Source organism: Myotis myotis, unplaced genomic scaffold (genome assembly GCF_014108235.1).
Source record: "Myotis myotis isolate mMyoMyo1 unplaced genomic scaffold, mMyoMyo1.p scaffold_m19_p_3, whole genome shotgun sequence".
NCBI classification, from domain to species: domain Eukaryota; kingdom Metazoa; phylum Chordata; class Mammalia; order Chiroptera; family Vespertilionidae; genus Myotis; species Myotis myotis.
Genome location: NW_023416335.1, coordinates 55,536,079 through 55,608,167, shown reverse-complemented (window position 1 = coordinate 55,608,167; position 72,089 = coordinate 55,536,079). Strand labels below are relative to the sequence as shown.

At 39.2% G+C, this 72,089-nt stretch overlaps 1 long non-coding RNA gene and 2 pseudogenes across 1 annotated transcript; 1 reads left to right on the top strand and 2 right to left on the bottom strand.

The window, feature by feature from the left end:
• Positions 1–8,520: 8,520 nt before the first annotated feature.
• On the bottom strand, positions 8,521–11,500 carry LOC118650413 (annotated as a pseudogene).
• Positions 11,501–18,189: 6,689 nt separating this feature from the next.
• On the top strand, positions 18,190–30,290 carry LOC118650197. Its single transcript, XR_004965902.1, has 3 exons — positions 18,190–18,268; positions 27,645–27,690; positions 30,085–30,290. It is a non-coding gene; the product is annotated as an uncharacterized LOC118650197 (long non-coding RNA).
• A 1,137-nt stretch (positions 30,291–31,427) lies between these two features.
• LOC118650412 lies at positions 31,428–31,993 on the bottom strand (annotated as a pseudogene).
• Positions 31,994–72,089: the final 40,096 nt, after the last annotated feature.

Here is a 72,089-nt window from a genome sequence, read left to right as displayed (position 1 = left end):
AAAAGGTATTAGGGTTGTGTAAATATTTGGTTAAAAGACTCTTTTTATGTTTCATTTACATTAGTTATTTCTGGAGGAGGTTAAGAAATACCCAAGAACATTGTCGGCAGAATGATCAAAGCTTAGAACCAGAGGAGAAACCAGTCACATGTGGGGAGAAAACAGGGATAGGAATTCCAGGATTTAAAACATGTGTCCTGAAGTTTCCAGTGGCCTAAGTAACAACCAGAAGAACAAAGGCAAATTAAAATTTTCCTCCCTGGGCATGTTCTGCTCTTTCAGACCCTTTTGTAAAAAGTAGGACCTTTAAGGGAATAGTCAGATTATTGGTTTGCATGAGTTGGAAATATTGTGCCTGGAGTCATTGCACAGGTAAGGAAACCATAAGAAGGGGAAATGTGGAGATCAAAATATTCCAATTAGGACCACAAAATATAATCAAGAAAGGCTTTGGTATAGAAGGAATGGGATTGCTGATTATAATGACTATCTAGGGCTCAGTAAGAATCTGTCCTCCAGGATTTGGGGATGGTGCACTTTCCTCAGGAATCATTTTTTGACCTGTTCTGTTGTGTGGTGTTGAAGTGGTGCTCCTCCCCTGTGGCCCCCAAAAGCATGCTGTTCCTTCTTCTAGTGTGGCACAAACTATACTGTGGTGATATCAAGTGCATATTTTTCCCCACTACAGTGCAAGCTTCCTGCATTACCCCCTGTATCTAGAGCAGTGCTTAGGACATATGAAGTTCTCAATCAGTGTATCTGTTGAATGAAATGGAATTGCTCCGAACTAATGACAAAATATGACTAATTCTCGCAAGCATTTCTCAAAACGATATTACCCAGAATACACAAGATAACTAAACTCTTAAGCAATGAAATGCAAATTTTAAATAAAAACATGGGAGAATGTCCCCTGAATGTCCTTTTGGATGCTTTTCTCATAGTCTCCTAAAAATAAAAATTGGAACTTCTTTTACGTAATTGGTCTTTCAACATAGATAAGCATAGATCTGTCTGGCTTGTTTAGGCAAAAAAATTATTTTTCTATCTCTATATTTATGTTTGATTCTGAGAATGTCTAGCTGAACTGGTGACATTTGTGCAGTTTATTAACAGTAAGCTACATATGTGTTGAAGTAGTATTATGTAACCCTGAACAGTTTGAATTCCCAAAGGGACAGGAAAGATTATTTTGGATGACATGTCTTATTATTCAAGACTCTTAGGAAATTCTCTAAATAGTGCATCCACTAACAACTGTGGCTTAAAAATTCCAGTTTGTACTTTAAATGTCTTTCCTTTCCAAATAGGTATTGGAATAAAGTTTAACATCTTGTTTCCAAAAAGAAAGGAATGTAAATGTATTTTCTTATAAATATGAGACAAAAAGATGGTGTGTCATAAAGAGTTCAACTTTATTTCATCAATTCATGAAAAATTGTCTGAATTCAGATAAAAAAATTGCTTTACAAGTAGTATTACACTACACTAAAACAAATATTGTATGATTTAAAGTCATGTTATTCTCTCTGGAATTAGAAGATCTTTATGTGGAGTAAATAGTGACAACAGCTCATTTTAATTAAACATTTACTTCATAAAATGCTCTAAATGCATGACCTCATTTGATATTAAGAAAATCTTTTAAAGTAGGTAGTGTTCCCCACTCCTACCTCCACCCCCATTCACAGTTGAGAACACTGAGTTAGTTCAAAGACTCATTTACTTACTCATTCAACATATATTTACTAAATTTTTATTTTGTATCAGACAAGTGCTAGGTTGTAGAAAGTTGAATAAGGCAGGCATGTTGCCTGCCCTAATGTAATTTATATATTAGTGGCAGAGATAGTAAATGAATAAGGGAATAAAAGTAATTATACAATTTATTAAGTGCTATGAAGGAAATAAAGAGAAAGCATGCTGGAGGGATGAGGGGGAGTGGAGAATAATATTAAATGGGACATTGAGCTGCTGCCTTTGGTTACATAGACAGCTGGTCAATGGTGAGTCAAGGCCACACTCATGTCTTCTGCCTCTTAAGTTGGTGCTGTTTTGTACAGACACATGGGCAAAACTGTCAACTGCTCCTGAAAGGAAGTGAGGCATTTTGGGAAATGATACCACTTATTTTTAGGCCCCAAATTGCCCTTGAAGTTGAATAAACAGGTAGGAATAACGGGAAGCAGCCTTCACTCACCTTACCCAATGTGGGACATCCTTAGACTTACTACAGCCCTTGGTATTGTGAAGCAGCATCTTGCTGATCCCAAAGTAGGAGAGTTTGACACTTGCTTCATTAGAATCCCTGAGTTCCATTTCCACCCTGTGGTACCAGAGTCCCTGCTGATTGTATATCTGCAACATAATGGGACCTTCTGTGTCATTACCTCTCTTTTTTAAATAATATACTTCATACAGCATTTTTCATATTACAAGGATATTTTAAGATAAATTAGAATAAAAGATAAAGTGTTTATTTCAAAAGTTAATGCTATAGCCAGATCTATTAGTATTCAATTGTAAGCTTAGAATCTACATTTGTGTGCTCAAGATAGCTGTTTTGCTAAGACCATTTATTCTTTCCTGACGAGTTGGGAAAGCAGCTGAGCAAAATGGAATTCCAGTCTTTCTAGAGGGTTGTTATAAGGACAGGAGTTCAGTACAATATGTCTATTTATTTGTCCCAACACTCGGTTACCTCCCTTGTGACCCTGTGGAGCCTGAGGTAATGCATTCTGCACGGTAGCTAGGGTCTGAGAAGGTTCTAAGAACTTGTTGACAATTATACATTGTGTTTCATTATTTACCACACTGGGGTAACGGGAATCTCTCTGATGCCCACAGAAGCCTGATCTGAGACCCCTGTTCACAAGGAAAGTCATGAGGAACCCTTATCCTGCTTTCAAAGCCTCCAATCCCCACATCTACCATTTTCATTTTATTCAGCAGGGATAATAGGAGTCGTTTTGATGCCTGAAAACTACCATCTTGTTCCCCAGAGTTTGCCCCTTTTAACCTAGTGCATTTTCTGTAGATAATATACCTCCTGTTATCAGAAATTTGGGATATTTGCTCTGGAAAATTTAAACAACTTCAAAGTGTAACTGAGAAGCCAGAAATTCTTCTGAGGTCAGCTGCATTCCACCAACTCCAGAAGCCTGCACATATCTGACGTTGTAAATAAATAAGGGACATGATGTTTAAAGATGTTTGAGAAAATGTGATTTTTCTTGACCTCTGCGCAATTGGAATGTTTTTATAACATTCCCACGTGTCTTTTCAAGGTATGGATTAAGGTAAACTTCCAGGACTTTTCAGAAACTGATGTCTCCATTACCTAGTCCTAGTGGGTTTGTGCAATTCATTAACAGTTTCATGTGGAAGTTTAGGAAAGAACATATGCTTTATTTAAAACTCTTCTAAAATCGATACCAGAACAACATTGTTTTTATATGCATGTTCATTGAGGTTGAATGGTGTAAACTGTAGAGATCTTGAAATTCTAGGTCTACTACAAAACAAGAAATGTTAAAAGTAAGAAATAACAAAGATTCTAGAATATTCTAGTGCCTTGGTCATGGGGCTAAGAGTGTATTCCCATGAGAGTAAATTGGCTGTGGGTTTAGGGGTCACTCCCCGGGATCAAGGACCAGCTGAGGAAAGCGCTGTTGAGGCAGAGGGAGGACGGCAGAGTCCTGGGTTCGAGTCAGACAGGAGAGGTGAGGCAGGAGGCTGTCACTTTAGGTGGCCAAAGAGTGAGCTGCTAAGATGGAGTGTTGGAGCCACATCTGAGGCACATCCAAGGCCGTGTGACCAGAAGAGACAAGGATCCCCAGAGGCGTCTTCCTGCACTCTTACTGCCCCGTAGTCAACTTCCCGCACCCCAGCCAAGCAGACCAAATAAATATCTAAGTCAGTTCAAGTTATTTCCCTGTTTAAGACTTTCCAATGTCTTCCAGTAACTGAGTAAAATCCAAATATATTTCTAAATATAAATAAATTCCTAACTCTTTGCCATTGCCTAAATGGATCTAAATGGTCCGCCCTGGTGAGCTCTACAACCTCCTCTCTTACCCTCTCCCCACCTGACTCCAGCCACACTGACCTAGAGGATCCTTGAAATGCCAAACTTAATTCTTCCTTGGGGCATCTCTCTTGCTGAACTGCTCTCTACACCCCCAGGCTAAAAAGCACTTCTGCAGATTTTTTACTCTATTGATCTCCAACTTCACTAAGGCCTCCTTTTCCTTAGAGAGTGTATGCTATGATACTCTTTAAAGTAGTTGCTCTACCCTTAGCTCGATTCCCTTATACCAATACATTTGTTTTTAGTTTTATCACTCCTTATATTATGTTACATACTTATTAGTATTACTCTTTCTTAACTATATTGTTCAAATCTGTATTTATAAACCAGTGCATGGCACATGGTAGGTTCTTGATAAGTACCTGATGGTTCACTGAGGGAATGGCTATCTGGTGCTATAAATTAATGGAGAAGGAGCATGGTAATATGGGCTATGACATTTGTAGCAAAAACAGTCCTAAGAAGTAAGATAAAGAATGAAATGTAGAGCAAGAAGAGTGGGTTGAAAAATGAAATTTTGGAATAGTAAGTGAGTTAGAATGTGTTTTAGAAGGGGCTAGAGATCCATAGATTACAGCCCCTGATAGTCAAGAGTAAGAGAATCCTGCCCGGCTGCTGTGGCGCAGTGTTGAGTGTCCACCTATGAACAGGAGACCACAGCTCAATTCCCTGTCAGAGCACATGCCCGGGTTGTGGGCTCGATCCCCAGTAGGGGATGTGCAGGAGGCAGCCAATCAATGATTCTCTCTCATCATTGATGTTTCTAACTCTCTCTCCCTTTCCTTTCCTCTCACATAAATAAAAATACATTAAAAAAAAAAAAAGAGTAAGAGATTCCATCTAAGACTTGCACAGTGTTTAGTCTAGTAACATTTTTATTTTGTTTTGTTTTTCTTAAAACATTGCAATGCATTTACTTTTCTCAGATAAAAATCCATTTGCTCTATTTATCCCAAGGGGGGAGTTGTGTCTTTTATAATTTCAGCTAAATTTGGAAAATATCATATGTTTGGGTTTTTCTAATTTCCTATGAAATTTTTTTTCCTAAAGTACAGTGAGAGAGAGAGAGAGAAATGAATTTAATTTTCCTTCTTTGATCAGCAGGAAAAGAGGAATTCTAGCAACAGTGTTTGGAGAGCACTGGAAGTAGGATGTGCAGAAACTGAGAGAGATATTTGTAAATGAATGTCTTTCCTGAGAATGTGGCTGAGTGGCAAATATGACTATTGACAATAAAACAGAAGGTGGAGAAGGAGCAGGAAAATTCTGACTTGGCAAGTTCTGGGGTTTGAAATTTTTCTTTCAAACAGAATGTCTTTCAAATGGAACTAAGAAAGTGGGTAATATAGTAGAAAATAAGTAGAAAAATGATGCAAATACATGATTTTATTTACCGAGAGTATTCATTATATATCTTTCTTTTAGTTATATTTCCTTTAAGATAAAATAGTTATTATTTTAAATCATAAAGCAATGTACATTTAGCAATTGGAACAGCTGCTAATCAATGAAGTACATTAAAGACTTTGACTTGAACATTTTAGGGTTTAATTAATTTTAAATAAGTGAGTAGAAAATCTGTGGACATGGGGGCGGTTTCCTGTGGTTTGTGCCACTTTTGAGAAACGTGCCTCAGGTGACTCATCACCGGGGAAATAATTAGATAGATCCACAGGAAAATCGTTAAAGGAAAGAGTAAGTACTGGTGAGTTCTAAATGGAAAGTTATGAGCTAAAAGCAATAGGAGAAAACCCGTATACTACACTTGCCGTACGGGAGAGCATGAGTGTGTTTGATGAATTAGAGGTTAAAACGTTTCTGAAAACTTTTATTTTTTAACTTTATTTTTATTGTTGACGCTGTGACAGATGTCCTCATTTCTGCCCTCTCCCCCTATGCCCACCTCCACCCAGCCCTCACCCTCCCCTTCCCTCTGGCCAACACCGTACTGTTGTCTGTGTCTATGATTTATGCATAAACATTCTTTGGCTAATCCCTTCATCTTCTTTCTTCCAGTTCCCTCCTCCCACCTCCCCTCTGACAGCTATCAGTCTGTTCCATGTATCCATGGCTGTGTTTCTATTTTGTTGGTCAGTTTATTTTGTTCATTAGAATCCACATATAAGTGAATTCATATGGCATTTGTCTTTCTCTGACTGGCTATGTCACTCAGCATAATAATCTCCAGGCCCATCCATGCTGTCACAAAAGGTAAGTTCTTCTTTTTTACAACTGTGAAATATTGCATTGTGCAAATGTGCCACTGCTTTTTTATTCACTCATCTACTGATGGGTACCTGGGCTGTTTTCATAGCGTGGCTATTGTAAATAGCACTGTTGTGAACTTAGGGGTGCATATATTCTTTCAAATTGGTGTTTCAGGATTCTTAGGATATATTGCAGAAGTGGGATCCCTGGATCATAAGGCAGTCCCATTTTTAATATTTTGAGGAAGTCCCATACTGTTTTCTACAGTGGCTGCACCAGTCTACATTCCCACCAATAGTGCACTAGGGTTCCCTTTTCTGCACATCCTTGTTAGCATATGTTGTTTGTTGATTTGTTGTTGGCAGCTATTCTGGCAGGTGTGAGGTTATATCTCATTGTGGTTTTAATTTGCATTTCTCTGATGATTAGTAATGCTGAGCATTTTTTCATATGTCTATTGTCCATCTGTATGTTCTCTTTGGAGAAGTGTCTATTCAGGTCATTTGTCCATTTTTTAATTGCATTGTTTGTCTTTCTGGTGTTGAGTTGTGTAACTTCTTTATGTATTTTGGAAATTAATCCCTTATCAGGTGTATCATTAGCAAATATGTTTTCCCATACAGTGGGTTCACTTTTCATTTTGTTGATGGTTTCCTTTCCTGTGCAGAAGCTTTTTATTTTGATGTAGTACCATTTGTTTATTTTTTCCCCCTTGCCCTAGGAGATATATCAGCAAAAATACATGTACCTGTCCAATTTTCCCAACATCACTTATTGAAGAGACCGTCTTTACTCTGATGTATGCTCTTGCCTCCTTGGTCAAAAATTAATTGACTAAAAAGGCATGGGTTGATTTCTGGGTTCTCCATTCTATTCCATTGATCTACATGCCTGTTCTTATGCCAGTACCGGGCTGTTTTGATTACAATGGCTTTGTAGTATAGTTTGATATTGGGTATTGTGATTCCTCCAACTTTATTTTTCTTCCTCAAGATTGCTAAGGTTATTCAGGGTCTTTTTTGGTTCCATATAAATTTTTGGAATATTTGCTCTACATCTGTGAAATATGTCATTGGTATTAGGAATTGCATTAAATCTATAGATTGCTTTGGGTAGTATGGACATTTTAATGATGTCAATTATTCCAATCCATGGACATGGTATATGCTTCCACTTGTGTGTATCTTTCTCAGTTTCTTTCTTCAATGCCCTATAGTTTTCTGAGTATAGGTCTTTTATCTCCTTGGGTAAGTTTATTCCTAGGTACCTTATTTTTTTCTTGTTGTTGCAATAGTAAATGGGATTGTTTTCTTGGTTTCTCTTTCTGATACACTGCCACTGAATTCTAGATATTAATTTTGTATCCTGCTACATTGTTGTTCATAGTATTTTGTATTTCTGAGATGTCAGTTGTTACTTCTCTTTTATTTCTGATTTTATTTACTCGGGGATTTTTATTTACTCTCTATGTTGCTTAATGAATCTGGCTAAAAGTTCTTTATCTTTTCAAAGAACCAGCTCTTGGTTTCCTTGATCTTTTGTATTGATTTTGTAGTTTCTATGTGATTTATTTCTGATCTTTATTATTTTCTTCCTTCTTTTGGGCTTTATTTTTTCTTCTTTTCCTAGTTCTTTTAAGCAGGGTTAGATTGTTTACTTGATATTTTTCTTGCTTCTTGAGGTAGAACTGTAATACCATGGACTTCCCTCTCAGTACTGCTTTTGCTGTGTGTTCATTTTTATTTGTTTCCAGGTAATTTTTTATTACTTCCTTGATCTCATTGTTAACATCTTCATTATTTAATAACATGCTATTTAGCCTCCACATGTTTGAATGTTTTCTTTAAAAATGTTTTTATTGATTTCAGAGACAGGAATGGAGAGACAAAGAGAGATAGAAACATCAATGATGAGACAGAATCATGGATCGGCTGCCTCCTGCATACCCTTCACTGGGAATCAACCCACAACCTGGGCATGTGCCCTGACTGAGAATTTAACAGTGACCTCCTTGTTCATAGGTCGACACTCAACCACTGAGCAACGCCAGCCGGACCTTATAAAGTTTCTGAGATTTTTTTATTGTAGTTGATTTCTATTTTCATGCCATTGTAATCTGAGAAGATGCTTGATGTGATTTCAATCTTCTTTTTTTTTCAAGTTGAAAAAACAAATTTTTATTGTCTAAAAATATATATTTAAAAAATTCTTCAGAAAAGATGCTATTCTCTAATTTTTCCATCTTCTTCAACACCCTTGATATAAAGAACATTATTATACCTTATTAAAACTTCACCCAGGTGTCTAGACAAGGCTCCATCTATGTGTTCTTCTGTGTTTGCAAGTTGCATGTTCATATAGCTATTTACAGATGCCAGGTAGTCTTTGTCTTCCATCCTCCCACTGAAGTTTCACCATTACTGGCTTTCCTGTTAATCCATTGAGTAAGGTTTGGGATTGAGGGGTAAACTCGTCACGGTGACAAAAAAAATGCTGTAGGCTACTTACCACCTACCCAGCTCTCATCCATCCCTTGTGCCTGGAATGCCTACTGCACAACCCAGACCGAGGTGCTTCAAGAGAGTGATTTTAATATTTTTGAATTTATACAGACTTTTTTTTGTGTCCTAACATGTGGTCTATCTTTGAGAATATTTCATGTGCACTTGAGAAGAATGTATAGTCTGCTGCTTTGGGACAAAATGTACTGTAAATATCAATTAAATCCATCTGATCTTGTGTGTTGTTTAAGGTAGCTGTTTTCTTGTTGATTTTTTGTCTGGAAGCATTTAATCATTGATAACAGCATGGTGTTAAAATCCCCTATGATGACTGTATTGCTATGGATGTCTCCCTTAAAGTCCACCAAGATTTTCTTTATATATTTAGGTGCTCCTATGTGTAGTGCATATATGTTTACAAGGGTTATATCCTCTTGTTGGTTTGATCCCTTTAGTATTAAGTAGTGACCTCATTTATCTCTTCTTGAAGTCTATTCTGTCCAATATAAATATTCCTACCCCAGCTTGCTTTTTTGTTTTGTTTTGTTTCCATTTGCACAGCATATTTTTCCCATTCTTTCACTGTCGCCAGGGTGTACCTTTTGTTTGGAGTTGAGTCTCTTGTAGACGCATATATATGGGTTATGTTTTTTATTTATTCAGCTCTGTTAAGTCTTTTGATTGGAGCATTTAATCCATTTACACTTAAGGTTCTTATTGATAGGTAATTATGTATTGCAATCTTTTTTAGATCTATGTTCCTCTCTTTCTATTTCTTCTTCTTAAAACTGTCCCTTTAAAACCCTGCACTCTGTGACATTCCCAGGATGACTCAGCATGGGAAACTTTAAGTCAGTGTAAGCATGCAGGGTTTTTGTGAGAGGCAAAAGCCTTTCCTGCTTCTGAGCTTCATGGGAGGAAACAATACCTATGGCAGATATTTGCTCTCTGAACTGGTGAGAACAACAACGTTCTGATAGAAAAACTAAGGGGGGGGGGGGACTTAGTAAAGAGAATTTTATTACATGGAGCTATTTTGTCTGAGTAAAATTCTAGAAGATATTTAATGATATGAATTGTCACTATAGATTATGGAAGACTGTACACAGATATCTAAGACTACCTGACATGATTGGAATATAAAACTATTTAACAGTGTAATGGGATATCCAGAGTTTTGAAGCTAGGCAGTCACAGTTTGAATCCCAGAATGCTTGCTAATTGTTATTGATATATAACATACATACAAAACACTGTATAAATAACAGTGATTTTTTTACAAAACATGTAACTAGAACTCACTGAAATTGAGAATCAGAGTGATACAAGCATCTTAGAAAAGCCCCTGGTACTCACTTCCTATTACTGCCCCCGAGGTTAAATAAACACTCTCCTGATTCCTAACACCACAGATTCATTTGGACTGATTCGCCAGAACTTTATATGAATAGAACCAGTCAATATATATTCTCTTATACTTGGTTTCTTTTATGTTTATGTTTATGCTCAACATTATGTTTAATTTTTTTTTATTTTATTTTTATTTTTTAAATTTCTTTATTGATTAAGTTATTACATATGTGTCCTTATCCCCACATTACCCCCCATCCCCCCATTCATGCCCTCATCCCCCTGTTGTCTGTGTCCATTGGTTAGGCCTATATGCTTGCATACAAGTCCTTTGGTTGATCTCTCCCCCTTACCCCCAGCCTCCCCTACCTTCCCTCTGAGGTTTGACGGTCTGATCCATGCTTCTCTGTCTCTGGATCTGTTTTTGTTCATCAGTTTATCTTATTCATTATATTTCATAAATGAGTGAGATCATGTGATATTGATCTTTCTCTGACTGGCTTATTTCACTTAGCATAATGCTCTCCAGTTCCATCCATGCTGTTGCAAATGGTAAAAACTCCTTCTTTTTTACTGCAGCATAGTATTCCACTGTGTAGATGTACCACAGTTTTATATGATTCATGTTTCTGTGTCTAGCTGTAACTTATAGATCTTTACTGCCTAATTATATCCTATTGTATACATTACTACAATTTGTACACTCTTTCTGTACTTGGACATCTGGGCTGTTTCTAGGTTTTGATTTTTCTCAAGAGTATTGCTAGGAACATTCTTATATTTTTTGAGTGTATGTGAATATCTGAATGCAAATGCATTAGTCTGTGAGAGCCGCCATAACAAAATAGCACAGAGTGGGTAGCCTAAACAGTGGAAATTTATCTTCTCACAGTTCTGGAGGTTGAAGTCCAAGATCAAGGTGTCAGCAGGTTTGGTTTCTCTAGGCCTCCCTCCTGGGCTTGCCAGGAACTGCCTCCTTGCTATGACCTCAAGTGACCTTTCCTCTGTATGTACACTTCTGGGGTCTCTTTCTCTTCTTATAAGGACTCCAGTCTAATTGGATTAGGCCCATCCTTATGGCGACATTTAACATAAATTACTTCCTTAAAGGCACTGTCTCAAAATACAGTCATTTTGGTGGTTGGGACTTCAGCATATGAATTTAGGGTGGAGGGGACACAAGTTAGTCCATAATAGCATTTAAGTGGGTTACATATTTAGAAGTAAAGGCTAGGTTATTGGATTTGAGTAAATTAAGGTTTAGTGGATACTATCGTTTTTCAAGTTGGATGAACTGATTTGCATTCTCCACAGCAGTATACAAGTGCTTCGTGATCTCAGGAAATACCATAGTGTCTTCTTCATTTCAGTTATTTTGATGGGAATGTAAATGGTATACTGGGAAGTTTAGTTAGCCTTTCCTTGCTGGTTATTGAAGTTGAATTTCTTTTCTATGTTAAGAACTTGGATGTGCTTATTTGTAAAATGTCTGTTTAAGAGACTTGACCATTTTCTAATTTCATTATCTGCCATTTCCTTATTGATTTATAGTTCTTATATATCCTGGAAATCAGTTTTTTTTGCTTAATATATGTCTAACAAATATCTTCTCTATTCTATGTATTGCTTTTTCTGTCATTATGTTTTGACAACATAAGCTCTTAATTTTAATAGAGAAGCTTAAATTGTTTTTTCTGTTATGGCTAGTGGTTTTCAGATCTTATTTTAGTAATCTTTGCCTAGTCGAAGGTCATGAAGATTTTTGATATTGTCTTTTAACTGTTTTATTATTTTACTGTAACATTTAGATCTTCTTAACATCCAGAACTATGTGTGCTGTATGAGGTTGGAGATGGGATCATAATTAACCTTTTTCCATATAGATATTCAACTGACCCAAAGAGGCTATCTTTCTCCACTGCACTGCATTGTCATTTTTGTTATAAACCAGGTGACAGTTTTAAGTAGGGGTCAGTTTCTAGACATGCTCTTCTTTTTCGTTGCCATATATGTTTATCCATGAGCCAACATCACACTGTCTCAAAGCTTTATAACAAGGCTTGACTTCTTATAGTAATCTTCTTTGTCAAGGGTTGCTCATGGCCTTTTACATTTTCAAACACAGGGTATTAAGGTATTTCCATCTATACCTCTGCATATGATATTTTGAGAATTTTGAATAATATTGATCCATACATAATCTAGGCAAATCATTAATTATCAAGCAGTGTCTTCATTCATTCCTTCCCACATTTATTTATTAAATATTTATTGCTTGCCTCTTGTGTACTAGGCACAGTGCTCAATGCGAAGACATAAAAATAAGGCAATCTTTTCTCTAAAGCGGTTAAAAATATATGGTTAAACAAATAATAATACAGGGTGACAGGCTAGAGTAGAGGAAGTTACAAAGGATTGTAGAAGTACTGAGAGGGATGAAACTACTATGAAACCAAGAACGATACTGAAAGATTATCAGAATAATCCCCAAAACCATATTGAGAAATAGTATCAGAAATAGCTCAATCACTTCACAGTGCAACATTAAGTGCAAACTAGAACACCTGAATAAACCATAGGACATTTGAGCGTTCAGTTGTAGCATATAAGGAAGAAACTATAGAAATTTCTCACAGAATCCTATCACACTTAATTGGCTCAAAATTAAACTCAAGCAAGAATGTTGGCGCCTGGGAGTACTATGTGGTCAGTGTGAACTCCATTTAGGGGTTTACAAGAGTAGGAGCCATAAACCTAAGGATAACCAGTGACCACCTCCGGGTGGGGCCACAGAAAAAGGGGCCTGTTTAGGTCAGTAGGAAGAATTTATCTGGAAGCACTGGGTGGGAACTGAGAGCAGTAATCTATTAGGAGTAAAGGCTAGTTGAATTTAGGATGTGTGTCCACATCATACATTACTTAAGAGAAGTTATGTTGCCCACTGACAGTGACAAAGTCGACATCTAAGCAAATGCAAGAACCAATAAATCAAGACAGTGAAATTACAAAGGTTTGAGTTGTAAGGATTTGAACTCTGGAGAGTACGGAAAAGTATGTTTAATCTAAAGCAGAGATAAATAGATATAGTGGAAGAAGCATTGAACTGGGAGTCAGAACTAGTCTTAGTTTTCACACTTTCCTAGCAATGTTATCTTTTTAAGCTACTTAACCACTCTGAATCTCAGATTCCTAACCAATGTAGCTCAAATTATTTGATGTGAGGGCCCTTTTAAATGATAAGATACTATATAAGTGTAAGAAATAGTGGTTTAACACTTTCAGTGTATCACTAAACTTATATAACAACCTTTAGTGACCTAGAGCAACAGTTCTCAAACTTTTAGGTCTCAGGAATTCTTTTCACTCTTAAAATATTGAAGTCCCCAAAGATCTTTAGTTGGTGTGAGTTTTGACTATGGGATATGCTGTTTCAGGAAATAAAACAGAATAATTTTTTAAAATACAGGGTGGGACAAATGTTAGGCTTAAGTTGTAAGTACATGAAACACAGAGTTTATTCTTGTATTATTATTTATTTATTAATGATTATATTATTTTCCTTATGAACATTGTAAACCTAGTTTTGCCCCACCCTGTATTCATTTATTTAAAATAAAAAGAACCCATTACATGAGAGCATAAGTAACGCATAAATAACTATATTTTCCAAAGGAAATTTCTTTCAAAACAAAACAACATTTAGTTAGAAGTGTGCCATTATTTCACTTTTTAAAAAATTGATTTCAGAGAGGAAGGGAGAAGGAGAGAGATAAAAACATCAATGATGAGAGAGAATCATTGATTGGCTGCCTCCTGTACACCCCACACTGGGGATCAAACCTGCAATCTGGGCATGTGCCCTGACCAGGAATCGAACTGTGACCTTCTGGTTCACAGGTTGACACCCAAACACTGAGCCACACTGGCCAGGCATTATTTTACATTTTTCAAGTAAAAATGGTGTTCCATGAAAAAAGCAACTAGTTTAACTCACAACTTATTAACACTAGTGATTTTCTCTGAGACCATCATACTTCTGTAGGCTGTAGAAATGTTTTATTTGTAATTCCCATGCTAGCCAGTGGGCTTCTTTTTAAAATATATATATATGTGTGTGTGTGTGTGTGTGTGTGTGTGTGTGTGTGTGTGTGTATTTAATGATTTCAGAGAGGGAGAGAGAGGGAAAGAGAGATAGAAACACCAATGATGAGAGAGAATCAATGATCATCTGCCTCCTGCATGCCCCACACTGGGGATTGAGCCCATGACCCTGGCATGTGCCCTGACCCAGAATCAAACCATGACCTCCTAGTTCATTAGTACATGCTCAATCACTGGGCCATGCCAGCTGGACCCCATGACTTCCTAAAGACATGAACTCAAAGATTTAGTAAAATGAATTATTTTACTGCCTCTTAATTGAAACCAGCTTTAGATTTTCCTCTGTGAGTGCATTGAGTTCAAGAATTCAATTATCACAACAGTTTTGTTGCACTGCCTTGATTTGCGCTAAGGTGCCAGCACTTTTCCTTTCAGTGAAAAGGTCAATATAGTGAAAAATGAAGTGATATCTTTTTACTATTGTGAAAGTAGTTTGACCTTGTAGACTCCTTGAAGGAGAAGCAAGGGCTCTCAGTGATCTGCAGATCCTGCTTTGAGAACCACTGACCAAAAACAAGGTTAAAAAGAACTTTGAGGCAGCGTCTTTCATACTCAGTAGAAAAGAATGCTGTCCTTCCTTGGCCAAAGATTCCTTGGGTGATGAAGGTAGATAAGCAAGAGTTCACAGTCTGGTCCCAATCTTTTCAGCCACGTCTCTTTTTACTCCTCTCTGGTTCCTCAATTGCAACCATGATGATCTCAAGCTCTCTCAAAACACTCCTCCACATTCTCAGCTTTATGCAGTTACTTTAACATGATTACCCAGATTTCAGGAGCCTGCTAAGGCTTCATCAGCTTTTTCAGGATGCTACATTCCCCAAAAGTTTATCTCTTACCTAAACATCACAACTTTGGTCAGTCCTATTCATCTGACACTTTAGTATTAATGCTAAATTTTATTTGTATTTCTTTTTTTATTGTAGTATTGCCTCATTGTTGATAATTTATTTAAAACTTAAATATAAGTTCATTGAAAATAGGTCTTTATAGAATGTATTATATTTTCCTTCCATAGCAACTCACATAATTATTTTTATTGGGTAATTACACACAATTAACTAATTGTACCCAATAAGTGTGACATAAATAAATCAACATATAAGAGGTAATGACTCAAAGGGATGTCTTTCCTGGGACATCTTAGTTTTCCTACACTACATTTTCCTTAAACAATCTGACTGTCTCCTGTGCCTTCAATTTTTTTTCTGCTATTAACTTCCAAACTATAAATCCACCCTAGATATTTCTTTTGAGTTTTTCTCCTCCTCCTCCTCCTCCTCCTCCTCCTCCTCCTCCTCCTCCTCCTCCTCCTCCTCCTCCTTTTCCTCCTTTTTTCTTCTTTATCTCCTCCTCCTCCTCCTTCTCCTTATTCCTGGACATTGTCAATATTCTACACTTAAAACCTGACATATCCAATCTTGACTCATTGTCTCTTTCCCAACTGGTTTCTCCTTTTGTGATCCCACTTTAGTTAATGGCATCCAATGACCAACTCAATTGCCCAACATAGAGGCAATCACCATTTTCTCAAGGTGCTATCTTCTAAATAATTCTGTGGAGCATCCATTTTTTTCTATTCATACTCTCACAGCCTGAGCTCAAGTTACCATTAAGATCACCTCAACAACTCCAGCAACCTCCCAAAAGATTTCTCTGACTTCAGACCTTTAATTTGATTGCACTATTGCAGATAAAGCAATTATCTTAGTTTGTTTGGTCAGTTATAGCAAATTACCATAGTATGGGTGTCTTATAAACAATAGAAATTTATTTGTCACAGTTCTGAGGCTTCATGGTCCAAGATAAAGGCCAATAAATTTGGTGAAAGTCCACTCCTGGTTCAAAGATGGCTGTCTTCTCACTGTGTCCTCACATGGTGAAAAGGCAAGAAAGCTCTCTGGGATCTCTCTTTAAAAAAAGATTATATTAATTGATTTTTAGAGAGAGGAAGGAGGAGGGGGAGAGAGAGAGAGAGAGAGAGAGAGAGAGAGAGAGAGAGAGAGAGAAAAGCATCAATGTGAGAGCTGAAATAGTGAGCAGCTGCCTCCTGCATACCCCCTACAGGGGACTGAACCCACAACCTTGGCATGTGCCCTGATGGGAAATCAAACTGGCAACCTTTCGGTGCATGGGAGAATGTCCAACCAACTGAGTCACACCAGCCAGGGCTCTCTGGGACTCTTTTATAAAGGTACTAATCCCATGCATGAGGGTTCTGCCCCTGTGATCCAATCATCTCCCAAAGGTCCACCTCCCAATACTGTCATATTGAGGAATAGGTTTTAACAAATGTATTTGGGGTGTGTGTGTGTGTGTGGGGGGGGGGGTATTCCATCTATAGCAGTAATTTTTCTAAAATACAACCCAAATCCTGTCATTCTCAGTCTAAAACCCTTCAGTGATTCCACTCTGTCCAGGATAAAATCTAAACTCCCTTAGATGGTCTAACACAGTGGTTCTCAACCTTCCTAATGCTGCGACCCTTTAATACAGTTCCTCATGTTGTGTGACCCCCAATGTCATTGTTACAAATTGAACATAATTAAAGCATAGTGATTAATCACAAAAACAATATGTAAATATATATGTGTTTTCTTAGGCGACCCCTGTGAAAGGGTCGTTCGACCCCCAAAGGGGTCGCAACCCACAAGTTGAGAACTGCTGGCACTAACATCTTTGTGATCTGGCCCCTGCTTTCCTTTTCAGCTTCATTTCTCCCAGCAATTCTCCTTCAAACTGCCTTCTGCTGTATTGAGCTGCTTTCTTTACCATTCTCTGTTCTACTCCCTGACATTGAACATGATGTTCCCCTTGTCTAAAATGTCTTCCCTTTCCACCCAGCAGTCACTTCCAGCTTCCACACCTTAGCTCTTTACCTGACAATGTTCTCATCATTGATAAATTTCAACTTATAAATAATCTCTTCAATTAAGTCTTCTCTTATTACTTCCTCCCTGAGGTCCTCCCCATGGCTGCTCTCAGTCACTGTCCTTATTCTATTATAGCATACTTCTCACTATGTTGCCTTGTCCATTGTCTGAGTCCCCTGCTAAATCATAAATCTTTGTGAGTGCATGAATGTTTACTTATTTAGTTCATATTCATTATACTAGTATGTCTAATTGCCTGGTTCAGAATAAAGCCTTAATAAATATTTATAAAATAAAATAATTATTATTCAATATTAAAATACTATAATAGAATTTTAAATAAAATGTCATAATCCTGGCTAGGTAACTCAGTTGGTTAGTGTCGTCGCCATATGTCAAGGCTATAGGCTCGATCCCCAGTCAGAGCACATTAACGAATCAACCAATGAATGCATGAATAAGTGGAACAACAAATTGATGTGTTGTTGTTGTTGGTTTTTTTTTCTCTCTCTCTCTCCCACTTCCTCTCTCTCTTAAAATCAATCAATTAAAAAATGTCATAGAGGCTGAAACGATAAAGAGGTTAAATTTAACTGTGAGCAAATGGAGAAAAGAGGGCCTGGGGACACTGAAGAGAGGTACATTTTTGTATGTCATCAGAACAAAAAAGATGTCATACTTTTCCTTAGGGAATTAGGGAATGAGCCAGAGTACAATCTTTTGCCAAGGCTGTAATAATATATACCCTAGAGACAATAATGAGAGCTGTTACATGGAAAAAGGGACCTTTGAGAAAAGGTCGTGAACTTTGAGGTGTTACGTAAGAGGATGTGACATGTTTTGCCTCGTGAGTAAAGCTCTACAGATAACCTTAACAAAAATGCTGTGTCTGCTTTGGCAGTTTAAGAGGTAACGTTCCAACACTGGCGCAGTCAATGAGTGCTGTTTTCTCCAAATACAACATTTTGAAAATAAATTCTCCTAATTGTGTTTATCCAGGTTGGCAAGACTCTGAGTTGCTAGATGGCAGGAAGTGGAGAAGCAGAAGGAGCACTCAGGACCAAGTAGAAACGTGAAAAAAATTGTTGGTGAGTTTAATTCCTAGTTTAGGGATAGAGAGGTGAAAGGTCTTCATGATTAATAAGAAAGCTGTTTTCCTCCCTGAAGCATATTCAATTAGAAAAATTTACATATAAAAATGACACTGATTATAAACACGGTGCGTAATCTATTTTTCAGGAGAAGGAACTGTTCCTACCTATTTCTTACCTATTTAAGGTAGTTATCTTTTCTTCTTCACTTTTATCCCTTAGGATGGAAATTTATCTAAGACAAATTTCTAAATGATAATTGAAACAAACTTACCTTGAAAATACCGTGTCATTTTAAAAAACAAACATGTATGCTGTCCTGTAGGGTGACACAGGTCTGGATTTCTCTTTTTTCTGCTTCATCTGTTTGAAAATGACTTCTCTATCTTGTCTCTACCAACCTTCCTCCATCTGTCTCCCCACATTAATATTCTAGTTCCCCAGCTAATCTGCATTGGCTGAATAAAGTGGATGAGCACATACATTAAGGATTATAATGTAAATAAGAATTAGCTAATCATATGGTTAAGAGAACTTATCCTGAGTACATTTATCACATATGGACAAACTACTTAACACCAACTTACCTTAGAGTAGGCCAGATACACGTTCACTTTTATTATTTTTGTTCTTAATTTAGCACTAACATAAGGGCTAAGCCAGTGAGAGGTGCTACTGTGGTGGGTCAGCAGAAGTGACCTGTGTTCTCAGAGGCCGCCCGGGGTGTGCGTGGGGCCTGGGTAAGGGTCCTCGGGGTGAGTTCCTGCAGTGCAGCCTCAGGAGAGGTGACTCAGTGCGTTCTCCTCAGCCCTCAGTCCAATGTTTGGATCTTCCTGTTAACCGAGGATCCTTCATATGGAACTGAGCAATTTTTAAAAAATATATTTTATTGATTTTTTACAGAGAGGAAGGGAGAGGGATAGAGAGTTAGAAACATCGATGAGAGAGAAACATCGATCAGCTGCCTTCTGCACACCTCCTACTGGGGATGTGCCTGCAACCAAGGTACATGCCCCTGACCGGAATCTAACCTGGGTGGGACCTTTCAGCCTGCAGGCCGATGCTCTATCCGCCAAACTGGTTAGGGCGGAACTGAGCAATTTAAATGTAAAATACTAATTGTGAAACAAAGGTGACCACATCAGGTAGGAATGGAAACCATGCTTTGAGGAAAGGGCCCAAGATCTCATATCCAAGGGGTGCAGGCAGCCGTCTCGCTGTGCAGCCCTGCGCTGGTTCTGCAGTGTGGTCTTTAATTTCTCCAGTTTCGTTCGCCTTCAGCCTCCCCGCGACTGCGGGCAAATTGGACCACAGGACACTCGGGGACCACACAGTCCACACAGTGACAGCTGGCAAGCCAACACGCAGTGGGGCGTGGGGAAGCATCACTAGGGCTTGGGGTCTCAGGAGCGCTGCAGGGCCCAGCCAGACCTTGGTTTCTGGTGATCCTCAGAGGTTTGGATCCACTCTGCATAAATCCCAGCCAAGTTAACAACCAAGTTCCTGACACTGTTGCTTGGTGGGACCCACGCAGCCCACTGCCAGAGGGTTTTCACAGCATTCTGGGGGTGCTTCCAGGGCAGTAGGAGGTGGTGGCAAAGGCAGAGGCAGCCAGCAGACTGTGGCCAAGGGAGCCCTACCCCACTGATCTGAATGTCCTAAAGGGAACCCTTAGGCCTGGGCACCCAGAATGAATGTGTGGCAGGTGCTTGGAGCAGCCTGGCTCTCCTCCCCACCTGCCCCTGCAGCTGGTGTGAAAGAAAAGTAGAGGTCCTCCCAGACACTGACCAACTTCAGAAACTGGGATTGTGGTATTTCATCAGTGTAAAGAATTTTAACCGAGTGAATAGGCTTGCATATTGTAAAACACCTTTACCTATTAAAAACAAAACACTAACTAAAAGTAAGTTTGTGTTATTAAACATCAGAAACTGTGTATTCATAAAGAAACTTTTTAAAATTACAAGACAATATTTTCCAGAACTGAGAATTGAGTGTTATAATAACTAAGAATCAGTCTATTAGCTCCTTCCAGACAGCAACACTAGCACCATATTTATAATTGCTTGGGAATTCTAAGGAATGTATATGTATTTATGTTATATACATATTCATAATTTATATGTATATGATTATTTATCATGAATATGTATTTTTATCTCTTTTTTTCCTTTAAAAAATTATTTTGTTCGTGCCTAATACTGACACCTAGGCAAAGCATTTATCTAATGTTTAGGCTAATATTAACAGCATCAGAAAGCTATAATCCTGATTAGAAATAAAATGATTAGAAAATTCTATATAATAAAAGCCTAATATGCTAAGTGTTCAACCATTCATTTGATTGTTCAACTAATCACTATGATGCACACTGACCACCAGGGGGCAGATGCTTTAACCGGTAGGTTAGTTTGCTCCTGGGATCCGGCTGATTGGGACCGGGCAAGACAGGCTGGACAGGCCCTGGACAAATCTGTGCACTTGGCCTCTAGTATTATTATATTTTCTAATATTAATATTTCCTAATATTAATATTAGAAAATAAAAACTAGTGTCAGTAAGACTTTGGCTTTATTTTAATATTGGGTTGATGATATTCTCCTGTTTGCCGGGATTGAAAAATTACCTAAAATTATATTTTTTATTGATTTTTAAATTCATCTTTATATTACTGTCACAGATGTCAAATAAGAAACTTAATTTGCTCTCCTTAATTCAATTCAATTTTTTGACTGTACTTTCCTAGACAGACATCTTTCCATCTTCCCTACTTCACTGGCTGTCACAAGAAGGATTGGCACATATTTCCTGAAGAATTGTCCCTAAATCCTAGTGTTAGTTTCAAGGCTTGGGAAGGACAGCCTGGATAAATGTAAAAGTTAGAAATCATCAAAAAGCATGTGAAACATCTCAAAGTAAGGTTCCCATTGGTTATTACCATAGGGCTTATCTTCATGTTTATGGTTTGTCTCTTGATGCCCCACAGGAGGTACCATAACTCCATGCTCATATTTCTCACCCTTTCATCACAGTCCTGCTTAGTTGATTAAGAAAGAGTCCCCTTCTCTTAGAAACAGTGATTGTGGCATCTTTGGAATATCCAAAAGCCACCAAATCCCCATGATATGCCAGAGACAGGAATGAGCAGAACCTTCCCTCCCCAAACCACATCTGCTTGGTCATCACCAGTGTATTGCATCCTTTTCCAAGGCAGGACGGGATCCCAGTCTATCCCAGGCATGAATGAGAATGCTCTGCTACCAGGAAAGGATTGGATCTGTTCAAGGCCTCAGTGGACAATAATTTTTTCTGTCCTTGTGGCCAGATGTTCCAAACTCCTAGCACTCTGGGGAAATGCAGAACACAAGCAGAGCCATCACAGTAACAGGGGCACATCACTCTGACAAAACAGGTACATTTAAGGGTCTTTCCATTTATTCTTTCTAAAAGTCTGCTTCGAGTGGTAGCATATAAATTTGGCATCAATAGTTGGGAGAGATAAGGGTACAAAAAGGAATGACATGTTTACAAATTTATCAAATGAAGTGAATGCAGGAAAATGTGTTTTGCAGTTGCTGAAGATTAGCTTTGGAGAAAAAAATCCTCTGCTATGCCATTACCTATTTATTTACTAAAGCTAGTATCTGATGAACTTAAGTAGTAAAAACACCAAAAAATAATAGTGTATCTGTTGGAAATTACAACACTTTCTTACATTCATAACATTATAGCACAAGCATATTCTCTCCTTCCCTCTCTTGAATTTGAAGCAGAAAGGAACAATAAAATGTATAATTTTTATTAGATTATGCTCTAACTTGGATGACTGAATTATGTGCAATTTAGCGATTAGAAAGTATCCCAAATGCTATTAAAGTCAAGTATTAATATTTATTTAATTAAAGGAAATAGTGCAGTTCTTCCATGGTGGTCTAACTAGGTACTTGCCCATTTTTGTTGTTGACAGAAGGTTCTTCCATTTTTGGATAAATCAGTTACTCGTTTTAGCTGTTAGAGCTCCTTTTCTCCTCCTCACCAGCCAACCTGGGCAAGGTTCCACAGACAGTATTTTTTCTTATTTGTCCCCACGCAGAAGCCCTTAATCTATTCAGGGAATAAGAAAAATGCTAAGGTCCCCTGTATGAATCACTTGGAATTAATCAACAAACCTCTTAAAACTCTAATCAGCACAGGAGCGAGTGCTATAAAGAGAAAGAAGCAAACTTGTGGGAACTGGAAATGCAAGGAGTTGAGTTTTCCTTCTCATTCTTCAACAAAAATCCTGAGTTTCAACCTTTAAAATGTTACTATAAGGGTAAGATAACTGCATTACAAAAAAAAAAAAATAATGCAAATATTAATTTTTGATCCCAATAGCTCTTCCATAACTTTTTTCCTTTGGGTAAAAAAAAAATTGTAATTATTATTTTTTTTTATCATGTGTGATTAAAAACACACACAAAGTTATAAACAAAAGAGGAATACAGGACATGCACTCAACTGAAACATTTTGAAAAGGAAAATTGACAACCATTGCTTTACAATAAATATAAAATCTCATCAACAAGGTAGAAAAATGAAGAATTAATTATCTTTTAAAAAGTCATAGGTAAACCAGCACAGTGGTTACAAACATGGATGTAGAGGCAGTTGGCATGGTTTTAAAGCTTGCCTTTGCCACTGAGCTCTTCTTGCAATCTCAGGCAGGTTGCCTTATCTAAAAAATATTAATGCCAAGTGTGCCTACTTTATCAGGTGTTTATGATGGTTTAATAAGTTAATAATAAGAAGTACTCTAATAAGAACCTGTAATATAGCATTTGATAAAATTAAATTATTGTTATTATTCTTCAGTTTCTAGCACAGTATTTTTAAAATAAATACAAACCTATAAAGAAGAGAATTGTATTTCTAGTCTTTGGAAGTTTCATTAAATAAAGATAAATGACAACAGACCTGCCTTGAGAGCAGGTCTAAGAAATTCTCTTCTCATATGCAAAATGTTTTTTGCTTAAGTTTATAACCTACAGCTTGAGGATCATTTTTTATGGTTTAGAATTGATGAGGTAAGATTTGTGACTGGCTTCCTCTGCAAAATATTTGTTCTCAAATGATTTCCTCTTTCCTCCAGGAGAGTATAAATAAGCTTTTTTGTGTGTGTGACTATTTGGTTTTCTTCAAAACATGTTAGGCCATATATATCACAGCTGTATTCTCCATTTCAAAGATAGATGATTTCAAGCATCTTTTAATTGAGTAGCACTTTTTATTTAGATTTCCAGATAAGGCACAATAAAGGTTTTGCATACAAAAAGGCTAGACTGCTTCCCAGAGAACGCAAGGCACTCCCAGGATGGGAAACTGGCCCCCATGTCTTTTGATAAAAAAGGAATTCCTAGCAGGAAGATATTTTTAGCGCATTGGTTGGAACATCAGTTCCATCCACATTTCCTTAACACCCTGTGCTATATTCTCCCTCCAACATTCCAGGATTGGTCCATCACCCAAAGTAACCAAGAAAAGTCACTTGAGATTTTTCTCTCACAAGGAGAAAAAAAAAGCTATTGTTATTATATTAACATATGTTTCTCTTTCTTCATTTAATACACAACAGCATTTGGGCCTCTACTAAAAATTATCACACACAGTAAGAGATGAACCAAGCCCTCCTGAAATATTTTGTTTTGTGACTGTAACATCAGTATGTTTAAATGAGATGTTTATTTCTGTATACATTTCGGGTATGGCTCCTAGTGACTAAAAATTGGAATTTTGTGTTTGCTTTGCTGCATCTATTTCTCTTTATAAGAAATTGATTAGCTGACTTCTTTCTACACTGAGATCTTCTATAAAAGGTAAAATTTCTTTCTCTCTCTCTTTTTAATAGCATATAAAAACAAGTAAAGAAAGATACATTTTAAAAAATTTCTTAAGCAAAACCGTGGTCAATATATAAACTGATTATATATATATATATATATATATATATATATATATATATATATATATATATATAAAGCTTATTTATATTATAACTAGAGGCCCGGTGTACAAAAATTTGTGCACTCGGGGGGTCCCTCAGCCCGGCCTGTGCCCTCTCACAGTCTGGGACCCCTTGGGGGATGTCCACCTGCTGGCTTAGGTCCATTCCCTGGGGGATCGGGCCTAAACTGGCAGTCAGACATCCCTCTGGCAACCCTGGAGCCCTCACAGGTTGTCCACTTGCCAGTGGGGAGCAGACCTAAGCTGCAGTCAGACATCCTCAGCGCTGCTGAGGAGGCAGGAGAAGCTCCCGCCACCACCACTGTGCTGGCAGCTGTCAGCCTTGTTTGTGGCTGAGCAGAGCTCCTCCCATGTGAGAGCGCCCTGACCACCAGAGGGCAGCTCCTGCATTGAGCGTCTGCCCCCTGTTGGTCAGTGTGTGTCATAGTGACCAGTCATTCCCAGTCTTTCTGCTGTTAGGGTCAGTTTGCATATTACCCTTTTATTATATAGGATCGAGGCCTGGTGAATGGGTGGGGGCTGTCTGGTTTGCCCTTCAGGGTGGGGGTCCCCACTGGGGTGCCACTGGGTGCATGGCCAACCTGGGTGAGGGGCTGATGGCTGTTTTCAGCCTGGCCATACCACCTTTAGGGTGGGGGGTCCCCACTGGGGTGCCTGGCCAGTCTGGTGACCAAGCTCCCAGCCTCTCCTTTTTTTCTTTTTCTGGGACTTATTTATCTTCTATGATTGAAACTTTGTAGCCTTGAGCAGAGCCCAGGTCTGGCTGGAAGCAGGAATCTGGGATTATTTATCATTTATAATTGAAACTTTGTAACCTTGAGCAGAGCCCAGGGCTGGCCAGGGCAGGCGGGAAGCTTGGCTTCCTCCATCACTGGGAGCAACCCAAGCCTCCTGCTTGCTTCAGCTCCGAGGCCGCCACCATCTTAGCTGAGTTAATTTGCATACTCGCTCCTGATTGGCTGGTGGACGTGGCTGGTGGGTGTGGCTTGTGTGTAGCAGAGGGACAGTTAATTTGCATGTTTCTCTTTTATTATATAGGAGGATGATAATTGTGAATGTCCCATGTCCCACATGGTTCAGGGTTCAGGCTCTGGAAGAGGGGCTGTATGCAAATGAAAGAGATAAGACAAGTAATAATAAGTTGGAAATTGGGGGGCCAGGTGAGACCCCATCCCAAGAGGATAGACTCTGCTTGTGCTCAGGCCTTGCCATCCTTTTGTTCAGTTTGGGATACACCTATAGCCCTTAAGCAGACAATTTCCAATAACAGACAGACTATCTTATCAGTAAGGATTTACATGACTATCTGGTGGGGAAGTTGCTTCAGCTACCATTGTCTGGACTATCCAGAGGGTGCATAGCCCTGACCTTTGCCAGGGCTTCAAGGGTCACCAGAATTCTGGGCTCCTTGTCTACACCTCTCTGCTAGAGAAGACAATAGGTGGCTTCCCCCATATAATTGCTCTTGAACATGATTTGTAACATCTCTCCTCTTTCCAAAATAGGCAATTTTTATTTAATACTAGGCTGATCATCAGCTTACCAAAATTCAATGTCTTTTACATGTACGGACAGATATCAAATTTATAGTCAGTAATTCAAATGAAAAGAAATAACTTTGGATAATTTTCTTTTGCTTAAAATACTTCTATCACAGTTCAATAAACTTGTTACCAGATATAATTTCTAAGATATTATTAAAGAGATTTTCCGGGAAGGAAATTTGGATTATAAGTAAGAATAGATGGAGACATATGTGTGTGTGTGTGTGTGTGTGTGTGTGTGTGTGTGTGTATACACATATGCATATATATATATATAAAACATATTTCTATATAAGTATATATAGATAGATATACACATATATAATGTTTTTCTAAAGTCCAGAATTTGAAGGGTGAATATCATTCAAGGCCACAGCCTTGGAGTTACAAAAAAGTCACTGAATTTTATAGATTTGAGATTTAAAGCTTAAAATTCTCAGTTGCACTTTTTAAAATTTGAACACCTGGTTTTAAGAAGCATATCATAATATTGTAGAAGTGAAATGACTCATTAAAACAAAAATTTAGAAAAGTAGACAAAAATAGATCCAGCGAGAGAGAAGCATCGACAGGCCATCCAACCTCAGAGGGAAGGCAGGGGAGGGAGGGGGGTTAAGAGAGCAACAAAAGGACTTGTATGCATGCATATAAGCAGAATCCATGGACACAGACAGTAGGGGGGTGAGGGCATGTGCTGGGAGGTGGGAATGGCCGGGGAGAGGTCAATGGGGGGGGGGGGGGAGACATATGTAATATTTTAAACAATAAAGAATAAAAAAAAAACCCTGAAAACAACTAAAATAAGTAAGTTAAAATTCAAGTTATTTAAAAACACATATGATTTGCATTAAGGAGAAAATGTAGCCCTGCCAACCATCTTTCCCTTTCAAATATTTATAGTACATTTTGAAGACATTAGGCAAACAATTAAATGCCAGTAGTTCATTATTTTTAAAAATAATTTTTTTCAAATGACTAACATCGAAATATAGATTCTGTTTTTTTCTTAGGGCCTCGAACACAAAGTCTGTTTTATGGTGGACATGGACTCATTGCTAGGAAGATTTTAAGTGTTCTTTTGGAAATTCTGAGAGTCATAGGAATTAAACTTTTCTTCTTCTGCTTGCACCATGTTACCTGAGAGCAAAACACTTTTTCAACAGTTGACTCCTTAGAATGTGTCTTTCCTTTTGTTTATAATACTCTTCTGGGCTCTTTTCCAGGATCTCGGAGTAACAAAGTTCTCTGTTTTGATCATGGATGGAGTGTTATGATTTTTATCTTAAACTGAAGAACCTATTTGGTTGCCAATAAAACTGGGCCTATTGTGGGGATACACTGACGCCCTGTCAGATGTACTAATCCCAACAAGGACCTAAGGAGGAATATAGGGATGAATAAACACTCTTGCCTTTGAGTCCCCACTGAGGGTTAAGAAAACATCCTGGTGTGTCCATTTGTAGCTTATTGGTTTCCTGAACTAAATTAGGGATTAGGATGAAAGGTGTGGCTGGAATCACTTCCTGAAGATTGAGATTTCTGAAACTCACAGAGATGGAGACCCAAGGTTCCCACAGCAGAGCCAGAAAAATAAATAAATAATAATTATGCCTGCATCGTTGGCATTAGTCACACCCCTGAGCATTGTATCTTGGGCCCGGTATGTTTTGTTTTCCTAGTTCAGGCTGTGACTGTTTAGCACAAAGAGTAAACACTTTGTTCTTGCTAAAATCATACTTATTTTCTGCACTCTACAGGTAATAAGTAAGAATAATAACCATATCCTTAAAGTCCACTGAGGATGCCTTGTCTCTCTTCCTTGCTAGGTACCTGCAGGATAAGGTATTCTTCTAAATTGCATTTATGTATCAGGTAAGGATCAATACCTGAAATGTATTTAAAATAAAACACTGTCTCTCTGTGCCTGCTGAGAGATCTCTTTATTCTTCCTTTCACCTCATCACTGAAAAAGAGATTCCACAGGGATACATTTGTGGATTTTGTCAGAATAACGTTACGCTAAAGCTTTAATTAACCAAATCATTTTTAGGGGTCCCTTATCACAGCAAAATCTAGAGGGGTTTGAAGTCAGTCAGGAGCTTATGAATTGAATTCAACACATAAATAGGCACCTGTGATGTGCTAGGCTGGATAGCAGTTGCTGGAGGAGGGTTTAGAAATTTATTCCAGTTTCTAATTTCTCCCATTTTCTCTCTATAGCTGGACCCCAGCTTATTTCAAACATAGGGGTGCCCACTCCCTCAAGGAAAATATTCTAGAAGCTTTGAAATCTAAAAGATTTATATTAACTCCACCCGCAGCAGCTCATGTACAGAGCCTCAGATTTGTACATGAGCGTGGTCACCACTCACATGCAGCCGGTTATGCCAAGTTGTGGTGACTCATCCAAAGTACATCCAGGGGCACATGGTAAATGTCCAGCAATGGTAACTCCTCTTATTTTCATTAAATGAGGTTGGGACCAGTATCCATACCCCAAAAGGGAAGGAACTCAGATTTCCTATACATCCTAAATAGCCACAGAAGTCATTTCTTTTTAAAGACATAGTTGACACTTTGAGCAGAGCTAGACTGGTAGTTGTCATAGAAATTCTGATAAGACTATGTGGTGTTCACTGTCTTTAAGAGGAGGACCCGTGCTAGACAAAATTGAGAAATTACTTTGGTCTGTTATAGTCACCTTCCCATCTCCTATTCAGGTTCCTTTTGCAACTCATACCCTGGCTTCCTGGAAGCTTTGTTCTTGTCCCTAGCATTGTAAGGTGGCCAATTTCAGTAGGAAACAAAGTCTCTGAGGGGTTGGCTGACACCGACTAAACACCTGCTAGCTCACCAGCTGCTCTGCATTTTAATGGGGTCTCTAGAACACACAAGAATTTCCCAAACCAGGGGAATCACGCCATTTTGTGAGGCAAACTCTCTTTCTTATAGCTACTTTCTCCCTCAGAAAGCTCAATTATTCTTACAACATTAACATCTATTTCTTTTCTTACACTTCTTAAGTGTAAGAACACGGGTCAAGGCTGCCTCTCTCCCAAGTTTTGGTTATGTAACTTCTTCATCAGTCTATTCTGTTCATTATGGAGATTTCACATATAAGTGAGATCATATGATACTTATCTTTGTCTGACTACTGGCTTATTTTGCTGAACATAATACTCTCCAGGTCCTTCCATGATGTCTCAAAGGGTAAAAGACCCCTCTCCCCCTTTTTAACAGCTGCATGGCTATGTAAATTCTTCATGAACATTTCAATTGGTTCAACAGATATTTGTGAGGCATCACTTACATATCAGGTAAGGATCAATACCGGAAATGTATTTAAAATAGAACAGTTTCCCTGTGCCTGCTGACAAACCTCTTTATTCTTCCTAATAATTTTGTACAAAGATTTGTCATCAAGTTCCACCAATTCTTCCTCTAAAGAATGACCATTACTGTATACTCAGAAGATACACTAGTTGGCTCTCCCAGAAACAAGAATCTTAAAGCTCCAAGGTGCTCCGTGCAGCACTCGCACCTTTCACCTCATCACTTCATCACTTCACCTCAGTGGCTGTGGGACCAGCCGTTTCACAGCCCTGTGATCTCCATAAGTTCATTAACTTTAATCTTGGTTTATTCATCTGCAAAATATAAACAGTAATACCGCTCTGCCTCCCTCACAGGATTATTGTAATGATGAGTTGAACTGGTGCATGGGAAATAATTTTATATATCTTATTGACTTATATTACGCTGATATGACTATTTAGTCTTTTTATATCTAAGTCAGACAGACTTGAGTTCAAATCTTGAATTCTCCACTCATTAGTCATTAGGTAAATTACCTAATCTCTCAAAAACACAGTTTCATCATTTATGAAGTGAAGATGTTAACCTCCCTGCAGCTTAGTGTAAGGATTAAATGGAGAAACATTTTGGAAGGTACCAAGGACTGTGCTCAGTGACGATTTATGTGCTTTAATGCTAGTTTTTCTTTCTGTTCTCATTGACTCTATTCTTTGTCTATACAAGTCTTTCTTAACCTTATCCATATAATTTTATTTAATTTTTTGACAGATTGATCAGTGAATTAATTTTCTGTGGCTGCCATAAAATATTACCACAAACTCAGTGACTTAAAACAATGCAGTTATTTTCATAACAGTTCTCAGGGTCAAAATCAGTCTCACTAGGCTAAAGTCAAGGTGCTTGTTTTTTCTGGAGGCTATGAGGAGTAACTTGTTTCCTTTCCTTTCTCAGCATCTAGCAGCTGCTTGCATTCCTTGTCCCTTCCTCACGTCACTCCAGACTTTTGCTTCTGTGGTCACATCTACTACTGATCCTGTGGATATCCTGGCCTTCTCTCCTAAGTACTTGGTGATTACATCTTTGGGCCCATCTGGATAACCCTGGACAATTGCTTCATCTTGAGGTCCTTTATCACATCTGCAAAGGCCCTTTTGCCATATAAGGTAACATTTACAGGTTATGGGGATTAGGATGTGGATATCTGGTGGGAGCCAGATCATTACTCAGTATATCATAATCAGGTACCTGAAAACACCACAGGTTTGTTACGGTCATTGCTACCTTCTTTACTACCCATTTAATTTCTCCTTCTGCAAAATTTGAAAATGTTCAAATTCTACTGATTCTCTCTGAAGCATATAATTAAATCTACAGATTAATATTAAATCTATGATTAATATTTCTTACTGGATTTAGGCTTCTCTCAGGCAGGGTCATGCCTTAAACATTTTTCTTTTTAGTACCAAAACACTTCTTTATTCATATATTGAATGGATTATCAAGTATCTATTAATCTACTAAAATCCATGCCTTGCATTCTGTTCAGGTGATATAAAATTGAGTATAGAACAGTTCCAGGCTTTTGAGAACTCATTGAGTGTTGAGGGTGTGCTAGAAACAATAAAGCTCACCACATATTCTTTTTAAAGTTTGCCAACCTTCTTACAGGTAGGCAGATACAGTAATATGGGCTGGCCGTAAAATGTGGACAGTTAGTGACACATGTTTCTTCTAGGATGATGTAATAAAATTCTGATGCGTGGTTCTTTGCTGTTGCTCTCTGCCATTGTATGCAGCTGAGATGGTGGAACTTCCAACAATCTGAGTTCCTGAGAGTGGACTCTCCTATGAATTCATGTGGACATTGGGCATGTTTGAGAAGCAAAATGTTGTTGTGTTAAGCCACTGAGATTTGGGAGTTATTTGTTCTTACTATATACAGCCTAATCCTTCATAACTAATATAGAAAAAGAAATATGTGATCCTTTATGGTACAATGGGATAGCATATGTGAGTAGCAGAAAGCAGAAAACTCTTTGAAAGAAGAACAGAGGGAATACTTAAGTTGGTTCTTAAAGGGAGACTAGAAGGCCTGAGATGGATGAGGTGTGAGAACAACCATTTCCCCACAGAGCAAATAACACATGCAAAGGCTACAAAGCCTGAGAGAATACATTTGACAGAGAAGATACACAATTTCTGAGGAAGAAAGGTGGAGACTAATGGTCAGGGCCATTCTAAGGCATTTTAGTTATTTATTCATTTTTTACTTTTTAGTAGCATTTACTAGTACTTTATGCAGAATTTACTTTGAGCCTTTTAAGTTTTTGTTTCTTCAGTTTCTTCTGGGATATCTTTTTCTTTTGTGCAACTTTGTCTTCCAATTTAGGAATAATCTGCTCTTTTTCAGTGAGGATCATCTCAGTGTGGCAGGCAAAACTCATATATGGGTCAGTCTGCCCATGAGCTCTGTAAGTTCTGCACCAGATGTTGGGAGCTTTGTTCACCTGTATGTGCTCAATGACCAGAGAATCTACATCTAAATCCTTAAGTGCAGTATTACCCTCTGCATTTGTAAGCATATGCAGCAAAAATGTCGCACTCTTTGTGGGCCACCGACCCTGTGTCCAGCCCACTGTTTGGCCTGGGCACACTGGCCAACTCCACCATTATAACGATGGAATGGCACACTTTGCTTCTGTAAAATGACTCCCTTCAGATACCTGGTGGCTTTTCGGATATGCATGCCCTTGATGGCCTGGACAGTTTCACAAGTCTTCTTAAAGTGAACATGAAGATCTGAACCTCTTGATTTGCATGATTTTGTGGGGTCTTCTGGGTCAAGTGAATTGTGACCCATTTTCAGAGGTCACCTCAGGGTGCCTATGAGAAGAACTAAGGCATTTTATTTTCATTCTGTAAGTAGAGGTTCTTAGAAAGCCTTTACATTTTTTGTTCATTTATTTATGCTTAAAATAGTAATATAAGTACATTATTTAAAATTGGAAAGACATAGGAAAGCAAATACAAATAATTACTACTAATAAAACATTGAGGAACAACTGTGAAGGCTGCTTTTGTTTTTCCTTCTAGATATTTTATTTTATTTTAAAAAATTATGTTGTTTAAGAGTTGCTTTGTTCATTTTTTTTTTTTCATTTTCCTACTAAAAGTCTTAAAAGAAATTTCAGTTTGGGCTGATAAAATTTCAGTGTTTAAGAGATGTACCATCATTTATTTAGCTATCTGGCACATAGGATGTATTTGTTGTTATAGAGACAATCCTTCTGAGTAGACATTTAAAAATCAGTTTTATTGAGGAATAATTTATACAGAATAAAACTAACCTATTTCAAGTGTAAATCTAAAAAATTTTTGACAAATGTATACATACCACTATTCCCTCAGTCCCATGAAAGGATTATTGCGAATGAACTTTGATAAAGTTCTGAGACAGAAACTCCCACGAGTTTCTATTGTTTCTTAAGACTGCATCTGTACAACTTTCAACAATAAAGATAAATACTGTAAATAAGAAAAGACTACCTCTTGCCTTTTTAGGTGGAAAGAACATATAACTCCTGCTTCCTTTCTTTCTTTTTATTAGGATCTGCAAGCTAAGTATGAAAGCTGAATTGCTCAGTACAACAGAAGAAATTATATAGATTGTGTATGTATTGGACAGATGGATGTTAAGAAACTTGCATTGGAAAAGGGCCTTGAGGAAAGAACAAAGGTGGTTTAACTGAAATTTTTTTAAAAAAATTACAGTGATAAATTTCCCCACAAATTTTTGTTACTTGCTCATGGTTTGTTAAGCTGGATCTCTTTCAGAATGACAGAATAGGGAATGTGAGAAGGGTCTCATGGACATGGGCAAAGCCAAGGTGAACCATGGAGGGAGGTCACCTTTCTAAGTTTCATGCAGTGTAGTTCACTGATTGAGAGCACAGTTTAGGAGTCAGAATTGGTTCTAACCTAAAACCATTATTTATTTTCTTAAAAAATGTTTTCATTTATTTTTAGAGAGAGAAGAAGAAAGAGAGAGAGAGAGAGAGATCAATGTGAGAGAGAAACATTGGTCAGCTGTCTCCCACGTGCCCCCTCCTGGGGATCAAGCCCACAACCTGGGCATGTGCCCTGGCCTGGAATGGAACAGGTGACCTCTTGACACATGGGCCAATGCTCAACCACTAAGCCACACCAGCTGGGCCCAGGTTTATTTTTATTAACAGTACATGTTGGGAAAGCTATCTATGAGTCTGTCTCTATTTTTCTTGGGAGTTCAGTTTGTTCCTTAAATTCCACATGAGTGAAATAATATGGAAAGCTACTTGATTTCTATTAGTGTTAATAACTTTATTTGGGAAATAGGTAAAATATTGTTTTTCTCTAGGAATAAATGTAACAAGGTCCATAAAACTTAGAGCAGACATTGAAGGGCTAATTATTTTACATCTTTACAAAGTATACATGGAGACATTGCGGATGGGAACTGCAGGTACTCAGGGTAAGCAACTCCTCTGGAGGAAGAGGGTGTGGACTCTACTGGAGGAAGTCGGAGTCAAGAAGACCACAAGGCATAAACTATCTGGGATGAATGCCTCTAGCCCTGGAGTCTGGAGAAGTAACTCCAAAAAATATCATAGTTGAAATGTCAGATAAGAAGAGGTCCCATATTTAGACTTGTCTAATGATTATAGGAGATAGCTGACAGCACTTGTCTGTTGGACTGGATAATTATTTGTGATGGGGCATCCTATGTATTGAAGAGTATTGATAAGCATCCCTGGTTTCTACCCAATGGATGCTAGGAGCACCCCCTCCAGGTGTAAAAACTGAAAATGTCTTATTTTCTATATATCCAAATGTCCTGGGGGAGCAAAGTCACCCCTGATGGAAACACTGATCTATATGAATAGTTTTCTGAGGACCTCCAGAAATAACTTCACAGGATGGACTTTATGGAAAACTGGAGGCCCTTCAGTAGCAGGTGGGGGACAGGCTGGTGAAATACAAGTTTACATATAGGATACAAAAGCACACACAGGTAGGATATTTAGGGACCTTTCAGGATGTGTGATTTCTGTGCTCAGAATTAGTATATAATTGAGTGTTCTGAAGTTTAGACCAGTAGGTGTTATCTTCTGAATCTCAAAAGTCTAGGGGCCTCATAGTGCCATCTTTGGCCCATAAAGCCTTTATACTTGCTGTTCCTTTGCTTGAAAACTTCCTCCCTTAAGACCACCCTCCTTGTTCTATCATTTTGCCCCTTACTAGAGGCCCGGTGCACGAAAATCATGCACTGGGGATGCGGGGGGTCCCTCAGCCCAGCCTGTGCCCTCTCACAATCTAAGATCCCTTGCTCCTTACTGCTCACCTGCTCGCTCCTTATCACTTGGCTTGCTGGTCCTTAGCCGCAGGCTCCTTACTGCTTGGCTCATTGCTTCTTAGCGCTGTCATGGAGGTGGGAGAAGTTACCGCCACCACCGCTGCACTTGCCAGCTGTGAGCCTGCCTTCTGGCTGAGCAGCACCCCCTCTGTGGGAGTGCACTGACCACCAGGGGGCAGCTCCTGCATTGAACATCTGCCCCCTCGTGGTCAGTGCGCATCATAGCGACAGGTAGTCCTGGTCGTTCTGCTGTAATGGTCGCTTAAGCTTTTATTATATAGATTATAGTTAATTTTATGTGTCAACTTGACTGGGCTATGGGATACCCAGATTGGTCAATTATTATTCTGAGTGCATCTGGGAGGGTATTTTTGGATTAGGTTTATCTTTGAGTTTGTAGACTGAGTAAAGCAGATTGCCTTTTTTAAAATATGGATGGGCCTAATTCAATCAGTTGGAGGTCCAAGTGAAACAAAAATGCTGACCCTCTCCCAGGTTGATCTGGGACATCGATCTTTTTTTTCCTTCAGACTCAAAGTGAAATATCAGGTCTTCTTGGGTTGAGAGCCTGCTAGCTTTCTAACTGGAATTTATACCATTGGTTCTCTTGGTTCTCAGGCCTTCAGACTTGGACTGGAACTATACCATCATCCTTCTTGGTCTCCAGCTGTTTGACTGGGACTTGTCTGCAGTCATATGAGCCAATTTCTTATAATAAATCTCTTTATATATACATGAATATATATGTATGCTCTTGGTTCTGTTTCTCTGTAGAATCCTAATACCATCCCCACGTCCTTGATTAATCCCTCTGTATCTTTCTTATCTCAGGCTAAACATCATCTCCAAGTATCCCTCCCTGAAGGTTTAGACTGACTGGATATCACTCCTTTGTACTCTAGCCTGCCTAGTGGTTTATTGCCTCCTCTATACTAAAGTTTCCTCAAAATAGAAACCATATCTTCTTCACTCATGTGTTTCCAGGACCTAGCATGATGTCTGGCACAGAGTCAGCCATCACGTTATTTGTTAAGTAAATGCATAATTGCTGACTAAGAAATAAGCATGGCTTGAGCAATTATATTTGTATTTTGTTTAAAGATCTCTTGATATGTCAGCTACTACTTAGGAACAAATACTATCCTATATAATAAAAGAGAAACATGGTAATTAGCGTACGACCGCTAATCTTCCCATTGGCTAATCAGGGAGATATGCAAATTAACTGCCAGCCAAGATGGCGGCCAACAGCCAGGCATCTTAAAGTGAACATGAGGCTTGCCTGCTTCAGTGACGGAGGACTCCAGCGTTCCCTGCCTGCTGCTGCAGGCCTCTGAGCTGCAACTCTAAGCAACTATGTTGCAAATATAGAAGCTAAACAAAACCCCAGAAACCTGCTTTAATCCGTGGGGCTTCAGCCAGCAGGATCGCAACATTGTTTCAAATACAGAAGGTAAACAAAGGCCAGAAACCTGCTTTCAGCAGCGGAGGCCTAAGAGCTGGAGCCAAGCCTCAAAGCTAAAGCTGGCCCAGAATAAAAAAAAAGAAAAAAAGGAGCAGTTGGGAGCTTCAGTCACTCACCAGCCTGAAAACAGCCCTCAGCCCCTTACCCAGACTGGCCAGGCACCCCAGTGGGGACCCCCACCCTGAAGGGTGTGTGACCAGCTGCAAACAGCCATCATCCCCTCACTCAGGCTGGCCAGGCACCCCAGTGAGGACCCCCACCCTGATCCAGGACACCCTTCAGGGCAAACCAGCCGGCCCCCACCCGTGCACCAGGCCTCTATCCTATATAGTAAAAGGGTAATATGCCTCCCAGCACTGGGATCAGCGGAGCCGAGAGGCCTCCCGGCACCGGGATCAGCGTGACAGGGGGCAGCGCCCAAACCCCCTGATGGCCCTGAGGCTCTGTGTGTGACAGGGGGCGGGGCCACAACCTCCCTATCCGCACTGCTCTGTTCGTGGCAGGGGAAGGCGCCCCACCCCCCTGATCAACCATGCTCTGTGCCTGATGGGGGGAGCTCCCCAACCCCCTGATCACCCTGCGGCTCTGTGTGTGACGGGGTAGAGCCATAACCTCCCCACCGGCCCTGCCCTGAGTGTGAGAGTGGTGGCGCCCCAACCCCCTGATTGGCCCTGCTCTGTGGGTGATAGAGGGCGGCGCCCCAACCCCCTGATCGGCCCTGCTCTGTGTGTGACAGGGGGCAGCGCCCCAACCCCCTGATCGGCCCTGCTCTGTGTGTGACGGGGTAGAGCCATAACCTCCCCATCGGCCCTGCCCTGAGTGTGAGAGTGGCGGCGCCCCAACCCCCTGATTGGCCCTGCTCTGTGGGTGATAGAGGGTGGCGCCCCAACCCCCTGATCCACCCTGCTCTGTGTGTGACAGGCGGCGGTGCCCCAATTCCCCTATTGGCCCTACTCTGTGAGTGACAGGGGGCAGTGCCCCAACCCCCTGATTGGCCCTGCTCTGTGCATGACAGGGGGTGGCATCGCAACCTCCCGATCCGCCCTGCTCTGTGCATGACAGAGGGCGGCGCCCCAACTCCCTAATCGGCCCTGCTCTGAGCCCGGCCAGGGGCTGCACCTAGGGATTGGGCCTGCCCTCTGCCACCCAGGAGCAGGCCTAAGCTAGCAGGTCGTTATCTCCCGAGGGGTCCCAGACTGCGAGAAAGCACAGGCCGGGCTGAGGGACCCCTCCTCCCCTCCGAGTGCACAAATTTTTGTGCACCAGGCCTCTAGTCTATATATATAAAAGCCTAATATGCAAAGTGTCCCCTCAGGAGTTCGACTGACCAGGAGTTCTATCGCTCACTATGACATGTGCTGACCACCCAGGGGTGGCGCGGAACATGGGCGACCAATGTCAGCGGCGGGGCGCTGAGGGAGCAGGGGAAGGAGGAGGCGGGGAGGCAGCAAGGCGCGGAACCTGATTGGCCTTGATCACCAGCTAGGCCCAAGGACCCTACCTGTGCATAAATTTCATGCACTGGGCCTCTAGTTTTATTAATAGAGAAAAAAATAGCAATGAAAATATCTATTTCTTGAGCTCAAAGAGCAATATCAGATTTAGAAGTAATCTGGTTAGTGGGGAAGAATGTAGAGTAATGCAGGTAAAATTTACTGTATGATGTAAAAGTTAAAGAGTAGAATATTGTTCTGCATTTTTTTAGTAGGATATTGTTCTATTCTGTATTTTTTTAAGGATTATACTTGGAGACAGTTTTTCCCATTTTGAGTAGAATATTGTTCTGTTCTGTATTTTTTTAAGGGTTGTACTTGGAGACTGTTTTTCCCATTTCATGTCCTGTTATTTATGTCCTGCTCTGTGGATTCTTTCATTAGAGGTCTATTTGCTCCTGGTTTGCCCTGAGGGAAAAGATGATACAGAACTCTCATCTGTCTCTGTTACTATGTATTATTACTTGGAAAACGTCAAGGCAAATGCCATATAAATAAATAAAAGCCTCTAGAAGCTTTAGCTCTCACTGTTAGGCAGTGGGGAGAAAGAGCAAATGTTTAAGTTTTAAGAGATAGACTTAATAAAAAGCTGCCATTTTTTTTTGTAGTGTGAGAGAAAAACATATTCTTATCCAGCATATGTAATTTGGCATGGAGGATTAATAAAATGTTATTAATCTGGCTTTGTTATCTGTTTGTAACAATGGTTACTTGGCTTTATCACAGCCCAGCAGTCTCAGTTCTTGAGGGCTTAGTGAATATATTCAGCTGTAAGTAATAAAATTAATCTATTGAAAGGAGTATAATCTTTTATTAGAAGAGGCTAGGCAAAGCTGATTCATGTCACTTTGCTCTGGGGACTCATTTTTAGTTAATCTCTTTTTGATTTCCCCAATCATGCATAGTGTCAGTAAAATCCAGTCAGATTTACCATCCTCTACAAGCCACATGAGGAAACTCAGTTACCCTCAGACCATGGTGACTCTCCTACCAGGTAGGAGAGACATGGGGTAGGTTCAACCTATTTATATCTTCTGTGCAGCAGTTGGCTGACATGTAGATGTGGATACTTTTAGCACAAAGAAAATCGTGTAATTATTTGGAGCAAATTACAGAGTGCACTCCCCGCCCCCCAAAGAGTTGAGAATAGAGTGTTCTAGCAAAATGAACATCTTTGACAATAGAGAAGTACCACACTGTCCCTAATATGACATATAGACCATCATAGAACTTGTCATACGTGGATTACAACTTTTCAAATAATTAAAATCCTAGAGCTCTGAAGACGCTGTTTGCAGTCAGGGACTATGAGGTAGCTATTCACCAAAGACGGTTCCTAATGAGCCACAGCTCCCAATATCTGTGCTCTTGTGCTGCCCACCTCACGTTGATCATGTGACCTGCTTTCCCAAAAGAATGGGATAACAGTGATGATGTATTTGCATTTCTGAGAGCCTGATCTGCCATGTAAGAAGTCCTATTGTTCTGAAGGACAGGCCACATGGAGATACGGCATAGAGTGGTTTATATGAAGAGAAGATACCCTGAAAAGAGAGAGAGAGAGAGAGAGAGAGAGAGAGAGAGAGAGAGAGAGAGCAATCCAGCTATCCCAAGCTCCTAGCTAAGCCCAGCTGCCCCTGCCATGGTGCCAGGCACATGAGTGAGGCCATCGTGCACACTGAGTGTGCAGCCAACATCTAGTTGAAGCTTCATAAGGAACTACAAGAAAGACTAGCAGAAGAACCATATAGCTAAGCTCCGGTCAAACCACAGAATCATTAGATATAGCAGAATGACTATTGTTTTAGGCCGCTAGATTTTGAGGTCATTTGTTATGCAGTCATAGATAAGCAAAATTGGCATCTAAAATAATTTAGTTTAGCCATCTTATACTATAGGTGAGGAAACTGAAGACAAGCACAGAAAACTCATTTGACCAATGTTACAAAGTAATTTGGAAAACGTACTGAAACTCAAACTCACATCTCTAGATTTCAATTAAAACGTCCAATCACTTTACTGTGCCAAATTACTTTAAATACACAAACTTTTAAAACATCGCTGTGATTGAGTAATTCCACTTTTCAGAATGTATCATTAGGAAATAATAAAATGAAGACATTGTGTCTACAGATGTTTATCACAGTATTATTTATAATAAATAATTGGAAATATATTATTAATCAAAATATAGAGGCAAAGTTAAGAAAGTTGCTGTCTTTGAACTGAAAACATACAGACATATAGACATTAAAAATAATGCTTTTGAATAGCATGAAAAGTATGTGATATTATATTAAGTGGAAAAAGTGAAGCATAGTGATAGCAGGACACAGAATGTTTTTTGTAAGATTCCCTAAAAATTAGGTTTGCTTTCCTCTAAAGACTAGGAAGAGAAAGCAGATTGGGGGGGGGGGGGGTGGTTGGTGGGTAGGGGGACATTTCTAATACCCTCAATAATAAAAATAAATTTTAAAATGTGTCACCAAAATTAACCATAATTATTAATAAGTAGTAAGATTAAAGGACATTTATTTTTCCCAATTTTAAAAGTTTTTTATTGAATTAATTGGGCTGACATCAGTATACCCTCTTCTACCTCCCCCACCTGCTTTCCTTCTGGTAATACTGTACTTCTGTCTGTGTCTGTGAGGGTTTTTTTTTTTTTTTCTGCTTAATCCCTTAACCCTTTTCACCCAGCTCTGCAACTTCCTTCACCTCTGAAAGTTGTCAGTCTGTTCTCTGTATCTATGAGTCTGTTCCTATTTTGCTTGTGAGATTATTTTTTTCATTAGATTCCACATATAAGTGAAATCATATTTGTCTTTCTCTGACTGGCTTATTTCACTTAGCATAATACTCTCTAGGTGCATCTATGTTGTCACAAAAGGCAAGGTTTCCCTCTTTTTTATGGCCAAGTAGTATTCCACTGTGTAAATGTACCACAGTTTTTTAGCTACTCATCTACTGATGGGCACTTATGCTGCTTCTAAATCTTGGCTATTATAAGTAACTCTACAATGGACATAGGGGTACATACATTCTTTCAAATTAGTGTTTTGGGTTTCTCTAAATATATTCCCAGAAGTGGAAATCACTGTTACATTTTTTATTTTTTGAGGAAACTCCATACTGCTTGCCACAGTGGCTTCACCAGTCTGCATTCCCACCAAAGGTGCTTGAGGGCTCCCTTTTACCCACATCCTCCCCAACACTTGTTGTTTGTTGATTTATTGATGATAGCCATCTGACAGATGAGAAGTAATATTTCATTGTGGCTTTAATTTGCATTTATCTGATGATTAGTGACATTTAGCATCTCTTTATATGTCTATTGGCCACCTGCATGTTCTCTTTGGAGAAGTGTCTACTCAGGTCCTTAGCACATTTTTTAAAATTAAGTTTTACTGGGGTGACATTGGTCAACATGAACATAAAGGTTTCATGTGTGGATTTCTAAGTTACAAAATCTGTATATAGCACCATGTGCCCACCACCCAAAGTTAAATCTCCTGTCATCTCATATGAGGACCCCCTGTGCTTCCACCCTGCTCCATCTGGCAACCACCACACTGCTGTTTGTGTTCATAAGTTTCAGTTTTCTATCCCACCTATGAGTGAAACCAGATGGTTCTTAGCTTTTTCTGTCTCACTTATTTCAGTTTGCATAATGTTCTCAAGGTCCATGCTGTTGTAAATGACACTATTTCATCCTTTCTTATGGTTGAGTAAGTACTCCACTGTGTACATATACCATATCTTCTTTATCCAGTCCTCTATCGCAGGGCATTATTCATGGTGGCCAAGACTTAGAAAATTTTTAATTAGATTGTTTGGGTTTTTCTGGTGTTAAATTTTATAAGTTCTTTATAGATTTTGAATATTAACCTCTTATCAGATGGATCATTGGCAAATATATTCTCCCGTCCTTTGCTGTGCAAAACCATTTTAGTTTGATATAGTCCCATTTGTTTATTTTTTCTTTTGTTTCCCTTGCCTGAGGAGATACCATCAGAAAGAAATATTGCTAGGGGAAATTTTTGAGATTTTACAACCTATAGTACCTTCTAGGCTTTTTATGGATTGAGTCTAACATTTACATCTTTAATTAAATTTTAGTTTATCCTTGTGTGTTGTGTAAGGAGGTGGTCTAGTTTCATTTTTTTTTTTTTTTTTTTGCATGTCTCTGACCAATTTTCCCAACACCATTTATTGAATAGACTGTCTTTCCCCCATTGTATCATCTTGCCTCCTTGGTCAAATATTAATTGACCATAAAGTCTTGGGTTTATTTCTGGGTTCTCAATTCCATTCCATTGATCTATCTATATGTCTGGTTTTATGCCATTATTATGCTGTTTCTGTTTTTTTTTTTTTTTTTAGAATAATTTGATATCAAGAATGTAATTTCTCCAGCTTTGTTCTTTGTTCTCAAAATTTTTATTGTCTTTTGTGGTTCCATATAACATTTTGGAATATTTGTCCTAGTTCTGTGAAATACACCATTAATATCTGAATAGGTATTGCGTTGAATCTAGAGATTGCTTTGGGTAGTATGGACATTTTAATGATGTTAATGCTTCCTATCGAAGAACACAGTAAATGATTCCACTTATTTGTATCTTCCTCAATTTCTTTCTTCTGTGCTTATAATTTTCCAAGTTCAGGTCAATTGTTGTATATTTTAGTTTTAAGTTCAGTTTGGTCTTGGGAGGCAGTGAGTGTATCTTCCACCACTGCATTTCATCTTGAATCCTTTTCCCCCACATTTTCTTTATTATACCCATATATTTATAATGGGCGCATATATTGGGAAAAGTAAATGTGTACTGGAGACTAAAACCCTACTAACTTTAATTTAATACCTTTTGATTATTTAAAAGGCACTTGTGGATTTTCCTTGTCCTTTGCACAATATTTGTCACTTTATAGTCCTCTGCTGACAGAGAGAATAAATAGTCTATGGGAACTTTTGTACTTCTCCTTTGGCTTCTTTTCTTAACATGATCCTGATGTGCACTCAATTGAATTTGTGGTTTACATATAAAAAAGTGGAACAAAATAAAATTCCATTCTAGTTATTTATACTCTTCAATTTTTCAATTCTACATAATCAGAATTATAAATAGTATTTCAAATACAAAATAAATATCATTCATCATGTAGAAAACTAAAATATTAAATGATTACTTCAACTTTGCATTCCTCTTCCTATTTTCTATTTCCAGTTTCCAAATTTAGAATGAATGAATTTAAAAACACACACAACACAAACAAACTAAAACACTGCCGGTCTCCTTGGAGAGGCTACCGCTGTTGAAAGCTGGTATTAGCCTTTTATTACTCAACTAACTTACAGGTAAGTCTTTCACTCAAATGCCTATGTGACAAACCAATTTCTCAAATAGTTCATCTTTATCTCTGAAATTTTATAGTTGGTATGTTATATTGGGGGATAAAATATCAAAACTATAGCTATTTTTGCTTCTTATTAATTATTTTAAAAAGTAAAATATTATCAAGACTTTAAAAATTTTAATTTAAAAGTTATCATTTTTTTAAACTGCATTCTCAAATCACTGTCCTTATTGCTGTTGCCTACACTTTTAACTACTCAGTGCTTGGCTATAATCCAGAACAAGTTTACATATAGTTAATATCTGAAAAGGGTGATAACTTTAAACATTCCACTAAGGTGTAATAAGTCAAAGAGGCAAGAAATACCTCTACTCATCTCCAATGAAGCAAAGCACATTAATTTTACGTACTTTATTACTTCTATGTGTTGCTGGTAGTGGCAGATGTGTTTTTTCTCCCTGACTTTTAGGGTCATGGTTGTCATATATGGTTGAGATTGCTGGGTATTTTCTCCTCTAGACAACTAAGTATAATGCATATTTTTGAAAAAGTAAATAAATCTATTTGATTTAGCATAATTACTTACTTTAAAGGTTATAGGAACTATTCTCAGGAAAACTAAACACCACTAACAGAAATTCATATAAATACATTGCCCAAAAATAAATCTTTGAAATATTATAATGATCTGTGATAAATAATTTATTCAGATATATTTAAAATAGTGGCTACAGAGATACAAAATATGTCAGCATATATCATCAAGGCATACAAGAAAAAATTATCTTTGTTATAGAACATATGATCATATTTTGAGTTTGAAATAATTGTAAATTTGTTCATCTTGGTTAGTCATTAATTTTACTTTTAAATATCTAATCTTTTAGAATAAAGGTGTTTTCACTAATAGCTTAAAAGCATGAGGTTTCATCTTTGAACAGTTTCAAATTTGAACAGTAGCCTGAAAAACTATACGATGAGGAAATTAAAAATACTTTGGTTAAAACAAGTTAGATTTATTCTCCTTCTTTGTAGCCTACACCAAGTCTGCATATTACTACATATATAATAAAAGTTATTTATCAAAGAAGATATTTGAAGTTGTGGAGATTGGACATGATCCTCAAACAATTTTTGTTGCCGGTTTAGTTCTTATTCCTTCCAGGAGAATTCCCATCCACACAGGGGCGAGTCCCTGTAGCTACATTTGTAATATGTGACTCTTTCCCTCACTACAGCTGATTGGAATATATCAGCATATGTTCAGCTGGGCCAATTATACTTTATCCTCTGGTTTTGAAATTGGAACACAGAAATTCAGGTCAATTGAGGGTACCAGACATTGAGTAACATGTAAACTTAGGGCGGGGACTGAAGCTGAGACTAGGCAGCCATTTGGGCAACCACTTTGGGACAACATGCACTGAGATGTGAGCAGAAAGAACTGGTCTTCATCAAGATGCAGGATGACTAGGAACAGCAGGCAAAAGATAGCTAGATTTTTAATTCTAGACAACCTTTGTTCCTGAGCATTTCCCAGTTCTATCTAGCTTGAATTCTTGATCAGCCCTATGTTCTTGTCTTAGATATTAAACTGAATCTTTATAATATTTTTCATTTTTCTTATTAATTTCTTATGTGAGTCTCTGTTTATTGCCACCAAAAAAGCCTCATCTAAGTTAATAGTCTGTTTCTAATTTATAACAAAGTGTTAACGTCAATTTTTCCAGTATTATTCCATAGGAGACATTGAGCTTTTGATTAACTTTTAAAGACAGGGCCCTTATCTTACCAATTATTCATAGCTCATAGCACAGTGCATAATAGAGTAAATGTTCCATAAAATCTGTTTAATTAAATGCATGTGGAGGATTAAATGAGAATTTGATATGTCTGCATCATCTATTTTGTGATTTGCCCAATTATTTTTGGTATCAATGAATCACTGTCACCGTTTTTTACTTCTTTCTTTAGATTTTAGATTCACAATACTTAATCTCAGCATTAAGAAGAAACATCAAGCATGCTAACACATGAACTATAGGAAAGGCTATGTCTCTGACAATTATGAAGTATGGGCTTGAACTTTGTCTAGGGCATCAGCCAAATAGCAGCTGAACAATCTTTAATGCTCTAAGAAAACCTGATTATTGATTGTTCTTTCTATCTTTCATTCTTGCCTTTTCTGTTTGCATTTTTTCAGGTGACTGACTGTATGCTGGGAACTTCCAGAGTGACCATAAAACTGACTGGTGCCAGCCTAATAATAAAGTGCTAATGTTGTTAAATCACACAGAATGGAGAGTTTGTGTTCTCATTTAATTTCCAATCCATATATTTATAAGGGTCCTGAAAGTCAAAGAAACCTACAGGCTACTGTAGTATTCGTGGCCTTTCCCCACCATACAGGTTTTCATAGACACCTCACTTGTATTTTGCTATCAATCAAATTAACTGAATGGGTGAGCTTTTCTTTCTCCCAGAGTGAGATGCCATTACTGTCTACAGAGAAATCAATCAATAACAATAAGAATTGAAGGTTCTGCAACCTTTAATTCCCCCCCCCCTTTTTTTAAATAAATCACGGTCATGACCATTCATTTTCACTTTGAGCCAGATCTTTACTGACTCATGCTATACCATTTTTCACAAATACTGATTTTCCTACAGTTAAGGATGGAAATAGTGGCTATAGGGAAGGAGAGGGAAGTAGAGAAGGTAAAGGGAGGAGAGGATAATATTGAACTTTCCTTCTTAAAATGTAAAGAATGACTATAGAAGAGTAATGGAGATTAACAGAGGGAGCTTTGCAATTAAGAAATCTTCCCCCCACCCCCACTTTTTCTCTGCTCTAAAACAGTTACTGTGATCACCTATCTTTATGCATGCATATGTTTTTTCTAAGTAGTCAGGGAAGGAAGCATTAACATTGATATGTCAATGTTGGACATGATGAAAAATGTCTGCTAACTTGTGCTTAATCAGTTGTGCTTGAATTGTTTTGTTCATGAAAGTCATAACATCAAAGACAAAATTTTGGAGCTGGAGAAGACTTTAGTAATTATATAATAATTATTTAATCTTGTCATTAATATTGATATTTGCCTCAATTTCATCTTATCCAAACAGCTTATTTTATTTAGTATATGAGAAATATGAGGCCTCAAAATGAAATGTTGAAGTCAATAGAAAGAGATCGGTTGCCAGAGTCCATTCATTGTCTTCACTAGCTGAGTTTAGACAGAGAACCCCAAAAGCTAGTAACCTTTGAAGTCCTAGCAAAGGTCAGAACTGTGCACCACCCAGTTAATCTAGGAACCACCCAGTTAATTTAGGTAATGGTAGCTGAAGCATCATCCCCACCTTAGTTCACTTAATTCCTTAGATTCTTGTGTAGATCCTTGTTGATTATTGTTGATCAGATACTCTGCCTATTCCTGGAAATCATCTACTGATGAGCTAATCAGATACTCTGTCTATTCCTGGAAATTGTCTGCTGATCTGTGTGTCATTGAAATCTCCTTACCTAAGGCTACTCCAAGTTCAATAAAAGATTGGAGCGGCCTGAGCATGTGTGGAAGTCCCTCTCCTTGAGTTGGACTTGCCCGCCTGGTCCCCCAATATTTTAAAATTATCTCGTGTCATTTTTATCTCATTTGTGTGCGGCTCCTCTTTCAGATACCGAACCCTACTCCACGCGGGACGTGGAAGGAAACACTCAACAATCGGTGATTAAAAATGGCGGCAGACTAGGAGGAGGATGCACAGGCATGCTCCCAGGAACAGCTGGAATTACAATTGAAATACAGAAAGGCTTCCTAAATAATAAACGGAAAACTCACAGGAGAAAACTCTGATACCCAAGGACCAAAGGTGGAGACTGCATAGAGACTGGTAGGAGGGGCAGAGGTGTGAAAGGGCTGGCCCGGCACCCACAGATGGCAACTGAAGTCCTGGAGAGATAGCTCAGCTGGGGTGGGGGCGGTGGCGGGGGTGTTCCACTAAGAACTCTAAGATCTAATCCTGAAGCTGGGCTCCCCAGCAGAGAGCACCAAAACTGAAGAGGGCACCCACATAACATCTAGCTGTGAAAAGCAGTGGGGTGCTGTTTGCCAGGGAGTGACAACTAAAAGTTTGGCACCCTCTTGAAGGGCCAAAGCACAAAAACTCCCTGTGGAGCCACTCACCTTGTGCCCTGGCAGAGGGAGGGTGAAATGGACTAGAGCTGTGAGAGCAGAACCCAGGACTGGGGCTCGGGGGATAGAGATCAGAAGGCAGACACCCCAAGTTTCCTGGGCTGAGTCATTTCCTCACACAGCGGAGAACATTTTTCCTCATAGACATCTGCCTTGTCTGGCGGAAAGACAGTCAACACATCCTATTGGGAAACACCTTGCCCTGAGGCCACTTAAGAGATTAAAAGTAACAATTAGCCTCCAGGCAGAAGCAATTGCCCCACCCTGTTGAAAAAACTTTCGCCACACCTGAGGACGATTAGCAAGTCAAGTCGGAATCCTATTAGTCTGTGTAGACAGAGATGTCTCTAGAGGCTTTGAGTCTTTGCCTGATCCAAATAGTCAGAAATAGCCTTTAACACTGTCCTGCACTAGAGATTGAGAGTGTAGAGAATCTACCTAATACATAGTCACAAACCCAAACAGACAACCAAAATGAGGAAACAAAGAAACAGCCCCCAAATGAAAGAACTAGAGAAGTCTCCAGAAGAAGAGATAAATGAAGCAGAAATAAGAAATTTATCTGAAAGAGAGTTCAGAGTAATGATGTTAAAAATGCTCAACATTTTTAACATCATTAAAAAAGAAGATATAGCAACTATGAAAAAAGAACAGTCTTAGATAATGACATAAAACAAATAACACATTGGAAAGAATACACAGTAGATTAGGGGAAGCTGAGGATCAAATCAGTGAATCAGAAGACAGAGTTGAAAATATCACTCAATTAGAGAACCAAAAAAAAAAAAAAAAAAAAAAAAACAATTTAAAAACAGGAGGACAGCTTAAGGGAGCTGTGAGACAATGGGAAATGTGACAATAGTAGAATAGTAGGTGTACCAGAAGAGGCAGAAAGGGAGAAAGGAATAGAGAAGGTGTTTGAAGAAATAATGGTAGAAAACTTCCCTAACCTGATAAAGGGAAAAGTTACACAAGTTCAAGAGGCACAGAGAACCCCAAATAAGAAGCCAAACAGACCCATGCCCAGACACATCATAATTAAAATGTCAAAAATTAAAGACAAAGAGAGAATCTTAAAGGCAGCAAGAGAAAAGAAAACTGTTACCTACAAAGGAGTTCTCATAAGGCTGACACCTGATTTCTCATCAGAAACTCTACAGGCCAGAAGGGAATGGCATGAAGTACCTAAGGTAATGGAAAGCAAGGATCCAAGACGAAGATTACCATATCCAGCAAGGCTATCATTCAAAACAGATAGTCAAATATAAAGCTTCCCAGACAAAAAAAAAAAAAAAAAAAAAAAAAAAAAAAAAAAAAGGCTAAAGGAGTTCATCACCACCAAGCCAGTATTATAAGACATGCTAAAGGGATTGCTGTAAGGGATTGCTGAGAAGAAAAAGAGAGAGAGAAACCTAGCCATACAGAATTAAAAAGGCTATAAATAAGTACCTCTCAATAAAAAACCTAAATGTAAATGGATTAAATGCTCTAATCAAAAGGTGTAGGATCGCTGAATGGATACAAAAACATGACCCAACTATATGCTGTCTACAAGAAATCCACCTCAAAACAAAAAACACACACAGGATGAAAGTGAAGGGATGGAAAAAAATTTTCCATGCAAATGGAAAAGGAAAAAAAGCTGGAGAAGCAATACTAATATCCAACAAAGTAGACTTTAAATTGAAGGCCATCACAAGAGATAACAAAGGTCACTACATAATACTAAAGGGATCAACCCAACAAGAAGATATGATAAAGATTTATGTACCCAATATAGGTTCACCTAAAAAAAATAAATATATACATATATATACATACATACATACATACTAGGGGCTCAGTGCATGAATTCATGCACCTTGAAAGGAACTGTGGGCCATGCGTCTGTGGTGGGCACTGGGGGGAGGGGGGGTCTTGGCCTATCCTCCATGCCCCCGACTGGCCCCTCCCACCGTGGCCCTAGTCCCCTGTCTGCCAGCAGCTCCCACCACCGCCACTCCCACGTGATGACGCCGCTGGCCCCATTCTCACCTGCTGAAGGCATGGAGCGATTGGGACCGGCGCCACCAGCAGATGCAAGTGGAGCCAGCACCGTCAGCAGGTGTGAGTGTTGGCTGCTGTCCCAATCGCCCCTCAGGAGCAGAGGGAGGTGGAGAAGCCCTCAGGGGCAATTGGGGCTGGCAGCCGCCACTCGCACCTGCTGATGGTGCCAAGCAATTGGGGGGTGGTGCTGGGCACTGGCAGTGGGTGTGAGTGGCAGCTCTGGCACCAGCAGCAGGTGCAAGCAGGGCTGGCACTGGCAGCAGGTGCAAGCGCCAGGTGGGACCGCGGCATGAGGAGCAAAGAATTTTCAGTAACCACCAGAGGCTCACCCCGATGACAGTGACCAGTGCCCCACCTTGGTCTGGAGTCCTGCTCACCTGCTCCACCATCCTGCCACGGCCGACGCCTTCCATGTTCCATACTCTGCTGCCTGCTGCTGATGTCCACCATATTCCACATGTGCCCCCTGGTGGTCAGCACACATCACAGTGACTGGTTGTTTGGTTGTTCCACCATTCAGTCTATTTGCATATTAGCCTTTTATTTTATAGGATATATATAAAAAAAAACTTCTAGAGGACTTTAATGGAGAGATTGACAACAATACAGTCATAGTAAGTGACTATAACACCCCTCTGACTTCCCTGGACAGATCTTCCAGACAAAAACTTAACAAGGAAATAGAGACTCTAAAGGACACACTGGATCAGATGGTTTTAATAGACATTTATAGAACATCTCACCCTAATGCAGCAGAATATACATTCTTCTCAAGTGCACATGGGTCATTCACAAAAGTATGGAGTTTCCTCAAAAACTTAAAATTGGAACTCCCATTTGACCCAACAATTCCCTTTTAGGAATATATCCCAAGAAATCAGAAACACCAATTAGAAAGGATATATGCACCCCTATGTTCATAGAAGCACAATTTACAATAGCTAAGACTTGAAAACAGCCTAAGTGCCCATCAGCAGATGAGTGGGTTAGAAAACTGTGGTACATCTACACAATGGAATACTACACTGCTATAAAAAAGAAGGAATTCTTACCATTTGCAAACAGCATGGATGGACCTAGAGAGCATCATGCTAAGTAAAATAAGCCAGTTGGAGAAAGATAAATATCATGTGATCTTACTCATTTGTGGAATATAATGAACAATATAAACTGATGATTAAAAATAGAGCCAGGGGCAGGGGGTGGGGAGGGGAGGTGATATACCTGAATATAATAGAAGTAATCCTGTTATTTGCAGATTTTTAACATTTCCTACAACTTTTGTGATACCATCCTATGTTAGTATAGTTTTCGTAATATTATTATACTTAAAATCCTTTTACTCTTGAGATATTAATGTTTATTGCATGTAACATTATTATATTTAAAATCATTTTTCTTGAAATAAAAAAACTGAAGAAAAAAAAGTCATAAGTATAAAAAAAAAAGTCAATTGAAAGAAATACAAGTCTTCAGAGTAATGTAATGTTAAAACCCATTGAGTTAGTGGCTAAACCCAGATCTTGTGAATCAGTGCCCTCCGCAGTACATGGCAATGTTTCCTCAATTTTTGGAGTTTATTAGTGATAGAAATAGAGATGTTTTTATATTTATCTGATTGTGTGACATTAAATATCCTTGAGTCTTAAAATTTATTTCATTAAGGATGAATTCATTGCTCTGAAATCAATCCATAAATCAATTCTGCTAGTTGACATATTCCATGTTGGACATTTATTCTGGTTTCTAAAAGAAAAAAATCTGGTTGTAAAAGAATGTTATGTAAGAAAGTTGAATAACAGATGATAGAAAATACTACATGAGCTCTTCTTTTACTGCTTCCTGTCATTAAAATGAACTTTCAAGATATTTGGTTAAAGAACCGTGAGACTAAATATTTAGAAAAAAAATGTAAACGTCAACTTCTTATAAGGATATTTATTTCTAACATATGAACTTGACATTCATTCCAAATAATATTTGGAATAGATATTTAAAGGACTATGACTATTTAAGAAATAATTATGACGATATCACATGGATACTCCAAGACATTTGGAAGCAATCATATCAGACTAAACCCATGTTCCTCTTTCATGGGCTTATCTGAATGAATAATCAGGAATATATATAGCAGATATATGAGAAATGTATAAGGACATTTGCAAGGCATTTGATAAGTTTTATTATGAGATGTTAGTGGAAGAGATTGAAAATATGGACAAGAATAAAACAACTGAAGAGCAAAATAGAAACAGAGGCATGGATATGTGGAACAGACTGGCAGCTGTCAGAGGGGAGGAGGAAGGGAAAAACTGGGTGAAAGAAGGTGGGATTAGTAAAGAACATACATGCATGACACAAAGTCACATACAACAGTGTGGTGAAGGCCAGTGGAGGTGGGGCCAGGGGCTGGGTGGAGATGGGAAAAGGGGAGGGAAATGGGACACCTGAAATAGTGTTCACAATAAAGTTTCAAAAAAGAGCTGAATGATTTCATTCAAAAGTTGTGCATATAATAATAATCTAGTAGCTATCAGTTACTGAGCACTTACTATATGCTAGGCCAGGGGTGGGCAAACTTTTTGACTCGAGGGCCACAGTGGGTTCTTAAACTGGACCGGAGGGCCGGAACAAAAGCATGGATGGAGTGTTTGTGTGAACTAATATAAATTCAAAGTAAACATCATTACATAAAAGGGTATGGTCTTTTTTTTTTTTTTTTTTTTTTTTAGTTTTATCCGGCCCGCGGGCTGTAGTTTGCCCACGGCTGTAGGCATTGTACTACATATAACTGCTGTCATTTAATACTTAATGTAAGCTGTAATAGATATATTCCAGATGAGAAAACTGCAGGTTAGAGAGTAGGTAAACTTTTCCAATGTTTCTTAACAAGCAAAAGAAGGTTCCAATATCAATATAAGTTGTTTGACTTCAAGACCATACTTCCTACCACTAGATTAATATAATCCTAGTGGAAGAGGCTAGTGCTGAGCTTGGCTCTATTTAGTTAAGTTGAATTATCTTCCTTAAATGAAATGTGGAGGGCATGCTCCAATGATGTAATTGTATTATCATATAACTTTAAACCTATTGATATGAAATTATAAATCATCTATGTATATTGTTGGTAGTTTTACTTAATTTATTTCATTAATAACATATTATTGATCACATATACTTTGAATGTCAGACTCAGGATCTAGAATATTGAAAATTGGTATTTTTCTGGTTAAAATGAACAAGATGAAATTTAACAAAGATAAATGCAAGAACTGGTCCTTGGGTTCAAGAAAGCAAAGTAAGAACACCTGAGGAGAGAAGCAGTATGTGTGAGTTAGCATGTGTTATACTATGATTTATAGTAAGAAATACATGTTTAATATTTGTTGAGTTTAGAGGTTCTAAAACCCTTGGAATTTCCTAGGTGATGAGAATGAGAAAGTTATCTTTTGTTATATTAATGAGACAACTTTTGGAAAGCTCCTAGGTAACCTAAGGATGGGGGCTGGTTGCCAGGAAAACCAAACCTGTGACCTCCAGGGAGGCAGGCAGAGAAGGGCTGGAGGTTGAATCAATTGCTCATGTCCAACAATTTACTCAATAATGCCTATGTAATAGAGCCTCTTTAAAACCCCAAAAGGACATGGTGTTCAGAGAGTTTTCATGTTGTTGAACTTGTGAAGTGCAGGAAGAGTGCCCTGGCCGGTTTTACTCAGTTGTTAGAGTGCCAGACCTTTGAGTAAAGGATCTCTGCTTTGATTCCTGGTCGAGGGCATGTACTTCGGTTGCAGGTTCAATCCCTGGCCCCTGTCGAGGTACAAATGGGAGGCACCCAACCGATGTGTCTCTCTCACATTGATGTTTCTCTCTTCTCCCATTCCCTTCTCTTCCACTCTCTCTAGAAATCAATGGGAAAAATATCCTCACTCCACAGGTGAGGATTAAGAAAAAAAAAATTTTTTAAAGCTGCAGGAAGAGTGGCGCACCCAGAGAAAACACTGAAGCTCCTTGCCCCTTCCCACAAACCTTGTCCTAGATATCTCTTCCTCTGTATCCTTTATAATACCCTTTACAATAAACTGGCAAATGTAGATAAATGTTTCTCTGAGTTCTGTGAGCTGCTCTAGCAAAATAATCAGACTTCAGGGTGGAGTCACGGGAATTTTCAATGTATGTAGCCAGTGGTCAGAAGCGTAGAACCTGCACATGCAGTTGGCATCTGGTGTGGGGGTAGCATAGTGAAACGGAGCCCTAAATCTGTGGGATCGGGTGCTGTTTTCAGGTACACAGTATCGGAACTGAATTGCTTGGTGGTGTGAGATAAAAACCACACTTTGGAGCGTATGTGAACAAGACTTTGAAGTTTTAGTTCATAGCAAGTTCCAAGAGAGGAAACATGTTGATTTAGTGCTCAGAGAACATTTGTGATCACAAGCTTATTAATAGAACAATAGAATAATGATGGGGACAGTGCCAGGCTGTTCTATATTTGCCAGAACACTTCTGGAATTTTGTTTTATGTTCTAGGTGCCATATGCATATAGATATGTGCCCATATGAGGTTGCCAATCATGTCCTAAAGAAAAAAAGAAAAAGAATGTTTGGGGCAGGAGAGAGTAGCACTATAACTATCTTTAAATATTAAAAGATTTTCCAAATGGAATGTGGCCAGAGACTGGTACAAAAAGATAACTAAAGCATTTTGTTTTAACATAAAGAAGATGTTTATAATTGCACTATTTCTAGATGACCTCTATTGCCTCTTTAGAAGATAATGTTTAACCCTAGAGGAACTCAAGCAGAAATGAAACAAGCAAGTGTTACAAATTTGGTAAACAAATATAAACTAACTCATCCCTGGGAAAACTCTAAATTGTGTGGTAAATCTATAACTTTAGATAGAGAGGGTAGAAGATGCCAATAATTCTGCAGGCAACGGTAGCCAGGGAAGATCTGTTTTTACTGGTATTTCTATACTGCTCAGCCCCCTTAACTTGCTGGTGCAAAATATTTTGCATATTTTAAAATAGGGCTTTAGAAATGTTTGTCCAGTATAACTGTGGCTTGCTCTAGTGAACGGATCCTAGACTTCGTATAAATTAAATAGTGAAAACTAACTAGTTGATCTGCTAAAACATATTGAAAATTATGACTGTGTGTCTTATCTCAGTCCCTCTGTGGTCCCTTATTTTGATTGATTGATTGATTGATTGATTGATTAAAATGAAGCAGTAACAGTAAACAGCATCTGCACAAGAACTTCTGGGAACTAGAGTTGCCCGTCCTTTTACTATTAGATAGTCACATAGCCCTAAGTGTACCCATCTACTAAATTCTAAGAAAGGAATGTCTTCATGGTATTTTGAATCAGAGAACGGTTGCTCTCCAGTGTGGCTTGATCCTCCTGTTCAGGGAGCACACAACCATGCTTCATTGCAGAGAAGTATCAAAAAGCGGTTTGTCTTGTGACTTTTTGACTTCTCCTCAGCCCCTTTCAGTCATAATCATCTCGCTCCTTCCAGACTCTGGGGCTTGAATGCATAATTGCAGCCCGTTGTCTGCAGAGTAATTATAGCCTAATTTGATTTGTTGCACCACAGGATGACAAGAGAGCTGGCTGTGAGGCAGGGTCAGAGGTCAGCCATTACCCCACAGACTGTAGGCAGTGGCCTCATCAGGACTCTCTAGAAGGCTCTTCTTGGCTGTGGGACTGGTCTGCAGCTGTCTGTGTGTCTCCAGATGACTTTTTGGATGAAAACATGGACTATTTCCAAGATGCAACATCCCAACAGGCAGTTTGGCTTCTTGTTTTCTTATCAAAGGCATGGCAACCATTCTGAAGTGAAAGGGGTTATTTTATTGTGTTTTCCATATACATTTCAAGTGGAATATGTATATAAAGCAGCATTAAAATATTACATTTATTTTTCTTTATCAACTTGAGATTTTAAAATGATATTTAAGAAGAATGTTAAATCAGCGTGCTACATTAGGGTGAAAACTGCTGTGTATTAAAGAGGAGAATAAGTGGAATGCAAATAAATAAATTGCATTCAGACTGAAATCCTATAGATTCTGTAAATAAAGAATCATAAAATCACAAAATAAGAAAGTAGCACATATATAATATGCCAGTTAACTTAATCCTATAGGTGAAAAGAATATTTCTTAAATGACATTCCTTATGTTTTTCTGGTCTACATTTGTCTCTGATCAAATACAAATTCAGATATATTTCTAGAGAGAGAACATTTTACTATTATTGAAATATTCTACAAATATTAACATAATTGACCTTCAAACTTTAGGCAGACATATTGATCTAACTCATAGCAATTGCAATGAAAAAAAATGACAATCTAATTGAGGTATTATTAAACTAAGTGACAATTTGAATGTTTTAGAGCCAGTAATAAAATACAAGATGACCATGAGAAAATTGGTTAATCTAAAAAAATTTTTATTTAGCAAATGCCAAAATACACTAGATAGGGATAAAAACATTTCGCTGCAGGAAAGAAACATCTGCACAGCATATGTTTCAAGGGACCTGGCGTATATAGCATACTGTTCTTAATATGTTTGCTCCCCTTAGCGCTGTGTGTTTTAACCAAGGTCACCTCTCCAAGAAAGGTTGTTTCCCCAGGTAGGAATTTTTCCCTGAAGTCAGGGAGGGGATGAAACTCCTTAACTAAGTGCCAGGCGGGTAGTTAATCACTACAAACAATCATGCTTAAGCTATATAATCTTTACTCCCTGGAATGGAGATAAGAAACGCCCTAACCTTTGTAATAGAAATTGACAGGATTAAAATCAACTGGGATAAATACGGATGTAACAAGACAATAAACAGCAGAACTTCGCTGGAGATCCAGACCAGAACTTGGCTGGAGATCCTGGCTGGAGATCCTGGCTAGGCTGCCGATCAACTGAACACTGTCTCCCTGTCCTTCCTTCTTCGCCGACTCCGTCTACACCTTTGGGGACCCCTGGACCTGCTGGGGTTGGACTCCGGCATAGTAGGAGGAAAATAACCCAAGAAATGTTGTTGTTAATGCACTAAATAAAAGTATGGATAAAATGCTTTTATAAAATATTGAAGTGTGATACTGTGATCTATCACTTAGGTTAAACACCAGGAAGCATTCTTACTGCTCTATTTTACAAAAGGAGAATATTTTGTTTCATTGTTATTGTATTTTATTGTATTATTCCTGCTGGGGTATAATAGTGCACTTATTTAGTCACTTTTTGGGGCAGGATTTTTAAACCCTAGAAAGCCAAGAGGTAGGTCATCAGAGAAAAGTCATTTTAGGTTACCAGGCTGAGGTGAAAAATAGAAATCAGGATGTGGCATAATACCAAGTAAGCAAACAGGAGATGAGAGCAGTAAGAAACAGGCAAGCTGAGTTAGGTTGCCATGGCGGGGTCAGGGACAGAGGAAAAGAGAACCAGGCTGTCAAACCAGAGGTTTTGGCTCCAGCAGGTCACAGTGGGTGTGCGGGAAGCCCATACCTGATTTTCTGCCTGCAACAGGAAAATTTGAGACACATAATTTCAGAGGTCTGGTAGCATAGCCTCTTTCACGTGATCCTTCTGGTTAATGCTGAGAGAACTACTACCATTTCTATCAGCATAATAAAAGTTTCCCTGGAGGGCTTACTATGGGCCAGGACAGAGTATAGGGATTCATTTCTTCATTCCTTCCTGTGTTCTATAAATATGTTTTGAGCCTAAATGTGCCTGGTACTGTGATAGTTACTAGGATACAATGGTGAGTGAAACAGCATGCCCTTGCTCACACAGCAAGGGTGAGAAAGACATTAATTATATAGTGTATCCAACCTAAACAAGTACAAAAATATAAAACTGTGATGTGCTAGTAACAATAAAAAGGGACACTAGAAGCACTGAACTTTGAGAAAGCACTGAAATGTGAAGGATGAGCAGAAGAGAGCTTGAGGAAGAGGAGAATGGGCACTCCAGACAGAGAACAGTTCTTGAAGGATCTGAGAGCCAGAGAGGGCTGGGATGTGGAGAGAGGCCACACAGGGCCTAGCAGAGTATCTTAAGAAGCAACAGGAAGCTGTTGAAGGTTTTTAAGAACGGATATAACATGATCTGATTTTCTTGTTTTCAGGTAACCCTGGCTACAGTGTGAAGAATGGGCTGGGATGAGTGCCCAAACTAGTTAAGAAACCAGTTGCTTGGACTGTCATGAGAAAGATAAGGAATAATCATTTAGTCAATGCTCACAGCCTAGTGGGATCCTCATTTTGCAGAGGGATAGACAGAGAGGTTAATTCCCAAAGCCACATGCCAACAACATGGGAGATTAACTCTTTTATACTCAGTCTTCCTAGTCACATACTCATTGAAGCAAGATTTTATACAATGTGGAACTGAAACAGAATCTTAGATTCTATGTAAATTAATTCAATGATTTATTCAAATAATAGTGTTGAGTGGCTGTTCTAGGCACAGAGGATAAAATATTAAAAAAAGATAGAAAAGTCCCTCTTTCTGTAAAGCTTACATTTTAGTGGATGAAATGACAGTAGTAGATGAATAAACTAGCTACCTAACTATCAGTGATAAATGATAGCAATAAAACAGGGTCATGTGAGAGGCATGGACAGGATATCTGCTTTTGTTTGAAGGTTCCAAGAAAGGCCTCCTAAAACCAGAATGACAGGAAAAAGGCAGTCGGGCAGAAGACCTAGGGAGGAGCCTTTCAGGCAGAGGGGACTTCTGGGACAAAGGCCCTGAGGTAGGGACATGCTTGGCATATTTGAAGGCCAGAAAAACCACACAGTGGCTGGAGGCCCATGAGCATCAGGAAGAGTGTTATGGGGTGCATTTGAAAAGATTATCAGGATCCAGGTTACCAAAAACCTTGTAGGTGTGGGGTTTAGATTTTAGTCCAACTGAATGAGAAGCTTAGGAAAGGATATGAAAGGAGATAAGGTGAAAAAGACAGGATATGATTTCAGTTTTAAATGTTTGATTTTTCTTTTTTTTGTAATTTATATATTTAAAAAATTGGGTCACCTTCTTAAAAGTGTTCATCAATTTGGATTTTTCTTAATTACATCTTAATGGCATCATGTTATTTTTTCTTTATGTCGTGTATATTTTATAAATTAGATTGTGGGATTGACTATTACTGAGTTAAGGAAGGCTGTGAGGTTTGGGATGTGTGGATAATGAAGAGTGAAGGATTATAAACCTTATAAATATACAAGTTTATATTTCAAGAAGCCAGAAATGGAATCAGTACTGTGTAGTATAATCACAGTATATATAGTTAACCCTTAAACAATGTGGGGATTAGGGATGCCAACCCATCATGTAGATGAAAATCCACATGTAACTTTTGATTCCCCTGAAACTTGTCCTCTGGTATCCATGGGGGTTTGGTTCCAGGATCCCTTGTAGGTACCAAAATCTACAGATGCTCATGTGCCTTACATAGAATGACGTGGAACAATGCATAAAGTCAGCCCTCTGCATCCCCAGATTCACAATGTGGATTGAAAATTCTATTTTTGAATCTGTGGCTAAAAAAATCCAGCGACAGGGAGGGTGATTGTATATTTATTGAAGAATAGCAATAAGTCACATAAAAGTGGACCCATGCTGTTCAATTGATCCCTAGGTAGAACCATGTTGAGAACTGAACAGAAAGACCAACCTATCCCAAGAGGCCTCTTTCCGTTCACCAGCATAGCCATGTTTGCTTGGGGATAAGTGGTACTAATAACAAAAGGCAGAGAGCATGCCCTTGTCACATACATCTGAGACTCAGCCATCAGGGAGAATTTGTCATTTGTCCATAGCACTAGGAAACACTATAGCAAAAGGAGTTATAAACTCCATCCCTGCTGCGGTAGGCAGAATTCTAACATGGCTCCCAGGACTTTTGTGCTTGGTGTTACTCCTGTGATTCTAGTACGTGGAAACAGATATTTTGAAGATGTAATTAAGGCTATGAATCTATTGACCTTAAATGAGGAAGACTCCTGAGTGGGCCTAACTTATTCACATGAGCCCTTTAAAAGTAGAGTTTTCTCCTGGTGGCAGAAGTGGAAGTCAGAGAGAGTCTAAGTGTGAGCAGGATTTGAGAAGGGATTGCTTGCTTGAAGATGGAGGGGTTCACATGGCAAGGAATACCAGCCACCAAGGAAACGGGAACCTCAGTCCAACAATCACAAGGGACTGAAACTTACCAACAATCTGAATGAACTTGAAAGTGTATTCTACAGAGCCTTCAGATCACAGGGCAACCTGGCGGATACCTCGATTTTGGTGGTGTGAGTCTTTAAGCAGAGATCCAGTTGAGCCCACCTGGCCTTCTGACCTATATAACTGAGAGAAAATGAATGGATAGTGCGGTAAGTTGCTAAATTTGTGGTAATTTATTACAGCATTAGAAAACTAATCTGCCTACAATATGCCAGGCACTGTAATAGGCTGCTATGGGGTGTGCAATGATAGCTCCGCATGAATCCTGCTTCAGATGGTTCAGTCACTCATCTATGGGAAGAGAAAGGGTGGAAATGGATTCTGTCTTGAGAGCTCAACCAGCTCTTCTCTTCGGTGTACAAACAAGCAGCCAGGCCTCCATTCCTTCTTCTTCTCTCCTTCTGTACTGAAATAGCACACACGTGGGAGCAACAGGACTAACTGACATATAACATTTATAAACTTGTCTGTATTGGTATAGAAACATTCATTTAAGCTGGCATGTTATATGAGGAACAATAACATGTGCTGAATAATTACTTAAAAATAATACCCCAAATCTACAATAAGCACAAACAAGTACACTAACATCCACGTAGGAAATTTGTGTTCTTTTCTCAACGTACAAAGATGAGCAGGCTGAGAAGACAAACCTGTCTGGGTCTTACTGACACTTAACTGACAGTGGCGCACCGGATATGTGGCCATGTTCTCAAGAGCACTATTTTAAGTCTTTTAGTTCTAGAAGTGCCAATATAGGGCTTTAGACATAATTTTCATAAGAAATATATGCACATAATAATGAAGAAATGTTTATTCAGTGATTGCACCAAAGCAAGCAAACTTGGCAATGCATGTCCATGGGAGCAACTCCTGGGAGGTGAGCTGTCTGGTTAACCATGGTATAAGGAATTCAGAGAAGAGGCAGTGGAGGTCCAGCAGGTTAGTGGCTGTGGATATAGAAGTGGACTGAAGTAAGAGACATTTAAGAGGTGACAATTGGTTTTAGGGACTAGAAAGAAGGGGTGGGGGCCAATGTGCTTTTGTACTTTATAACCCCACACCTTTTAAGACTGAATGAGTTTCTACTAAACTCTTGAGACCCTTTTTATTTTTATGCTCACCCTTCATCTGATCCCAAGCTGAGGATTTTAATCCCATCTCTGACCTACCTGTAAATCGAAAAGCCAAATCAAAGCCTCTTGTTGCCGTCCCACATCTAATCTTCCCCTTCAATCCAGGAGCCAGGGAGAACAGTCCAAGCTTGTATTTCAAATAATTCTGTTTGTTGTAGTACATGACTGCTCTCTATTCTTGTCATGTACTGGGAGCTTAAAAGTTGCTCATAATTCGAGATGGTGGATCTGAAGGCAGCCTGACAGATGAAAGTTTTGTGCAAATTTTTTCCTGCTCCTTTCAGACTCACGCTGTGTGCTTCAATACTCCATGTAACAGCAACTCCATTTTAATGCAATAGCTATGAAAAAATAAAACTATCAGTCATTGTCAAATACTTTCTAAATGGAGACAGAGGAGGGTTTCAGTTCTCTGTGTAACAAGGACAGAGGAGAAAGGTCAGCGATGTATCATGTGGTATAGGATTTCCCCTTAAGGGGTCTTCTGCTAAGACTTGCTCATAGTGTGGAAACTTTTGTCTGGTCAGGGACTCTTAAGATTGCTCCTCAACTTAAGGCTACACATATTCAAGTCTCTGCTCTGTATAGTTTTGGAGAAAGAAAGAATGTGTTTCAAGTGGAATGGGGGAAAGATTTTTTTGCTCTTTTATGAAGGCTAGGAACTAATATTGACGGCTGTTTAACTTATGAAAAATTAATTAGATGACATAAATTATGCATGTGGGAAAAGAAAATCTATCAGTGGATGGTTTGACGATTCAGAAGAGTCCTTAAGGTTATAACAAAAGACATTTTGTGCAGCAGGTCACGTTTGGGGTGGGCACTTGTTCGTCCTTTGTGCCTGAACAGGGTGAATACAGAATTGTTCTCAGGCCTTTCCCTGGGAGTGAGGGAGCCGGTCATTTCAATGGAGTTCATCACTTTGTGCTTGTCAGCTGTTTGGAAGCACAGAAGGCAACTGACAAGATTTAATGGGGAAGCCAGAGAACTGAAAGGTCGCTCGAAGAACCAGAATGTCTGAATACTGAACCATTATGCCTAGCAACATGGCATGATCATAATGGGCCCTTCTCCCAGATTGCTTGAGAAACGAATAAACATAGTAACTCTGGAAGTCAAAACCTTACATGAAATGTAAAAATATTTGATGCCAAAAGAAATTTATATTTATATTTTAAAATCTCTTGTAGAGTAATAAAACATATTTACTAACATAGCATCAGTGTTGGGTTTTAAAGGAATATATAATACTTTTTTTTTCTTGTTAACTTTATTTTCCATACCAAGAAATATAGACAGTTGTAACACCCACAAATAGTTGCAAATTAGAGCAAATATATTAGAAATGTTTACTCTCACCTTGAAAGATATGTTATAAATATGATTATTAATTAATAAGTCTGTTTAAAAGTCTCTTGGATCAATGTGGAGGTATAATAACTAACTATAAATAAATGTAATTTAAATTCAAAGTAATTTATTCTAGTTTAAATTGTATAATGAAATGAAAAATGACAAACTATAATTCAGGAAATAGTAGCTATTCTGAGTTAATGATGTATTTATCTTTGTTTCCAATCTTGGTAAGTGTGATTGGAATCTTTAGTATAAATTAAATTATATTCTTTAATTATTGTATCACAGAGGATTAATTTTGAATGAAAAAATTACATTTCTGGTATTTTCTACAGCCTTTTCCTCACTCCTTCTTGAAAAAAAATGTATTGTTTTCTTTATTTAAAGAAAATAGTTTCATTAATACAATGCAATAGTCTCTAATGAAATTGAAAGAAATTAATGATTTGTTCTGGAATTAGAGAGACTTCTAAAAGGAAAGTACAAATGTACCTAAAGGACAGTCTAAAGCAGAGAATACTTTCCCCCGCACTTTTAGCAATCCCAGCTGAGTTTGGCATCTCTCACTCTGAGGAGGATTGTCCAAGGCCTGTATGGTGGTATGGGATGTACTGCAGTACGCAACTGATTTCCATGCTGATATTATCCTAAAAATTTTATTTTACACTTACAGTTTTGCAGAATAAAAAATATGGACAAAAGTAGTAACTGCAGCTTTTAAGATTAATTCTAAGATCCTCTTTTAATTCACAGGTACCCCAATATTAACTGAAATGTATCTCATTATAGTCTAGGGGCATTTGCAATGTCAGATCTACAGAGACAGGTGGACCTAGAGACAAATGACCAGACTCCAATAAAACAGAAGCTTAATTATGTTCACTTGCATTTTCAAATTATTCCCAACAAATTACCTTGTGTAGGTGACACATCCATCAAGGCAAAACTCTAATATCATATTCACAGTAATGTGCTCCTGTAAACTGCTCTAATATGGCTTTAACTAAGTTTTCCTCATGACCTCACTGAGCTGAAATTTTGCAGGCTGTGTTTTGTAGTGCCTCCAGTTAATTCCTGACCTTGGTTCTGCCTGGGCACAATGAGGCAAGTGAAGGGCGGAGATCAGATTTAATTTTGAATTTCCTGACTGTTGCTGGTTTGTATCTCAACTTGAACATTACTTAAACATGTTATTTTTGGTCAGTGGCTTTCTATGCAGCACAGTGGGCAAATGTAATTAAGTGGGCTAAGTTTTCTCCTCAGCTGTCCTCTGAGCTCTTGTATGGGAACTTAGAGTCCCAACAGGAAACACCTGTATGGTCGTTGTATGCCAAGCCCTCCCAGAGAATGAATATGTAACATTGTTCTGGCACCGCTCAAGTTCTTCCCCAAATAGAAATGCCCAGCTGTATTTGAAGGCTGGATTTTTAATTATTAGTGAAAATCCAACCTCTTGGCTTAGAAGTGAACTTTGTTATATGGTTGATTAGGCTTTGCTATATCAAGAATCAGCCACATCACTCATAGATTTTGTCATCCAATTAAAAAAAATTTACTCAACCAACCTTTATTAAATGCCTACTCTGTGTCAGAGTTGTGGCGTTATATCAAGAGAAAGCAGACGGAGATTCTACCCTTAGGAGAGATTAAAAAGAAAAAATTATTGCTTCTAATGGAATCCAATCAATTCCTTTTTGGAAGCAACCAGAAGATATTTGGATAGGCTGTTTGCTTTATGAAAAATAAGTTGAAAGCATGCTGTTAAACCCAATTGACCCGTGTTTGGCAATGTATGAATTAGACAAAAAATTTCAATAAACATCTAGAAATTAAGGATAAACAGTAAAATTAGATTTTAAATTTCATAGCTGAGCTCCTGATGAAGTTGGAGAAATCCTCAGAGACAAAAACCGAAGAGGGTTTTGAAAATAAAAGTGGTAACTCAAATAGAACATGAGGCTGTAGTTGTCCTAGTAAAAATCACTGACTTACTTCACTCACAGGTTTAGGTTTAATAACTCAACGGGCTCAGGAAACAAGGCCTTGAGCCTGAGCAAGATGAAACATTGGACTTCATATCCCAGAATAAAGCTGAAGGTCTTGAAGAGTTTGCATCCTTAGTGAAAAGCTGGATCAAGAAGCTCATCTGCTGCAGCAGGGAAATGACAGGGATATTTATTTACCAGGGTCAGCCTCAGCTCAGGAGAGGGGAAAAAGTTTACCCCCAAAACCTGCAATCACAGATTGTCCTTATTTGAATTTAAAATTTGAATTTTCTACAGCAGAGATATCTAGATAATATCAAGCTAAAACATTAAGTGTTTAGGGCTTGATAGTGCCCATAGAGTATAACAGAAGCAAACACAACTCCAGTCAATAGTGATGCATGTTCAGCCTAGACCTCACATTTTAACCCCAGAGATAAAGCATCAATTTTTAATAAATTATTAGTATTTGTATCTAATATATACAAAGAACAGTTAAAACTCGCCTATTAGAAGATAACAATGCAATTAAAAAATGGACAAAAGACCTGAACAGACACTTCACCAAACAAAATATATAGTCCTGGCCAGTGTTGCTATATGGTTGAGCATCAGTCTATGCACCAAAGGGTTCTAGTTTCAATTCCCAGTCAAGGGCACATACCTGGGTTACAGGTTCAATATCTGGCCCTGGTCCAGGCACATGTGGGAGACAACCAATCAATGTGTCTCTCTCACATTGCTCTCTCTCTCTCTCTCTCTCTCTCTCTCTCTCTCTCTCTCGCTCTCTCTTTCTCTCTTATGCTCCCTCTCTCCTTCCCTTCTGCTCTCTTTAAAAATCAATGGAAAAAATACCCTTGGGTGGGGATTAACAAAAAACTATATGTCAAATAAGCTATGAAGAGATGTTTGTTATCATCATTAGGGAAATGCAAATTAAAACAACAATGAGATGCCACTAGACACCTATTACTTTGGTGAAAATCCAAACGCTTCAGTTTCAAAGGCTGATGAAGATGTGGAGCAGTACGAACTCTCATTCTTTTTTGGTGGAAATACAAAATGGTACAACCACTTTGGAAGACAGTTTGACAGTTTCTTACAAAACTAAACATAGTCTTGTCATGAGATCCAGCAATTGTACTTCAAGGTATTTACCCAATAAATTGAAAACTTAATATGTACACAAAAATGTGCACATGGATTTTCATTGCAGCTTTGTTCATAATTGCCACAACTTGCAAGCAACTAAGATGGGAAAAAAAAAAAACTGTGATACATTCATACAAGGAGGATTATTCAGCGATAAAAAGAAATGAGTTATCAAGCCATAAAAAGACATGAAGAAACCTTAAAAATATACTGTAAGTGAAAGACGGGAGTCCAAAAAGGCTATATACCATATGATTCCAACTATAGAACATTCTGGAAAAGACAAAAGCATAGAGACAGTAATACCATATGATTCCAACTATAGAACATTCTGGAAAAGACAAAAGCATAGAGACAGTAGAAAGATTAGTCATGGTCTGAGGTTCAAGGGGAAGATAGAAAGGGAGAGGTGAATAGGTGGAGCACAGAGGATTTCTAAAACAGTAGAACTATTTTTTGTAATACTGTAATGGTAGATACATGACCTTATACATTTATCAAAACCCATAGAACTGCATATCACAAAGAGTGAATGAACCCTGATGTAAACTAGGGTTCAGGGACTTTAGTAAGTAATGATTCAGCATCCTATCTAATAAAAGAGAAAGATGGTAATTGGCGTACGACTGCTACCCTTCCCATTGGCTAATCAGGGCGATATGCAAATTAACTGCCAGCCAAGATGGCAGCCGGCAGCCAGGCAGCTTGAAACTAACATGAGGCTTGCTTGCTTCAGTGACGGAGGACTCCAACGTTCCCCGCCTGCCGCTGCAGGCCTCTGAGCTGCAACTCTAAGCAACTATGTAACAAATATAGAAGCTAAACAAAACCCCAGAAACCAGCTTTAGTCCGCCGGGCTTCAGCGAGCAGGATCGCAACATTGTAAGCAAAGGCCAGAAACCTACTTTCAGCAACGGAGGCCTAAGAGCTGGAGCCAAGCCTCAAAGCTAAAGCTGGCCCAGAATAAAAAAAAAAAAGAAAAAAAGGAGTGGTTGGGAGCTTCAGTCACCCCCAGCCTGAAAACAGCCCTCAGCCCCTCACCCAGACTGGCCAGGCACCCCAGTGGGGACCCCCACACTGAAGGGTGTGTGACCAGCTGCAAACAGCCATCATCCCCTCACCCAGGCTGGCCAGGCACCCCAGTGGGGACCCCCACCCTGATCCAGGACACCCTTCAGGGCAAACCAGCAGGCACCCACCCATACACCAGGCCTCTACCCTATATAGTAAAAGGGTAATATGCCTCCCAGCAATGGGATCAGCAGAGCTGCGAGGCCTCCAGGCACCAGGATCAGCGTGACAGGGGGCAGCGCCCAAACCCCCTGATTGGCCCTGCTCTGTCCGTGACAGGGTACAGAGCCCCAACCCCCCTGATGGGCCCTGCTCTGTGAGTGACAGGGAGCAGTGCCCCAACCCCCTGATTGGCCCTGCTCTGTGCGTGACAGGGGGTGGCACCGCAACCTCCCCATCGACCCTGGCTTGAGTGTGACAGGGGGCGGTGCCCCAACCCCCCAATCGGCCCTACCCTGAGCGTGACTGAGGGTGGCATCACAACCTCCAGATCACCCTGCTCTGTGCATGACAGGGGGCGGCGCCCCAACTCCCCAATCGGCCCGGCTCTGAGCCCGACCAGGGGCTGCACCTAGGGATTGGGCCTGCCCTCTGCCACCCGGGAGCTGGCCTAAGCCAGCAGGTCGTTATCTCCCGAGGGGTCCCAGACTGCGAGAGGGCACAGGCTGGGCTGAGGGACCCCCCTCCTCCCCGAGTGCACAAATTTTTGTGCACCGGGCCTCTAGTTGTTTTAATAAATTATAACAAATGCACCTCACTAATTTACCAAGTTAATAACAGGGGAAACTGTTGGGGTGGGGGTCAGGGGAGGAAGTATATGGGAACTCTCTGCCCTTGCTGCTCCTTTTTTTCTGTGTCTAAAACTTCTTAATAAATAAAAAGAACACATAGAAAAGAAGCTACCATAACGCAAAGTCAATTGGAATAGCTAAAAGGGAATTGGCACTTCAGTAACATAAAACAATTTATTGGATTTAGAATATAAAATTAGAACATTTAAAATGTTTAAGAAGCAAATATTAAATTGATCAAGAAATTAGGAGAGATGAAGGAGGGTAAAAACTCAGCAATATTTGAAAATTAGTAGATATTCCAGTTTATAATTGAAATTAAAAACTTATTGAGAAAGTAAGTCTTCACTTTCAGCCAAGATAGAATACAGGAACTATATTTACCCTCCCACCTGAACCAACTAAGAAATGAACAAAATATAGGAAATAATGGTTTTTAAGATCCTAGATATCAGATATCAAGGGATAGTGATAGTTATGAGAAAAGAAACAAAGTGGTTTTGTTTTATAATTTCCTGAAGGTTACTGTCTTGGGAGAGTTTTCAAGCCATACTGATGGAAGGGGAAACTCAGAAAAAAACCCAACAGGCTCCCTCAGTTGAGAAGATAGAACTGATAGCCTAACTTAGAAGATCAAGATAAACAGACATTGCACGATGGATTACCTAAACGGAGAGAGCTACTCAGCCACAGAACACTGGAGATCTGAAGATGGTTCCCTTTGAGTGCTCAGCAGAGTGCTGGTCAGCCTATGCATGCTACTGGAGGTTGGAGCTGTTAAACCATCCAGAAGAATTTGAAATCATAGTGCCCACTGCTCATCCAGGACCGAGAACAGTGTCTGCTCCCCTAGGCAGATTGGAAAAACCTGAAGTTTCACAAGACATTTGGTAAAGTATAAGGAAGGGTCTTGCCTCAGTAGTGTGGAGTAAATAGCCCAAACTGAGCACTGCTCCAGCTCTAGTCAACCAATCTTTAAAGCAGCGGTTCTCAACCTGTGGGTCGCGACCCCTTTGGGGGTCGAATGACCCTTTCACAGGGGTCGCCTAAGACCATCGGAAAACACATATATAATTACATATTGTTTTTGTAATTAATCACTATGCTTTAATTATGTTCAATTTGTAACAATGAAAATACATCCTGCATATCAGATATTTATATTACGATTCATAATAGTAGCAAAATTAGTTATGAAGTAGCAACGAAAATAATTTTATGGTTGGGGGTCACCACAACATGAGGAACTGTATTAAAGGGTCGCGGCATTAGGAAGGTTGAGAACCACTGCTTTAAAGTGAGACCAAAATGATCAAGCTGTTTCCAAGTAACCTAACTGCTTCCTGGATAGAGCTCAAGAATATTTTCAGAAATACAAAATGTCCAGCATTCAATAAAGCAAAATTCAAAGTGCCTCGAATCAAATGAAAATTTATCAAGCATACAAAGAAGCAGGGAAATTCCATTCACAATGAGGAGATAAATCAAATAGTAGAGAACAACCCAGAAGTTACACAGTTGTTAGAATCAGTAGATGAGAATTTTAAAGCAATAATTGTAACTGTATTCTATATGTTCAAAAAGAGACATGAAAAGGAACTAAATCAAACTTTTAGAGATGAAACTTAAAATGCATTAAATAAAAAATACATTGAATGGGATTGCTCATGACAAGACATTGTAAAAGAAAATATGAGTAAACTTTCAGACTTAGCAATATAAATTACCAAAAATAAAGCTCAGAAAGAAGAGAGAATGAAAAAAAAGACAAAAAATAATGAGCTACATGACAACTTCAAGTAAATATACAAACAATTTGAGTCATTTAAGAAGCAGATAGAGTTGGACACAGAACAAATCTTTAAAGAAATAAAGGCCAAAACTTTTTCAATTTGATGATAATTATAAACTCACAGATCCAAATAGTTCAATGAATTCCAGGCATAGGAAATATAAAGAAAACGACATCAATGTACATCATAATAAAATTGCTCAAGATATGTCATAAGAAAAAATCTTAAAAGTTAAAGAGAGAAAAATCACATTACATGTTGGGAAGCAAAGATAAGCATGTGAGCAGATTATATTCACAAGCAATGCAAGTGAGAAGACAATATGTTTAAAGTACTGAAATAAAAACAGAACAAAACAAAACCTGTCAGTCTAGAATTCTATGCCAAACAAAAATATCTTTTAAAAATGAAGATGGCCCTAACCAGTTTGGCTCAGTGGATAGAGCATTGGACTGTGTACTGAAGGGTCCTGGGTTTGATTCTGGTCAAGGGCATGTACCTTGGTTGCGGGCACATCCCCAGTAGGGGGTATGCAGGAGGCAGCTGATCGATGTTTCTCTCTCATCGATTTTTCTAATTTTCTATCTCTCTTCCTTCCTCTCCGTAAAAAATCAATAAAATATATATTTTTTAAAAAAATGAAGATGAAGAAAAGACTTTTTAGCCTGGCCCGTGTGCCTCAATGGTTGAGCATCGACTCATGAACCAAGAGGTCACCAGTTCGATTCCTGGTCAGGGCACATGCCCAGGTTGTGGGTTTGATCCCCAGTGAGGCACTTGCAGGAGGCAGCTGATTGATGCTTCTCTCTTATCAATGTTTCTATATCACTATCCCTCTCCCTTCCTCTCTCTCTAAAAAAAAATCAATAAAATAGTCATAAAAAAATATTCATTTTAGATATAAAAAGCTGAGAGAACTCATTGCTAATAGTATCACTATAAGACATATTAAAAAGAGTGCTTAAGGCAAAAAGAAAATGATACCATAATAATCTATAGAGCATGAAGAGCACCAGAAAATGGTAACTGCCTAGTTAAACATATAACCTATTTTCTCATTATTTAAATCTCTTTAAAAGATAATTGGTAGATCAAACAAAGATAATAATAATGTAGTGTGGGCTTTACATCATATGTAAAAAGCACAAAGGTCTGTAGGGGAAAAACTGACTATACTAGTATATGTTTATTCTACTATACTAGTATGTTCAGTGGCATAATATCACTTTCAGATAAACTATGAGACTTAAAACTATATGTATGTGTGTATATATATATATATATATATATATATATATATATATATATATATATACTAGAGGCCCGGTGCACAAAAATTTGTGCACTCTGGGGGGAGGGGGGTCCCTCAGCCTGGCCTGTGCCCTCTCGCAGTCTGGGACCCCTCGGGAGATAACGACCTGCTGGCTTAGGCCTGCTCCCGGGTGGCAGAAGGCAGGCCCAATCCCTAGGTGCAGCCCCTGGTCAGGCTCAGAGCAGGGCTGATTGGGGAGTTGGGGCGCCGCCCCCTGTTCTGCAAAGAACAGGGAGGATTGGGAGGTTGCGATGCCACCCTCAGTCATGCTCAGGGTAGGGCCGATTGGGGGGTTGGGGCACCGCCCCCTGTCACACTCAAGGCAGGGTCAATGGGGAGGATGGGGCGCCACCCCCTGTCACGCACAGAGCAGGGCCAATCAGGGAATTGGGATGCTGCCCCCTGTCACTCACAGAGCAGGGCCCATCAGGGGGGTTGGCATTCCGTACCCTGTCACGCACAGAGCAGGGTCGATCAGGGTGTTGGGGAGCTCCCCCTTGTCATGCACAGAGCAGGGACCATCAGGGGGTTGGGGAGCTCCCCCCTGTCACGCACAGAGCAGGGCTGATCAAGGTGTTGAGGAGCTCCCCCCGTCACTCACAGAGTAGGGCCGATAGGGGAGTTGGGGCACCGCCCCCTGTCACACACAGAGCAGGGCGGATCAGGGGGTTGGGGCGCCACCACTGTCACACTCAGGGCAGGGCCGATGGAGAGGTTATGGCTCTACCCCATCACACACAGAGCAGGGCCAGTGGGGGGCGGTTGGGGCGCCACCCTCTATCACCCACAGAGCAGGGCCGATCAGGGGGTTGGGGCACCACCACTGTCACACTCAGGGCAGGGCCGATGGGGAGGTTATGGCTCTACCCTGTCACACACAGAGCAGGGCCGATCAGGGGGTTGGGGCACCGCACCATCACACACAGAGCCACAGGGTGATCAGGGCATTGGGGAACTCCCCCCTATCAGGCACAGAGCAGGGCTGATCAGGGGGTTGGGGTGCCTTCCCCTGTCACAAACAGAGCAGGGCCTATAGGGAGGTTGTGGCCCCGCCTCCTGTCACACACAGAGCCGCAGGGTGATCAGGGGGTTTGGGTGCTGCCTCCTGTCACGCTGATCCTGGTGCTGGGAGGCCTTGCGGCTCCACTGATCCTGGTGCTGGGAGGCATATTACCCTTTTACTATATAGGATAGAGGCCTGGTGCATGGGTGGCGGCCGGCTGGTTTGCCCTGAAGGGTGTCCTGGATCAGGGTGGAGGTCCCCACTGGGGTGCCTGGCCAGCCTGGGTGAGGGGATGATGGCTGTTTACAGCTGGTCACACACCCTTCAGTGTGGGGGTCCCCACTGGGGTGCCTGGCCAGTCTGGGTGAGGGGCTGAGGGCTCTTTTCAGGCTGGCGGGTGACTGAAGCTCCCAACTGCTCCTTTTTTTCTTTTTGTTTTTATTCTGGGCCAGCTTTAGCTCAAGCTTGGCTCTCGCTCTTAGGCTTCCGCTGCTGAAAGCAGGTATCTGATTTGTTTCGGTTCTATAATCAAAACACTGTTTCAACTCCAGCTCTGAGATCCAGGCTGGCTGAAAGCAGGTTTCTGGGGTTTTGTTTAGCGTCTATATTTGTAACAATTTTTCAAACTGCAAGCTCAGAGGCCAGCAGCAGCAGGCGCTGAACGTTGGAGTCCTTTGTCACTGAAGCAAGCAAGTCTCATATTCACTTCAATCTGCCTGGCTGCGGGCGCCATCTTGGCTGGCAGTTAATTTGCATATCGCCCTGATTAGCCAATGGGAAGGGTAGCGGAGGTATGGCTAATTACCAGTTTCTCTTTTATTAGATAGGATATACTACTAGCCCTAAAGAAACCACTGATATAACAAAACCAACCAAGAGAAGATAAAATTAAATCATTAAAAATATTCAAATATCCACAGAAGAGATAGAAAAAGGAAAAAAAAGGGAACAAATGACAGAATGGGACAAATAGGAAACACCTAGCAGAATTAAATATTTGAACCTAGCCAATTCATAATTGCTACATAAATGTAGAGATACATCATGTTCATGTATTAGAAACAGAATATTGTTAAGATGTTAATTCTCCCTAAACTGGTATCTAGATTGAATAGAATTCACATAGAATTCCTAACAGGGTATTTTGTAGAAACTGATA